Raw genomic sequence first — 72,089 nt, 5'->3', positions numbered from 1 at the left:
GCAATATAACCTAACCTTGGTTAAACTGTTTTTGTCAGTATAATTTCATCACATGAACTTCCTTTTGTAATAAAACAATAGAAACATTAACAATTGTCCTGTCTGAGGTCTGCCTTCCTCCGGAGTGCCTGGCTCATCAGCTTAGGGATTATGGGCTTTATTTTCTGGCTTTGTGAAAAGCTACCTGGTGCATTTATGTTCATTGCTGCTGCTGTGTGAGTGGGATCTGTGATTGGCTTCCGCCCTGGCCTGACAAATGCTGTCGCCTGCCTGTGGTGGCTCCGCCTGAGGTCCTCATTACCAGAGACCTGTCTGGTCTGCCCTGTGGATGGCCTTTCCTCATTAAGAAACTTCTCTTTCTTCCCTGCTCTCTCCAAACTCTCCTCTTCTCAGACTCACAAATCCACGTACTCTCTTGTATAGACAATTATTTCATGTTTTCATACTTCTGTTAATATTTTTTTACTGCAGTTATCTGCTGTCTGCTCTTGGCATCTACCTCCCATCTGGGCGGACTGTAATTTTTAATGGAGCACCTTTCAGATACACGCAAGAGCTTATATGTGAGACAGGACCATCTGCAAACATATAGGTTTCCAAATTTATGTTAGGCTAGTCTCCATAATCTGTGTCAAATTCTCATCTTGTGCTTAATCAACATAAAATGAAATTAAAAATCAAAAATCAAGTCAGTGTTGGGATTCAAGCCACACTCATGCTTTTGTAATTTTACTTTCAGAATTTCTTAAAAGCAACCTTCAAACTAAAGTTTTGTGTCACATTTTTGTAGCTCCTATTTGTGCAATATATCATGATGGGAAATTCAAAAATGGAAGATGACAGATGTGCATTAATGCAGGAACTTGGAACAGATGAGATTTTCATGAAGAACAAGTCAGAATTCAAATGTAATTCAAGTGCATCAAAAAAACCAAATATATATATATAATTGTAACACAAAGTGAAAGTGAACAGGCCAAAAGATAAGAAATTCCTGGAATTTACTTTCTTACTTTTCTAGCTGGTTAAGTGTAGCACTTTAGAAAGCTCTAGTGCTATCAGACATGAAGTATTATTAAAGCACAAAACAACAGCTTAATCTTAACTTTGAAGTGTTTATAAGGTACTGTAGACTTAAGAACATATCAGATATGAAATACCGGATAATATTTTTTAAAAACAAAGTAATAATAGGTGTCATTACTTTCTTTTATTTCATAATAGAGTCTTAAACTATATTATAAATTTTATGTATTCTGCCTTGTGAGTAATTCAAATATTTAACTATCAAACTGAAAAAAGGAAGATGAAAGAAAAGGAAACGTGGGAATGACAAATTTTTATCTGAACTGTGTGAAGCTTCCACTTTAAAATAATAATGTGACTCTAGAGCTTTTATTGTACTTAGTAAGAAAATACATATTAAAGTGCCCTCAGTAAAGTCACCATGTTTAAAATCATTTATGTAATGTTCTGTCATATTAAAAAGAGTTATGTTTCTTTATGGAATTAAATGAAAATAAATGATCATCCAAAACACAGAGGTCTATGTCATTGTTCAAACCAAAGGCATGAAGACAAAAGACTTTCCTGCATATTTGTTTCTGGAGGGTGTTTCTTTGTTTTGGGAGAAAGCATCTATTATTGCAGTTACAGAATTTCACTGTGGGTTTAAATTATTTTTCATATTTTTCCTGAATACACTATCATAGCTTTTCTATTGAAGACAAGAAGAAATGCCAACAAAGGGGTGTTTGTATTAGTAAGAAAAGTGAAGGGACATTTGGAGCATGGTAAATACTAGTGGACAGAGAGCTGTGTAAGTGCTGTAGGTGATGTCATGCCTTGTGCATGAGAGGGAGAGAACAATGAAAAATGAAACACAAGGAGGACAGATAGCTGGAATGAACAAAAAAAGGAGAGTGAGGGTAGGGGGATCGGACATGGGTGGCAGAGGAGCTGGTGAATGACACTCAGCAGAACACTTCTGAGATCATCCACTTGTCCTAGAAGGCATCCATGGAGCTGGGGACACAGTATTGCTTGGAGGCTTGACTGATGAGGGAGCAGAAGTCATTAGAAACTCCCTTTCCCCACTGAGTTTCCTCCTCCAGATGGTAGGATTGGACAGCATGGACCAGGATGAAAGATAGAGTGATTTGGCCTCATCCAGAGGAAGAGGTGAGGAGACATGTGCAACCAAAGCCTCAGCAAGAAGATCTGGAGGAGCTGTCATCATGACAATGATCTGAAGCACTTAGGTACCTGTGGGCCAGGGTCTACCTTTTGCTCCAGAAAGGTTATGAGCCAGGGTACCCATGGTGAGGGGGATGTGCCCATGCCCACCAACCTATGAAGGAAATTACTGCATGTGCCATCCACAGCCTGAAGTCCAAGTGGAGTCTGTCTCTGAGGGGTTCTTCAGACACACTGCCACTCTCCCCTCCTCCCGAGATCACAGGGTGTCCCATGTCTTAATGTCTGACAGGATGTAAGGGTGAGAAAATGGAGTGACTGGAGGACAGACACATAGAGGTGATTGTGGAGCCCAGTTTTGGGGTAGATGGGCCCTAAGTGACACTGAAAGTTTGGGGGCCATGCATGAGCAGCTGTGGGGCATGCAGGGGCATTGGACTGAGTAACTGGGGCTGGGTGGGCAAGGGGTGCCCACTGGCAGGCTACCCAGGACTGTGGGATACACAGGAGGCCCCTACAGTGGTGAACGAAGTGGGTGGGCTACCTCAGTGCACCAGTGGGAGGAAGAGGGAGTGAGCAAATGTACTTTTTACCAAGATGAAAGAAAAGATGAGGACATTAAGAAGACAAGATTGCCAAAGGTATCAAAATACATATGATAGAAAGAAATTGAAATTCAGGACAGGCCCACAACTCTTATCCTGACCAAGGATTGCAACTGAGCAGCACTTGGTTGGTTTTTGTTTTAAGGGAAAACCAAGTGAGCCCAGTTGTGTAATCTGAGATCAAAACAGGGATATGATCCTTCAGCTCTTTCAGATGAGTTGCCTTTGTTCCAATGTTTTGTCTGAACATGAAACACAACCAAAATTCAAAGTAAGCAGAGTCCCACAAGCCTGCAAGGCTAATCCCATGCTTTGACAATGCTCAGAGAAAATCCCCCTCAGACGATTCACATCTGTTGCCTTGCTGACTTAGTGACATGTTGTGTTCAGCAGGATTCCCTCTGCTCCAAAATTAAACCCAAGCAGTGCAAAGATCATTCCTCCATCCCCTCCAACGATCAGAGGAATTGGCTGATGGCTAAATCCCTTTGAAGCAGGAGTTGGAAGCAGCTGCACTGTGGACAGGGGAAAGGAAATTTCAGTGACTCAGCAGTCGTATTAGTTTGTGAAATGAAATATAGGCCGAGTTCTGAAACACTTTGGTAATGTCCAAGCATTCTCCACTATAAGGGTTACAAAATTTAAAACCTCCCCATGTTTCACAGATGTAGCACTGACAGGTAGATGACTTCTAGAAAGAGACTACATCTTTCCTCTCTCCCATGTATACCCCTATCTGCCAGCACACTCTTCCTGCATCAACTTTCCATTTCTACTTTTTGATTACAATGAGAACATATAAACATACAGAGCATATTCTGTTACCAACAAGTGTTTTTCAGTCTTCAAATGGCAAAGGCAAACCTGACATTTATTTCCCATTAAGAAAACACTCTCACAGAGCTGTAAGTGGACTGGGAAGCCATGGCATGTTTTCCATTGTTAGCTATTTTTCTTTCAAAGTGCCATCATTCTTGTGATTACTGGTGGAACTGTAGTATTTCTGAAGCAGAGACCCTGTCTCACGTGAGGTATGGTGCCTGGCACTTACTCTTGTGCACTGTCCTGACCTTTCATGTGGATCAATTGCAGGTGATGTGTAAAGCTGCATGGCAACTGGGTACCTCATTTTCTCGGTGGGAGAAGTCATAGCCTCCAGATGCTGAGAGAACTTCCAGGTGCAAGATGAGGTTCCCAGTGCCTTTAGGTACATGCTGACACTGAGGACTGTAATTTTGGATCTAGTATGTAAGTTAGGATTGTAATTTTGGAATTGATATTCCAGTTGGGATGAAATCTACCTGAACTTTAGCCATCTAAAAGTTATCTGTCTGCTCTAATACTTCTTAAGACTCACTCTTACTAATTCTGGTTCTTCATTCATGGCACACGCTATGTAATGCAGTTTAACTGATCATCTACAGCACCGTGCTACGGCAGCTCTTGTCTGGCTGTTATATCTGTATGTCCAGGTCCTGTGAAATAGCAGTCTGACTGAAGATCTGACTAAATATTTGTTATTCCAGATCCTTCACAAACTGGAATAAAATTGCTCTGCAAAGAAGGATCACGCTAACATCAAAAAGTATCCTGAACTAGTTAAGGCTCTTCCACTAATTTGTAAAGAATATGCTGACATTCATTCTTAGGCTCCTGATTTTCTATATGTGATAGCTCAGGAAGCCTAGGAACCTCACTTCAGGCTCCAGGTGATGAAAGACCAGCAGTTGTATCCAAAGTTTTTCTGGAATTAATTTAATATTATTTGGTTTGCACATATACTCTTTCAATAAATTAATGATATCATGATGAGCAATACAGTGATGTTATATTCCAGCTCATGTGGACTCGATCTATGGTTTTATCTTTTTATCTCTAAGTTAAAGTTGAAACAATTCCTCCTGCCCCCTTAATACCTATACTTTTTATTCCCTGTAAGATTTTGCTAGGGGGGAAAAAAATCCTTTCCTCTAAGAACAGCAATAATGTGAGTGTTTGATAGGATCTTAATGACCTAAATTGACCAATGTTGCTTCTTGATGAGACAGCTCTGCAACCCATTTTATCTTCAGTTTGCAGGAGCTAATTAAACTTAATTTGAAGGCAGAGAAGACATCTCCAAAATGCAAAGACAGACATGATTGTTCCCAGAGGAGAAAAGATAATATTCACAAAGTCTTCAGCCAAACTTTGGTAATACTCAGTTAGGCATTGATTCAGACCCACCTAGAAATAGCTAATTTAAAGTCTGTGCTTGATTACTGATGAAGTTGTCACTTTGTAAAAAGCATAATGTTTTGCATTTATTTTCTTAACAATTGATTATCTTTGTAGAAACTGTACACATAATAACAATTGATTCACAGAATGGTAATTTCTTTTATTGTGTATTACTTCCTCAGATCAAATGTTCTAGTTGCATGGGCCACATCAGGCTAACATCTCCATTTTCTGAACTCAGTATTTTTTATTTACCATAATTGATATACAGATAATTGATTTCTGCCAAAAACAGACGTCAGCTTCAGAAATCCTCCAGTTGTCATTGGTAGCCATTGCCTCAAAGTAGTCATTAGCTTAGTAATATTGATGCTTAGCACTTGAAGACAATGGGGATCTTTCTATTCATGTCAGTAAACGCTTCATCAGACCACTTTGTGAGTGATGAATACTGTGGATATTAAATCAACATTTTTGCGTAAGATTGCAGCTCTTACATTTCCACATAACAATGAAGAACTTCTCCTAAAAGAATAATTTTGAGGAAATTACCTCAGTACATAGAGTTGCACAAAAAGGAACGAACATTTTGGTGACCCCCATCATACACCCTCCAGTGTGTTTCTGTTCAACATAATACGTGATGCCACATGTCACACACCATCTCAACAAGGGACTCGTTTGTTTTCTGTGCCTGTTAGAGATCCCAGAGTCATGAAAATGCTAACTTAATACCCGTTTATTTTGTACTCCTGTGCACAGCACACAGTAAACTTACATGATGAATAGGTGGGCAGGTGACATTTTGAATCCAGCCCAAGCAGTCTTTCATAACTGACAGAAAGTGCTGTGATTAGACTCTGAGGAAACACATATGTCACCCCAAGTACTTGTATGGTTATAAAACAAACAGCCACTATTTCTCCAGGGTCATTCTTTGCCCCCCTAGAGGTTTCAACATGTGTTCTAATGTATTTGCAGGGAAGCTTCTGTAAAAAGCTGTGACATGAGATGGTCACGGTGTCAGTTTGGAAAAAAAATATTGGGGAACTGTCTTGAAATATGTCAGGAACTGGAAAATGGGGAACTGGCCAAGAGTATAGCACAACTGTGACACTGTTTCTCAAATTCTAGGGTCAGGGTGATAGCAAAAGCACATTTATCTAGGTATCTGCTGTATAGTTAGGAGCAAGGCACACCATGAATTTTATAGATAAATAGTTATTCTCAGTTACACTTGGGAACAAAACCAGGCCACAGATGTAATCTTCCTGCAAGACACTTGATAATAAAGCAAGATATCTTGTTCAGTAGAGGAAGAGCTTCCAAATCCTCTATGAGCTTGACACACTGAAAAAGAAATGTAACCCCCTTGCTCTGTGACCGCCCCCACCAGACGTTCAGCTGTCTGCCTTCCTATGGCTCAGGCCTATTTCTGACATGTCCCCATTGTATAAACTTGTGCTGGACTTCTGAGCAAGTAACTAAGCTCTGAAAAAGGCCATAGGAAAGCCTGTAGAGAGCACCATGCGAAATAAGAAGGATTAAATTGCAGATATAGATAGGGGAGATGGTGTTTGTTGGCAGCTGACAGATTCAAAAGGTAAAATACCAACATAGAAAGGAATAAAACTGTAAAGGGAGAAAGGTGGAGTCAGCAGGTGACAATTCATCAGCATGAAGGATCCAATCCAGGAGCAGGGGCCAGCTCTTTTCTTCCTGACTGGCACCTTCTGACCACCTCTGCAGGTGTCTCTTCAGGGTGGTGAGCACACTAAAGCTTAGACTTGTAACATTTAGGAATGATAGCTGTCCTGGTTGGGGCTGGACTAGAGTTCCCGTTGGTCTGGCAGCGGGAGGAGCTGCAGCACCCTGAGACCCCAGGGGCTCCCCAGGTCCCAGTGCCCTCACCTGTGTGCGGGGGTGGGGGGAGCACAGCTGGAGGGCTGGGCCCCGATTGGCTGATAGTCCATGTCATGTGACATTGTGCTCACTATATAAAGGCAGGAGTGGGCCAGGAGGGGCTCTCACTTCCAGGGGTGTGGCTGTGGGGCCTCTGTGTTTGGGATCACCAGCTGGGAGCAGGTGGGTGTTGGTCGGCAGGTGGTGAACAGCTGAATTGTACATTACCTGCTGATACTGCTGTCGGTGTATTGTTCTGTTACTGTTATTAAACTGTTTTTATCTCAACCCGTGAGTCTCCCTTTGCCCCTCCGATTCCCTCCCCATTCCCAAGTGGGGGGAGGGTGGGTGAGCGACTGCGTGGCATTTAGCTGCTGAGTAGGCTCAAACCACGACATAGCCAATAATTGCTTTCCCCTATAAACTTGTGCATATCTTGTTTGCAGAGTCTCTTTACGCACAGCTCTTTTGCTGGCTCCTTCAGGCTCCTTTGAGCCTGAGCAAAGTGACCCAAGAGAGGGTTGCAGAGGTGCAAAGTGAAACCTTGAGGTATGTCAGTCAAAGCAAGCTCACCACTAGATATATAGGAATGTATATGAAGAAGAGACAAACATTTTGGGACAAGAGGTTGCTTCAGCTTTCTGTCATTAATCCTTGCCCTTTCTTTATCATGATTCACCCTTTTTCATTGACTGCCTCTCACAAATGCTTGGGTCAAACTTTTTTCTCACCCTAGAGGACCATAAAGAGTAGGTAAGTTTTGAAAGTCAGTAACAGGGTAATTTAGGTTGAAGTAGAACTTCCTGTGACTGTGTTTCTGGTGTAAAAATACTTCAGGCCAAAGTGTCAGGCATGAGTCTGCTACTACTTTGGGGCTGTAGAGAGTTTAGTCTCCTGTTGATCATGCAGCTAGTCCTTACACAGGAGACACCTGAATGTATGACCTTAATGGAGAACAAAAATCCTTATATACTAAGATGTGACAAAATGGCTATCAGAAGCACAGATACTAAAAGAGCAATTTTCCCCTCTCTGTCTCTTCAGGAGTACTCCTAAGTGTTTGCACAGCACTAATACAGATGACAAGCCAAAATCTGCAACCGAAGTCATGCTGTTTTCTAAATATTGAAAGTATTAATGGCTTTTAATTTTATTTTTTCTAGTACCATTAAGAAAACAACAGTTGCAGCCAGTAAGTATCTTGATAGCTATTTATGTTTTCTTTTCTGTTTTAATTACATGAATTAAAATGCATGACATGCCAAATATATATTTGGAAAGAACTAAATATTATTAGCAATGGAGATTATTGATTATATTCACATACTTTAGCTAAGTCTTATTAGAGGGTGTTTGTTTTTTTGCTACATGCATTTAGTCATATGCCATTTTGTGAATCTCTGATACATCTTGAATATTTCACGACTTCCACTAGCTGAAGAGCTTCTGATTTTTCAGACATTATTTAAAAAGTCCTGTGAGGTTGCAAGTGACATTCAGTGGCAATTAGAAGACTGTTCATGTATCAAAAATTATGACTACACAATGTCTAATTTGTCTCCATTAGAGCTTTAAAATTAAAACCCACCAATATTAGCATAATAAATATAATTTACAAAAAAAATAACCTGCATACTACAGAAACCCCAACTTAAAATAAGAGACATTTTCCCGGGGCAAATGAGCTGTATATCCATAGACAAAATAATTGCATATAAAATATGCCACCAAAACAGCATTTTCACCATGGAAGAATAATTCAAGAACAAGCAATTTTCACAAAATTCTTAGTAACAGCAGTGGTTCATTGTAATCAGGAAGTCAAACATTTATTTAACGTCACTGATGCTGAAAATTATTCTTTTGTCTTTTTCACATCTGGTGATTTTAGCAAGATTCATTTAATCAAGAACTTTATCCAAATACTAATTTATTTACTGGTAGCCTCTTGGTTTATTTTGCAACTTCCATTCATGATCCGAAGTTCTTAATTTTTTATTTTTAAAAGACTCCAATAATGACTATATGATTTTAAAAAGTACATGAATATACTAAATATATGCATAAATAAAAATTAAAGGTTTGTTTATACTCACTTTGAAATAAGTGATATTAGCAATATATCCCAGGATGTGATTTCTAATTATTTTTGTCACAGATCAGAACAAAACTCAATAAAGATTTGTAGGAACAAAACAAGCTATATCTTGATTAAGGACCAGATGTTACTGTCCTTCATTAATCTGGAAAATAACATGACTATTGGTGACAGACTCTAGGCTCATTATCAGTGCTAGTATTGTGAAACTATTTTTTGTTAATCAACGGCAAAAGAGAAGAAGATAATATCCTTTAACATAAAGAGATTTCTTCTCTTTTTCTTAAGACATGTTCTCTCTTTTCCTTGCCCCCTGAAAAATAATGATCAGGCTAAAAACAAATTGTCCATGATTGAATAATTGAAACATCTTTTGCATTTTTCATAGTTTAATTTAATTAGATTAAATTAAACATATTTTTAAAATGCAGCATCAAAAATTTTGAATAAAAAGTTTTGACTTTACAGAAAACAAACAACTGTTTTTCCTACCCACTAACAGTACTTAATTTTATGAAAGTTTGATGTAGACTGTATTGTACCAAGCAAGCTGTTTGTCAGGTGTATATATTGCCAGTCCACAATCTCCAACGCTTTTCAGAATAGCTAATTCTCACATCTGTCATTCTCCTAGCAGCACCCCTTCTGAATGCCATGCAGCATCACCTCTCCAGTAAGTGCATAGAAACATTTTCTGCACTTATGCAAATTGCTTACAGCAGACTCTGAACAGTGGTCTTAACCTAGACATCTCAAAATGCAACCTTTGAGTTTATATAGATCTTCACACAAATAACCACCTTCCATGATCAATAGTGCTGTGGTTTCCTTTATAAGAAAGCAATTTACATAATTCAAGAAACTCAAATGAAAATAAGCTTCCTTTAAAAGAAAGGTTGTTTGTAAGCCACAAAAGAAACAAAAATTGAAAGTCAATCTTCCTTTTCAGTGCAATATCATTGATGCAATTTTTGCTAGTAACTGGAAATATGGACTGATGTAGGAAATAAAAAAAGAAGAAAAATATAAGCTTCTGAATAAGCCAGCCCTCTCCAAATCCTAATGGTCCAAAGCCAGAAATAATTTTTCCAGACACATCCCATCCTTCTTTTGTTGAGTGATTCTTATGCATATCAGGAAAGGTAGGTGATATTTTGTCAAAAGATAAGAATCTTAGTTGAAAGAGAAATAAAAACAAAACAAAAAACAAAAAAAGATCTGACAACAGCCTTGGTTATTTGACTTTTACCCATCCTATCACCTAGTAAAATTCCCAGTAAGATGTTATGTTCATTTATAGCAGTGGGATTTACATTACCGTGAGACGACCTTAGCTCCTGCCCCGTATCTTGGGTCTGTAGGATTACATCTATAAATCTGATTTAGTAAAATAGCAGCAAGGAGTAGACATTGCTAGATAGCAAGCACTGCTCCTGACAGGGTTTTGGTGCAGGCCCGGTGACTTACTTTGTCCCAGGACAGCACTGAGTAGAGCTGGCCCCGGCAGCCTGCGGGTAGCCAGGCTTTTGCCGAGAGGAAGCGAATTTAGCTGTTGAGTTTCAGTATCATCTGTCTGCATTGCAGAGAACAATCTCCAGCCTATGTTATTTAGCAACATAACTGTAACTTTCACCTCTGGCATGTGCTTGCAGTTTTAAACTGCTAGGCTCTGCCCAGCTACTCTTGAGGCTTCTGAATCCTATTCAACATAAACAGACTTTTCCTATACTTCACCATCCCTCAGACATAGCAAAGTGAATTTTGTTTTATTTTCACTTGAAGAGGTATCCAGTTCTCAAAAGATGAAGCAAAATCTGTAAAGGAAAACAAAACAAAACAACAAATAAAATAAACTTTGGAAATGCTGTACTTGATTACTCTCCCTGGGCCTGCAGGAAGGTGGATGGAAGGTAGGCTGCTTTCCCTTTGAGTGGTAGAAGTCCCTCATGAGAGCTCTAACAACAGAAATATTGCTGTGAAGCCAGATCATATAACAACTGCTATTTCTAAGGGTCCAGAAAGCAAAAGAGAGAGCTTAGCCTTGACTCTTTTATTAAAAAAAAAAAAAATAAAAAAATAAATTGTTATTTTTGTACTGACTTGCAGCTGTCAGCACAAGGGTAACTTTACATTGCTGTCTAACTTACTCTTTCAAAATAGTAATGTGGTTATCTAATTTTGTTGTCTGTGTTTGTATTTAGTCTTTCCCGGCATTCTTTTCTCAGGCATGTTTCTTGTGTCAAAGAGGAAATGCCTTATATATCTTGTGGCTATGTAAATATGTGCCATTTCTTAGTCATGTTTAGACTAGACACATATTCTTAAGTTAAAAATGTAATTCCTCCAACATTGGCATAAACAAATATAGGAAATATATTCTGGGTGTTATAAAGAGATATTCTTATCAGGATGATTCTCTTAAGAAGCTAATAGATGTTACATGAGACAGAAGAGGGTGTATGAAATGACTCATTTTCACAGTTTGAAGGTTTAAAAAATAAAATTACCTGGGTATCCACAGGCTTCATGAATAAAGACAAATAACTTGTAAATTAGCAGTGCTTCAGAAAACTGACTCTATTAATTTAAAGATTTCAGTGAAGTGTAATGTATTGCTTTTCTTCACAATAAATAGAATTTTTAAATTATAACCTGACAGATACCCTTATAAAAGTTAGAAGAAGGTTTAAAAATCACATATGGAAATAATGTCTATATTGCAGTATCTTAAATTGTATGAAAGCAATAGCACAACATTTACAGTTATTTAGGTAATAACAGCTTATTAGGGAAAAACTGCCATTCTGTTTATCACATCTCCACTTGCTCCAAAACTGTTAAGGAGCTTGTTTACTAGTGACACAAAGCAGTAAAAATAAATCACAGCAAAAGAGAATAGCATATCTCTGGCTGGACAGGGCTGGGATTTTGAATGAAGACACATCTTGCACAGCTGATACATATAGTGAGAGTACAAGAATGAATAATCACAATTTTAAGCATAAAGTCAATCCCTCTATCAAATAATGGCTCTTAATTGCTTTTTTCAGTGAGTTTATGTCGTGACATACCAGAACGGATGTAATCCAGCCCACATGCTGATTTAACTCACTGTAAGGGCAACCAGCAAGCTGCATAGGAGTGACGGATGGTTTCCTCCTCTGTTGCCATTAGATCTTGCATGGCGCTAGGCATGTCCTACTAGATGGGAAATAACTAAGGATCTCACTCTAAAAGTCAAATTTTTCTTCTTCTTTTTCCCTTCAGTATGTGGCTGTGGGCAGCAATTTGCACACACACAGATGTTGAAAGCGAGATGGCTGCGTACTGTGTCTGTTCATCCACCACCCCCTCTCTGGCCACAAGTGAACTGTGTGTGTAGCTCCTGACCTGTCAGCCCACACTGCAAAACCAAACATTCTTCTGGGCTGTGTGAACATGTCATGCTGTAAGCTGAAGAGGTTCAGGAACTTTTTTTGTGTGTACTGAGATGCTTTTGCTTCAAGACAACTTGGTCCAATAGCTTCTGGACAGATTCAAGCCTCCCACCATTATCTGAAGGCCTTTAGAAAGAAGTTCCATCCTATCATTATTGATAGTCACAAAGGTATCACAAATGTTGTCTGCATTAGATGAATCAAAAGTTCAGTAGTTTGACAGTTTTGGTGGTCCAACTGGGAAAAGTTTGCTATCATACATAAAGTTTTCTGGTTTCATTTTTCACGCTTTACAGGAGTGATACCCAAATATATTTTGTATTTGAACAGCTATATGTTACTTGAGAGCAAACCTGTTCCCCCTGAGACCATTAAAAGTTCAGAGTTGTGGGGAATAACTCAGGAATGACATTTAGTCCTTCAATAATAAGGTAAAGAAATTGCACTAAGATGGATAAAAATAACTTTTACAAAGTCAAATAAATGGCTGTGGCATTGCGCAGGTGGTTTTGGCCAATGTGGCAAATTCTCCATCCAGAAAACATACTGATTTTTTTTAAAAAATCTTGGAGACATTTTAAGGAATTATATAACAAGGTTTCAGTTTTCACAGCACACTATTTCAGCATAATTTCTGTAAGGTTCCCTTCACAATTTATTTTTGCAAGAATTCATTTTACCATAAAAATATTACAAAGAGGAGGTGTCTCTCTGATATGTTTGGGGAGTTGTTTATTCCACTGTACAATTGCTTATGAAGTCATCTAGGGATCATCACATATAACAGCAATGCAAAAACTTTTAAAATGGGTAAACTACATGCCATTGGTGAAGAGAAAGAGGTAAAAATCAGATTTGGTGACAAATATGAGACTGTTCTCTTGTTTTGTGGTCTGTTTTATTTTTATACCATTTATTGCTTGATCTGTGTCTGCTGTTTCAAATTATGCTAATTTAATTAAGCAGAGCTGTTCTGTCAGAAATCAGAGGGTCCTCAGCCTTTCTCACAAACATTAGACCTAAAATAACTGAAGATAGAATGAGGATAGTAGGATTAAAAAAAAAAAAATACTCTCATGGATAATTTTCCTTTAGTGAGATGTTTTGGTCATTACTATATTATAACACTAACCGTACGGAGATACCTTCATGAGAAATTTGCTCTTGTGAAGACTTGAACAAATGTATTCAGTGCTCATGTCTGGTCAGGGTGTGGTAGAAGAGCCAACTGGAGAAATGCTCCAACCAGATTGGGAACTATGCAAAAATGCACCTTATATATTTTTTATTCAATACCTCTGTAATAAGAGGAGTCACCCAACGCATGAAATCTCTAGACTACTCCCTTTTCTCTCTGAGGAAATTCAGTCTATGTATCTCATCTGATCACTAAACTATGAAGCATCCTGACAAACTGGGCAGAGAAAGAGGCTCCTAGTCTCTTCTGTTAACTACATCTTATTTTGAACAGACTAATTGAAGCTTTATTAACTGAAAGGAAGACAGAGCAGTTAGATGACAACTAGGACGTTGGCCTGGGAAGCATGAGATATGACTTTTAATGTTTGCCTCCCCAGCCATAGTAAAGATTTGAACTTCTCTACTTCTTGTTAAACTGTTCCAGTCATTAAAAGCTTGTGTGTCTGCCTTTGGCATGTCTTGTGGGAAAACTGCCATAGGCATCTGGGTCTGAAAGAGGCTCAGGGTGATGAACCCAAACCTTCAAATGGAGAAGAGGGGTTCAGAAGGGAAAACTCTTCTTGGTCTTTTCCATGGTCCATGAATCTCCCTACCAACACTGTCTGTCCCACCCATACTTTTCCAGGCACTGCACAATAAGTTCTGATTAGAAATACACTGTAGGTTTTTCTAATGCTAACACAGATCCCAGAAAAGTGCCGTCTTTTTCTGTGTTGGTTCATGATACCCATATGTTGTTTAATTGATACAGAATGTCTGTGCCTTTCCAGTACTATTTTCAAAAAGAGGCGCTGAAGGCAAATCTGCCACTTGTTATGCTGCTTGTTTTATGGATAGGCAAAGTTAGGGTTACTGGAAATGTGCCTGAAGCATTCAGATTTTGTGCCTCACTTAGTTTCCAAAAGGATAAGGAGATTGTCAAGGAGGAACAGAGCTATGGAAACACAACTTTGGCTTTTGCAGTGCTCTCAAGGAAGATACAGCAAGAAGCCAAACAAGTCAAGGATGATAATGGGTTACTTGTAGCAACTTACACTTCCCCTTGTCAAGAGCACTCCAAACCAAACTCTTGACTGATCACAGCTGCTTCTTCTTGGACAATCTCCTAAACACGGAAGCATCTATTCAGGAACTACCCAGACAGCACCAGCCCAGCTCAACACATCCACACCCATGTGGCCCTGTGCAGTCAGATTTCAGACATAAAGCTGTGTCCTTGCCAGCTGGTTATTCTTGACAGTGAAGATAATGGTCAGGGTTGCAGAACCAGCACTACACAGTTTGCTAACATGGGACTCTCCGTCCTACCCTGCAACTCAGTGTGGGCACCTGCCAGAGTGGGGTGCTGGGAGCTGACCCCACCTGAAGAAATACAGTGGTGGTTCTTGGTGTGGGAGACAAGCTCAACAAACAGCTTGGATGAAAGGCACACTGTCCCATGTTCTCTGTCAGCCCAAGCATTACACCGATTTACATGTTGTGTGGACAGAGAGAGGTATTTAAAAGGTAAGATTGACACTAATCCTGAGGCTTTTAAGACTGAATGCTGTCAAAGATACTTTAAACTTTACACTTTAATTCTCATATTCTCATCTATCATTTACAGTTGAACTTGATGATCTTAAAAGTCTTTTCCAACCTAAATGGTTCTATGATTCTATGTTCCCTGATAATGAAATCTATATGTTACATATCAAAAGGTTGTGTTAGAAAAAATGTTGTACTGGGAGACACTATAGAAGTCTTTCAAGCTCATCAAACTTGCCAAGGCCGTTTAAACATTACCAATGAGCATTTTTGGGAGAAGAAAACCAGAGATACTGAAGAGCTTATTAACCTACCAGAACAAAAACCTAATGTCTGGAAGTTAAGCCCAAATCCAGCTAGAATTTAGGTACTGTTCCTTTCAGTAAGGAACTGGAATTTAGAAACCACAATCAAAGAGCAGGCAATTTTCCTTTTCCTGCCATCTCCAGATCACATCCAGATGCCCTCCTGTGATCTGTTATGTCTGAATAAAATGACTGGTCTCGATGCAGGGACAGGAAAGAGAAATCTAGTTTATTGTGTATGAGATGTCTCACAGGGCAATGGAAAAAAAACCAGTGGTCCCGATCCACACAGCTGCAGTCTTGGTGGCTTTAGGTGTCTGGAGCGAGGTGCAACCTTGGGAGGAAACTATGACAGCCCAGCTCCAGTCAGGCGTGGTGATGGGCATGGCTATGTAACGGTGCCCAAAGCAGAGATACTCGAGCCGACACTCAGCCTTGCTGAGAAAAAGTTGGTAGCTCTCTGGCTGCCTGGGTCACTGTGCCATATTTACATCGGTTCAGGGTTCAAGTTAGTACTTTTGGGCTGTGCTGCACTCATGTACCTGGTGATTAGCTTCTTTAGAATGGTCTTCAAAATCCCCCTATACTTAAAAAAAATATGAAAAAGTAAAACTAAGCTTGAATTTATATTGTTTATGCAATGTAAATAGAGACTGGAAAACCAATTCATGCAGCAATAATTGAGAGTCATCTGATTATATTTTATATTCAGTTGACAGACTGAATTTCACCCACAACTGTATATGCTTTTTTAGAGATGGGACAAGTAATGATGGGCAAAGGGAGAAAGAGGCTGGAGGCTTTTGCTACCAGTGGAGCTCAGAATCATTCTCCTCTCTTGACAATGTTGTACAGGCAGTGAATGCACACAGAGCATGCATTTTAACTAGGAGAGGGCTGTATCCTTGGCTCAGTAAATTCATATCTGATTTTCTTTTTAATGCAAACTGCAGTGTATGCCTAAGAGATTAATTAAAAAGATGAAGTAGTTTTAGTATCCATTCGGGAATTGCTACATTAATCATTGATTTTCATTTACATTACAAAAAGAAATTATCTAAGAGGTCTGACTTTAGGCACTCAGAATTCCATATATTTGCTGCTAACAGTCTAATAAAAAGATAAAAATTGCTTATTTTGTTTTGCTGCTGTCCCACACCAGTCTGTTTCTTCAAGGCAGTACCTGGTTAATATACTTAACACTTTCTATTTAAGTCAAAATTTTAGTGCTACTTAGCTTTTGAAATCAAATATTCAGAGAGTTGACCTGTTCTTCTGGGCAAAATGACTGCTTCAGATGCCTCTTTTAAAATATTAATGCAAATTTAAGATTTTGTTATAATTATGTCTTTAGTCTGAACTTTTGATTCTAATTAAAAAACCTTAATCTGTCAGAAAAATCTGTCTATACCTTCAGAATCATCATAAAACAGGAATATTTCATACCTCAATATTGTTTTCCAGTAATTCAAATAGGAAGCAGCGTTGTTTTTAATGACAATATCCCAAAAATTTATGTTAATGTCCTGTTCGTAGGAATTCATTAATGGTAGTTTCTCATATTAATCACCAATGGGTTTTATCTGAAATCAAGTTTTCCATGAAAGTTGTCCATCTTGTATTCCACTGAATTGAGGGAAAGTGAAAAAAAACCAATGTGTCCACTGTAGCCACACTCAGTGAGGTTTTATATCATGTTTTCAACAAAAACTGGTGCCAACCACTAGTTTTAAACAGCTTCTCCTACAATGTGTATGAAAGGAAGGGTGCTAGGAGAGATTGAATGTGGTAGTTACTTCTCCTGCTGCCTTGTTTTGTATTCAGAATAATTGTTGTTGCTATGTATTTATTAATTCCTTTACCTACCAATTTTCTGTGACTGTCCCTACAAGGTTGTTTCAAAGCCAGGGGGGTAGGTGTGGAGAAATATCTTCCAGAAACCTGACATGATGTTTGTAGTTCATAGCTTAAAGAAACAAACATTGTGAAATGGGCTGTGAAAATCTCTCCAGTAAAAAGGGAGTAAGCATTTTAACATATCTTTATGTATCTGTTAAGGTGGGGATAACTGTCAGTCACCCTCATACATACTCAAAGATTTTCCTAGTAGCTATTCACAGAAACAACATCAACAGCTGTGAGATTTTTATGGACAGGAGACTATCACTCAAATTCTAGGAACAGGAATTCTCTCTGCATATGTAGAGCTGGTATTAAACTCGTGATGTTCAGCCATGGACCCTTCTGCCCTCAAATGTGGAAACAGACACCAGGGCGCTCTGCCTCCCAGAAACTGTCGCTCTCAGGGGAAGTTTTGAGCATTACATTAAGAATTCAGGTTTTCTCTTGCCTCCTTTCTCTCTTGGGTTCTATGAATCATAAAATCATTAAAAAAAAAAAATCATTTTGTAAGGGAGCTCTGAAGGTTTCAAAGCCAGGCCAGGTTTTAAGCTAGGTCAGGTTGTTTAAAGCCACGTCTGATCAGCTTTTGAGTATCTCTTCGGATGGAGCTTTCGCAACCTCTCTGGGCAACTGGCTTTGGTGTTTAACCACATTCATTGTGAACATGTGTTTCAATATATGCAGTTGAAATTTCTCTTGTTATAACTTGTGTCCAATGCCTCTCACCCTATTAGGGAAGAGACCTTCTTTGTGCAGCTATGAGAAGAGCATGGCTCTACTTTTTCAGCAGCTAGGTGCCCTGAAGCCTCCTCTCCTCCAGGCTGAACCACCTCAGATCCCTCAGCCTCTCCTCACAGGTCAAGCGCTCCAGCCCCAACCAGCCTGGGGAGCTTTTGTTGAACTTGCTCTAGTTTGTTGATGTTTCTTGTACCTTATAGCCCACAAATGAACCCAGTAGGACAGCTACAACCCCATAACTACCAAAAAGAGGTGAAGAGTCGTTCCCTCAACCTGCTAGCTGCAGTCTTGCTAATACCTATGAGAATGGCCACAGAGGCTGCTGACTCAAGGATCAACTTGTCCATCAAGACAACAATTCACAGGTCCTCTTCTGCAAAGTGTTTTCTAGCCAGCCAATGAAGAGTCTGTACTGTTGCATAGGATTATTCCATTCCAGGGGCTTTCCATTTGTCACTGCTGAACTTCATGAAGTTCCACCAGTCCAATTTTCTATCTTGTTTTGGTCTCTTAAACTAGCAGTTTTGCCCTTCAGTGTGTCAGCTGCTATCTCCATTTTGTGCCATTCACTATCTTGTTGATTGTGCATGCCACTACATTGTCCAGGTAAAGACACTGAATAGTATTGGCCCCAATATGAGTCACTCAGGAACACCAGTCATTACCAGCCACTTGGTAGACTTTAAGTGATTTATCACTACTTTTGAAACCTGAAGGCTCATCCAGTTACTTACCCATCTTGTAGCCTCCCCATCCAGTCTACACCTGCTGAGCTTGGCTACAAGGAATTTTGCATCCTTCCACATAGTGAAGACTGGCTTCAAGAGGAAGAATGGAAATTGCTTACTTCCTCCTTTAATTTCTCCTGTTCCTTTCTGTCTTTACTGCAGATCTCTCACTGTGGGTGAGTGTTGTAGCCTCTCATGCTTATATAAAAGGTGAGTGGCAACATAGATCTGTGCTATAATTTTTGAATGAAAGAGACTGTAATTCTATGCTGTTGCTGTGAACCCAGGGAGGTCTAAGTATTCCTACTGTAGTAAAGACATCTGCTCGCTGTGCTATATTTGAGCTGGCATTGAGGCTCTCCCACGCACTGAAAGTGGCTTTGATGCAGAGGCATTTTCTCTCTCTGATAATTTATGACTGTGCATGGATTCCTACTGTGCCTAAAAACATGCTGGGCAACGTGTTTTTTGTCCCCTTGTCCCCAGCACATTCTCAGTTCTCCTTCAGACCTCTTCCTTCTCTGATATCAGAGATAGATGTGGGAATATACCCTTGGAATGTGGACTTTGTGCTACAACACAAGTGGAGACCTCAGTGATTTCCCTAAGGAAAGTGTTTATTTTAACAGGCTCCCCAACAGAGGACTACCACAATGTAGTAGTTTGAGATTTGACCACCTAAATTGGAGAACTGCCTGGAAGCAGATCCTGTATGTTCCCTTTTCCCCTGCATCTGGGTTTTATTTCCACAGGAGGAAGAAGGAGTGAGATGGGAGGGAAAGAGTGTGATACACACCCCAGTCAGAAAGCCAGTATGCATGCCAAGATGGACTGCTGCAGGTACAGCTAATATTGGGCAAAGGGATGTTCTGAAGATAATGTCATGTTTTGTTTTCCATCAGCAGCCTCAGTTTTGGCACAGAACTTTACATAAAAGATGTGGTCCTCTTGCTGGAGACTGCTGCTGTAGCTATCAATCCAGTATTTATGCAGTTATGAACGAGTTATGAAACTTGTTCTCAGCAGCTGGAGAGAGATCAAGTTTTGTATCTTTATGTTCTACCACGTTTTTCCACATCTTTTCAAAATAGACAATGATCCATACTCTACAAGTTCTTGAGGTGACTGTTAGTCCTGTCTCCTTGTAAATCTTAATTGTAATGTACAATGTAGAGAGTATCTTTTGTGTTGTCTATTAGATGTGTATATACCAGTCTGTGTCCTGTCTGGGCAGCAGGAGAAGAGAAACTTCTCAAACAATTATTAAAAACTGTAGAAAGAGGAACATCTTAAGCTCTACTTCCTTGAAGACAGCATCACCTAATATTTCACTTGGTTGAGATTACTGTCTCTGCTTTGAATTTACTTTCCTGCTAACACTCAGTGCCTCTAAAACACTTTTAAAGGAGTTCTTTGTTATTCTAAAAAGATGTCAGGGTAGGACATCTCCTGTTTGATATAGTAAATAAGCCAACAGTCAGGACAAACACACATGGGATGGTATAAAGCTGAATTCAGGTTCTCCGTCTGCCCAAGTTTACACTCTACTGTACCCCACCAGACTGTGCAGTAATCTTCAGGTGGCAGGAGAAAGGTGGCTCCAACAGTATTGCCTATTGAAGGTACTGTACTTTGCATGTAAAACTGTAAGAGAAATTCCTTTTACGAAATGGTAAATTACACCAAATGGAGGAAATTTAGGTTATTTCAATTCCTATTTTAATATAAGCCAGTAATTTTATTGTAAAAGATGGCTTCTAATTAGGTCATGTAAAGTGGAATTTTCAGAAGGATTTAAGACACGCTGTTGCAGGATGTTCTATGGCACTGGCTTGTGTGATTAAGATGGAGAAAGGAACTTGAACTAGGATTTCCCATTTTGGTGCTCATCCACCGTGATCTTAGGGACTACATAGGGGCATCAAATTTTCCACTGAGATATGGTTAAAATAAAATATCAGGCCCTATTCACAGGGGAGATAAAGAACTGGTTTCAGCTAAGTGTTGTGCAACTCTATCCTGCCAAGGTTTTGCTGGTCTGCATGTACCCACTGTGATGAACTTAAAATAACTGTGAAAATTCAATAGCAGAAATTGATGTGCTGAAGAAATTTTACCTTGTAGGGGGGGAGAGAAGAGGATCTGAAACCACAATTTAGGCCCCAAATTGGGTTGTTAGACCTCCAGAAAAACCTCTCTTCCAATCTTTGTTTTATGTAGAGGAGCCAATATGACTGATGACTGTTTATGTTTCCTCTACCGCTGAGAATGCACATATATAACACCCTTCAAATCACCAACATGCTGCTGCACTTACTGAATGTAGATTGCAATTATTTCAATAATTAAACCATGGAATTATTAAATGACTTGAGAGAATCCAGTAGGAATATTGAAATTTTAATGCCTTAGGATAGAAATCTCTCTTAAATAAGAATGTAAAATAGCGATAGTTGTGCTCACAAATTCAAGATGTGCAAGTCAAAAAGACTGAGTGTAGAACAGTTTGAAAAGGAAAAAGACAGACTTTGTTTTTATCTAATTTACTTTCAAAGCCTGGGCTTTTGGGCACACTACACTGTACTCAGCCTGATTTACTTTTATTATTTTTGTTGCTGCTTTTGTTATGTCAGTTTTTTCTGTGGGTGCTTTTTTCCCTTTTTGTTTGCTGGTTTGTGTTGGTTTTTTTTTTTTTTTTTTTTTAATAATGATTTGTTGTATATTTCTTGTTCTTAAAGGTGATTTAGAAAAAAATTACAGGCTACAAATGTAATCATGAGGCTGGCAGTCAGGTTATTCTGACTAGATATTCCTCCCTGTGTGTTTCTTTTCTAAATCAGGTTTAATGCTGGCTTTTGCAGCACAGTCTACCAATCAAACAGAAAGTCACAGTGTACTTTTTGATGTGACCACACACTCTTAACTTTCTCTTTCTTTTTTTTTCTTTGACATAAAGAACCCTTTGGTGGAAGCTATTCTATAATGCTACTTGTTGCTTTGCTTTTCTTCCAGTTACACTCACAGATAAAAGAACATTATGACGAAGAATCAGTGTTGCTCTAACTTTGTTTCCTTCATGTCATGAACAGGATTGTAGTGTAAAGTTCAAAGAAGCACTGAAGAACAGCGAAAGATTGATATTTGTCATGTTTTCACAAGGTGGATGTAACTGAGGAAAAGTGATTTTGAAACCACAGAAGGGAAATATGTGTGTTGCATATGCTATCGGATACTCTCAGCTGGTGAGGGGAATGTGTGACACAGCTCTATGCCTGAAAGCAGTGTTTTTCATTCATTCTTTTTGTTTAGCAAACTGACCATTCCACAGGAAGAATTGCTGTGATTTCAACAAGTTCAGGGGTACGAAAAGTCAGACACTGGTCTGACAGCCAAAGAGGGGGTCTTGGTGCTCCTTTATACCCCACCAGCTGCATGGCACAGATGCTGCTTTTCTCATAAGAGTGAGCTCAGCCCAAATGCCATTTCTGGGCTTCTTCAAGTTCTTGTTCTATGGGAAAAGTGGAAAAAATGGAGGAATTTAGGAAAGGCATTTTTCAGCCCTATGCAGCTTCATTCTTGCAGCTTTCCTTCAACCTCTGCCTATTTTACATAATGTCCATTCTTGCTGCATGTCTCATTTAGCCTCTGGACTAAATGGAGTGCATAATAGTTCAAGCCAGTTGAAGATTGTTCCTTCATGCAATAAAACTGCAATTGTTTCATTTGCCATGAATGATAAGCAGGAACATCTGCAAGTCAAACATCCTTTATTTTTTTTCTCTGTTACACAATGATTCATAACAACAATTTAATTTGGTATTATATTAAAAGATTTTAATTTATCCACATTGAAGTCCATTTCTAGTCTCTCTTTCCCATTACTTGTATTTATGCTAACAGTGTAATGACAGTCCAACATGGGGCCTTTCATCAAAAACACATAAAAAATAAGGAAACAGTATGAGTTAGGTGATTTCTTCCCAGTGACAGTTTTTGGCTCTTGATTTCTTCCCAGTGACATTTTTTGGCTCTTACGTTGCAGAATGTAAGAACTCTGAAGAGCTATTTTGTTTTTGATTCTGCCTGCAAATGAAGGGATGGAAATACAGACCCATCTCATTTGCTGATAGTGTGGAGGCAGTAAATCAACTCTTTTCTCCCATTTTGCCTTTTCCCAGAAAGGACTAATCTGTCTTCTCCATTTAAATCCTCCTTAATCTGAAGGCACTCCCATGCACCCCTAATTACACTAACTCCATGTATTCCTGCTGAGCTGGCTCTTCCCTGCAACATTTTCTTTTCACTCTGTTCTCAGATTCTCAGATGCTTTTTTTTTTTTCCTTGAATGTGCTGTATTTTCAGGCAAGGTCGGAGGACGATGTCGTGCTTCGGAGCCAGCACCGCTTCGGCAAGCTCCCAGGAAGCATGTCTCCTCCTGGCACACTCACCTGCACAGCTCACAGCAAGGCATTTGCCTCCTCGCTGCTGCCACAACTGAACACCGATGCTCTTGCTGCTTCCAGGATTTTTTTTTTTTTTTTTTTTTAATTGTGCAGCATTGGCAGCTCTCCAAAAGGCTGTTAAATGGAGCTGCTCTCTCCTCATCTGGCCGACACGAGGAGATGTGCTGAGTTTGGCTCAGCTGGAAGCGGTTCTTTCCATGTCTTTTGAGGTACTTCCACAAAGCCTGGGGCTTGTTCATTAGGAAAGTGTTACGGCTTGTAGGCACAGTTAATTAGCACTTATGAATAAAAGAAAAGTAGGAAGGAAAATTAGAGGAATAAGAACAACAAAACTGAACTGGAAGAAAAACAATATAGGTCTATAAGAACAAAGCATTCAGAAAAAAACATAAAAAATATATTGATGCTGTAGGTTTTACAGTGATTTTTCATTCCCAGTCTATCACAAAGCAAATACTATGTGGCATGTGGTTCAGTTGAACCAGCACACACATAGGTATGTCTGTCTGTCAGACAGGTTCCTCTCTGCTGCTAAACAGCCAGGAACAGAAGAGTACTTCAACAGGGAGAATAAAGTAACTGTGTGTGTGGGCGTCATCGATGCTATCATTAAATTTTTAACAACCAGCCGAACAAGAGCCGCTAGTCTCGCTTTACTTTCCTCCCTGTGGCTGCAACTCATTGTTAGATTTTTTCTGCACAACTGTATTACGAAAAGCCTAAAGGCAAGAACTGTGCTGCAGAAGTGACAGGTTGCCCTCTAGATGGCTAAATCTAGGCATCAAAAATCTTCCTGGAAGAAAGCTATAGTCTTTCAGACGATCCACTGAGTACAGGAGGATAAATACATTTCAAGCCTTGCTGCTAGAAGGTAAAAAATTGGGTGTAGCTTGTAATTAAAGATTATACTGTGCTATGAAAAATACACAAATGAGCTGAATAAAGGCTAAGCATCACTTTGAGTATAACTGACATTTTGAGCCTTTTGAGTGCTTAAGTTTACAATTCTGCTCATACTCCTTTAAGAAGGGATTTTGTTTCCATGATTGTATACACACATGATCAGTAGGCTCAGCACAGCCAATGCATCCTATTTATCCATTAATCAATGCACACATTTTACATTGTCTAAGAGAATGAATCAGTGATCAGAAGAAACCTGCATCAGCTAGCATGGCATTTCAATGCTTCCAGGATAAATCAGGGCAGAAAGAACAAGGAGTTGTAGCAAACTTTGATCTTCCTGTCAGAACAAAAAGCTGTGGCTCTCTTCTATCTTTTTTATTTCCTTTGACTCTGAATAGTGCCAGCGAGTCATTTCAGGGAAGAAAAGCTGCCCATGAGCCAGATATTGGCCACTATTGTTTCTTTCTATCTATCTGCTTATGCTGGCGTTCACACCCTCCCCACATGCATAAATATCTTGTGCTATTCCTTAACAGCAACAGTGATGTCCCAAGACACATTAGCTTGGAATAACTATTTCCAGTTTGTGCCCTAGCTATCAGGGGTGATATTTTTTCCCCAAATACTGTATTTTATGGCAAATCTGTGTAGTTCCAAAATTTCCTGTCAAAACATGCCTTGTCAGTAGGCTGTCAGGTAAGGAGGGGAATCATGATTCTCATTTTATCATTATGTTGAAGAGGAAAAAACAACCATGATCTTGTATGACAAATCAGATGATCCAGGACTGAGTGATAGGAAACAAACATCAGTCTGGGACTGAAATAATTGGAGAGCCAAAGGTTTTCTTTGCTGGCAGAAATAATTCAGTGAAGATAAAGGCCTTGTTCTCTCTTTCCTTGCTTGCATTTCTTTGCCCCAAAGCTTGTCAAATAAATTAAATCAAATATAGTTCATAGCTTTCCTTTCACAAAATTCACTTCATAAATAGTCTGTGGATATTCTTGTATCATGCCAGCTCTATAATTAGGAAGGGAAATGGATATTTCATGTAAATTTCATCAAATAAAATCTTCAATGAGTAGCACTCTAGCTATAACATGAGCCAAAAAGTTGCCTTGAGGTTTTTCCCTCTTAATTCTCAGTTTTCATCTGGTTCTTACAAGAATCTCCTGATGCACTGAGAGGTTCAGTGCACCTCCCTATGCCCTGACCCTCCTACAGATCGAGAGCTGCCTTACCCATCAGGAAAGAATATTTTTACTTTCTCCTGTCAATGAAGAGAATCTCATCTTTACACTTGGGCAACAGTCTTCCTAATTATCTCTGAAAGCCTCAGATGCTCCACATCCTGTGTATGGCAGAGACTCCAGCTCCACCACTGCATTTCAATTTCACACACTGATGACTTGTTTTTTAGGCAGCAGTGACAGCACATGAGTGCTAGACAGGTACGGTGACATGACAGAAGCTTCACGTCAGCTTGATGCCCCTCCTCAAATCCTCACTTTGGGAAAGTTCTGATCACGTTTATCTTTCTGAGTTCCAGCAACTATAGACCTGGATGAGGAACTTAACCTGGAGAAAGACTTAAATCTGGGCTTGCAATTAAACTAACACTCAAGGTCTGTAAAAAGAGTCTGATTTTGTATTTTTTTGAAACCAAGCCCAGTGTCAAATTTGGCATGCTTAAGGAAGTGTGTAGGGTGATGAGAACAAGAGACATCAGGAAGAAGGAGAAAGGAGGCATCCCATATCTAGCATGCAGGTGCACGTATATGCACAGCCTGAGAAAAAAAAATCCAGAGGGACAAGCACTCCAGTGAGGACACAGGGGCTGTGGCATTGCTGCAGGACTGGAGAGCTGCTGGGACAGCCTGCAAGGGTGTGTGCCAGCTCTGCAGGTAAGACAGGCAGTGAAGAAGAGATGAGATGCCCTCTGTGCAAAGAAGCAGCTCAGAGGTGCAGAACATTTCCATGGAGAGGTGATGGGCTGGGTGTGGGCTCATGGATCATGACCGGAGGAGAGACCAGTGAGTGTGGCATCACACTGGGAGGATACCACCTCATCTGATCAAGTCGAGCGCAAGCACAAAGACTTCTTTAAACAGCTCAAGCCTCTGTGTCACAGACTCTTATTCTTTGGGGCACTTTAGCCTTTCATCTGTTGGAAGGGCAACACAGCAGGGCACAATTATTGAAGAAGATTTTTGGAGGTGTCAGGGAGAACTTCTTGATACAGGTACTGGGTGGGTCAAGCAGGGCAGTGCTCTCCAGAATCTGCTATTCACTGACAAGGAAGAGTCAACTGGGATCGTAATAGTTGGTGGCAGCCAGGGCTGTAGTGACCACGTAATGGTAGGGTCCAAGATCCTGTGAGGAGTGAGAAAAAATGCAGAACGACTCAGATCCTGAACTCCAGGTGAGCAGACTGCTGCTTGTTCAAGGAATCTGTAGGTGGGATCCCATGGGGCAGCTCTGAAATGATCTCAGGAGAGCTGGCAAGCCTTTAAGGACAGCATCCTCCAAGCACAGGTGGGGTCCACCTTGATATTCTGTGACAGGAGTTATTTTGGCTGAACAGGAGACTCATAGCAGAGCTCCAGCACAGAAAGGCAGCATACAGGAGGTAGAATGGATAGGCTAGAAAAGAAGAGAGTAAATCTAGGAGAGATTTATTGGAAATATTAATTCTCTTTTCTCCAGGAAAGAGTGTATTTACAAGAATCTAGGAAAAAAAGCAAAGAAGTCACATACCAGTCTATCTTCAGGCAGAATTACCTGAAAAATATTTCCTGAGGGAAATCAAGTTCTCTGTAAATGTCTCAAGTCATAGATGACATATGAGAGCTCCTCTAATAATTTGTGGCCTGAGACACCAGGGTGGCAAACCCAGAAAGCTTTCAATAATAATAAAAAAACCTGCCAAACTATCAACACTTGCAAATTAGCTCTTTGAGAAAGGTTTTATAGTTAGCAGGGTGACACAGCCAATTTCTGTTGAAAGAGAGACCTTCTGTGATGATGTCTTTTCAATTTTCCACATGACTTTGAAACTAATCAAACCTGTTTTGCTCCTTCATGAACCTAACAGTTAGAGAAGAAAAAGCCTAAGTAGAAGGATAAACAGCATGGTCATGTATTACTGATAAAGTTGAAAACAAAAAAAATATTCCAAATCTTGAACTTATGGGACAATAACTAATTTCTGGGAAGGAACTTGCCTGAGGCATGGGACTATACAAAAAGTGGGGCAATTCTCAACACAGGTCGATTCATTATAATCATGGAAAATAATGATGGGAGGACTTGGTCTTGTCACTTACTTCATCGTCTGGTTTCCCTTCTATTCCTGAGTACTGATTAGTCCAAGTGTCCCTGTAGTCTGTAATAAGGCTGGATATAGCACTGCTCCTGTAGGCTGTATAATGCAGCTGTTTTTTCCTGAGGTTTCAGAGGCACATGGGCATCGAACTGTCACTTGTGTCTTTGGCAACCTCCCAACAGATATTCATCAGTTTGGAAATAGCCATCTTGTTAATTTTTTAAATTTGTCTGTGTGCAATACTGTATCTGGGGAAATCCTGTACATAGGGAGGTCAAATACATTGAGGTGCCTGAAAATGCTGCTTTAGTCTATTGTTCTGATTTGATTTAATTCAATCCATCCAAAATGTCTCTCTTGTTATGACGAATGCATGGGCTATATTCGGCCAGGAACTGGCAATGACAGAGAGAACAGGTAGGCTGAAGGATGGCAAGTACCAGGCTAGAGGGAATTGGTGGGGGAAGAAGGGAATGATGATTAGAACAAGCTCTGCTTTATGCATTAGGCAACTGGAAATGATAAACAAACTTTCTTTATCAAGCTCTAAGGTTTGAGAGTCTTAAGATGAAGAGCCCTATATTGTTACCCCAGACAGCTAACAGGAACAAACAAGACCCCTAGTCAGCCTCTGAACACAGCAACTGATCCCTATAATGACATTTTGCAATGGTGTTACGGTAGTTGGAGAAAGAAGCTTCCTGAAATTACTTGACACTGGAGCCCTGGCAGGGTGGTAAGGGTGGGTTCCTGTTTCTATCAGCACAAACCAGGTAGGAATACAGCTGAAGGTTCTCTGTGTATTTTATATGCAGCACGTGGGTATCCTGATCAAGCCAAATTTCTTTTCTTCTGAACCAGCAGAGTTATTCTGACAAAATCTGATATTGGAAACTCTGACCGGAGGAATCTGTCCTTAGTACAGCTGGCTTCACATAAAACTGGTATATGACAGGCAAAAGCATGAAAGGACAAAGACAAGGACAAAATGTAATTCTGAGAGAAGAAAGCTAGCTGAAGTTACTAAAACAGACCCAGGGCTCAAAAAGGGCTAGTGGGGTTTGTCCAGTTCCTAGCTTCTCCAAATTTCATGTTAAAAATATTCATTAATGTTTAGATTTTATTGAAGTAGAGAGAAATGTTAATAAGACTGAATATTGAAATTGAGATTGAAATATTGAAAGTCTTTAAAAATATGCTGATTTTTAGTCCTGTGAAACAGAAACTCCTGTCTCCTTCAGCCCCCAGTCACTGAGTTCCTGCATTACGCTGGGAACAAGGTGACGCTCACACTGGTAAAACCAGTTGGAAGAGGCCTTAAAGATCACCTCGTTCCAACCCCCCCACCATGGTCAGGGACACCTTCCACTACATCAGGTTGCTCAAAGCTCCGTCCAACCTGGCCTTGAACACTTCCAGGGAAGGAGAATCCACAGCTTCCCTGGGCAACCTGTGCCAGTGCCTCACCACCTACACAGGAAAGAATTTTTTCCTTATATCTAATCTAAATCTACCTTATTTCATTTTAAAACTGTTACCCCTCATCCTATCACTACACTCCCTGACAAACAGTCCCTCCCCATCTTTCCTGCAGGCCCCCTGTTACTACTGGAAGGCTGATATGAGGTCTCCCTGGAGCCTTCTCTTCTCTAAGCTAAGGAACCCCAGCTCTCCCAGCCTGTCCTCATAAGGGAGATGCTCCAGCCACCTGATCATCTTCGTGGCCTCCTCTGGACCCACTTGAGTAGGTCTGTGTCCTTCTTATGTTGGGACCCCCATAGCTGGACACAGTATTCCAGGTGGGCTCATGAGACTGGAGTAGCAGGGGAAAATCCCCTACTTCAACCTGCTGGCCACACTTCTCTTGATGCAGCCCAGGACACGGTTGGCTTCCTGGGCTGCGAGCCCACATTGCTGGCTCACAGTCAGTTTTCCATCCGCTAATACCCCCAAGTCCTTCTCTGCAGGGCTGCTCTCAACCCACTCATGGCCCAGCCTGTATTTGTGCTTGGGATTGACCCGACTCATGGTCTGACAGGGCCTTGCACTTGGTCCTATTGAAGTTCATAATGTTCACACAGGCCCACCTCTCAAGGTCCCTCTGGATGGCATCCCTTCTCTCCAGTGTGTTGACAAACTTACTGAGGGTGCATTTGATCCCACTGTCCATGTTTCCAACAAATATGCTAGGCAGCACTGGGCCCAATACCGACCCCTGAGGAACATCATCTCCTGCATCCCGGGTGATGTGATTTGTCAGCTGATGGCCCTACCTCCATCACAGCCCAGAGAGATGTACCCTCTCTCCCCCCTCACAGGTGGGCAGCTGAATCCTCCTCACTCCAGGGAAAATCACTGAGTCCATTCAGACCACTCACAGAAAGTGTTTTACTGGAAAAAGGGAAGTTTCTCCTCAGTCTCTCTAAGCATTCAGTCCCACATCATCAGCAGTGGGGAGACTGTGCCACACATTATATATTTAGATTGCAAACCCCAGGAGGAAGGACTTCGTGCCATCATGAACCAGTGACCACAAGTTGCTGCTACAAGTCCCTGTTCGATACCCACAGGGTGTTTGCCTCAGCCAGGGCTCTGTGAAAGCCAGGAAGACAAGCAGAAAGCAGAGCCCCAGGGGCTCACAGGGCTCTGTATTCCAAAGAGCACAACAGAGTTACAATTTGAACAAAGCAGGCAAACAGTTAATCAAGCTGCAAAGAGTTTGTTTTACCCAGATATCTCTGAAATTCAAGACAGAAATGAAGTAGAGGTTGCTTCTCAGCTCCTCAGAAAGGCTCCAGCCACCTAAGATCCCACTTTGCTGGGGTCTGTACCCATTTTCAGGCAGCATCAAGTCACTTGCAGCAGCATTTTGAGTACGTGGGGGTGGGACACAGGACAAGGGCTTTTTCAAGGTCAGATCAAGCCAAAGCTTGACAGTTGTAAACCAGTGCAAGGAGAGAATCTACTCTCCCCTACTTTAATTTTAAAGCCTAGGGATGATAAAAATTTAAACAAAGATGATGTTCTCCTTAAGCTCAATTAATGCTTGCAGATTTTTGAGTGAGAAATGCCGACTTTACCAATCAATCAGACAAGCTTGTCCACAGAAGAATGAAATATGAAGCAGAAGAAAATCTCAGAGGTCTGGCAATTTATTTCATGTACTTTCTTTGTTACAGATTGTACGGAAAATATTCCCTAGAATGTTTTTACCCATCTGTTGAAAATATACACACATTTTCACTTAAATACTGCATTTAATAAGATGTAACCCTGTAATAGCCTTGCTAATTTTCACAGTCACCAGAATCCAATCATAAAATGCAAAGACAAGGACAGAATTGGAGCCCTCAAGGCTCATGTGCTACATGGTGTTACACACAGGCTTTGGTGTACAGCAGTAGCTCATTACTTATTTCAACAGTCTGAATTTCAGGCTATTTTAGAAGTTGGCAGCATTTCCACTTCCCAGCAAAGACTCTGGAGTACACTTTTCTGAAGTCAGCAAAGCGTCCCTGATTTTTCCAGAAGTGATAGCAATTCATTATAAACCAAATTCAAGCACCACTTGTCAAACTGAGTACTCAGCCTGGTGTAGCCAGAAAGACACCAGATTTTGACGTAAGGAGTCAGATAATATTCTCCCATCTCAATCACACCTGGGCAAATCAATCATTTAATCTCTTCTCTGCTTTTTGGTGATATTTGTACAGACTGCTGATTCTTTAGGAAGGAAGTTGCTTCTAAGTACATGCCCTTGCAGCCTGAAGTACAAGCAGTCATTCCTGTAATACATTGTAAAAGTCAAAAATCTGGAGGTTTTTTTTTTGTTTGTTTGTTTGGGTTGGGTTTTTTTTTGTTTATTTGGAGGTTTTTGTGGGTTTCCTCACTTAGACTCCAATCTGCTGCTCAGCTCATTGTGGCAGACATGTCCAAGAATGTAACCACAAAACAAGACTTTAATAGTTTATACAGAACATCAATATGTCCTATCTCATCAGTCATCAGGAAAAGGAAGACTTTTGTATACTCAGCTATTGGTTAATGTAACCAATATTTGTGCCTAATGGTATATTTCTTGCTTTAAAACCCAGATAGACTTATTTGGCATTAAGGAACCAGAAACCAAACTTATCTTTTACCCTGCTATCTTAAACTTTATTAATGCAACAACTGTCACAAGACAGATTGGAATGACTATAGTTTGAAGATGATGTCTGGAAAGCAAACACTACTTTCTGCTACTATGAAGAAAGAAGAAATTCCAGCGTATCCAACCACAACTGAACTCAGCAACCACTTGAATAGGAAATAAAGAGGGGAAAAAAATGAATTCCCTTGGTTTCTATGCTGTACTTGCTTCAGTTTATAAAGCCAGACATTAGAGTGGAATATTCCTACATAACGGAGCCTGAAGAAGCACAGCTGTTGGAAGGTTGGAAGGAGCTTTCACAAACAAAGAGCCTTGAGCAGAAATTTTTAGTAAACTAAAAGGAGCCTTCAAATGACACTTAGAGGCTGAGCTGCTTGTAACTAATGACAGGAGAGGGAAGGCAGTGGAGAATACAATGTCTCAAACCTGATGGAAAACAAAGGGCACAGTGAAAAGGAAGGCTGAAATTCAGAGAGTGAATTGGCACATGGTGACAGATGTAATGAGAATGATCTGATACAAACAGATCATGTGAAATAGTACAAAGAAAAAGGAACAGACATGCATAAAACCCACACAACTTCACTGCTGCAAATCAGGCTGAACTGCATACTTAAGAGATGTGACAACAGTGAAAAACACAAGTTCACCCTTTATTCCAAAAGTTGTATTTCCTCTAAGCCTAACCAGCAAAGCAGATAAAGTCAGACTAATCACTAATGCAGTGCCAGGTACTTTGTCAGACTTGCACTTGCTAATATTAAATGAAGACTAGATTCAAACTTAAGATGTGTTCCTGAGATGTCAGGCTAGTTTCCTTCTCTCAAGGATAATGAATAACAAAGGATTTTGCAGGGTAATTTTGTCCTCTGAATAACACAACCCTTAGAAATACACATTAAGGAAGTTACTAAAGCATCTTGCAAAGGCAGCAGTGATACAATGCAATTCAGAACATCACTGGCTCTGTAAGATCCAAGAAAGAAAAATATAGTGTGACTGACAGCTGCTACAAAAGAAAAGCTGCAGGGTGAATCTTACCTGGGGAGAAATGAGAGTCAACAAATGTATAGCCCTATGCTTTTATTAAGGACCTTCTTGCTACTCCTAGAAAAGCACTAATTTACAGAAAGAAAAAAAACAAACTAGTGGCAGAAAGCCTCCTTGGCTTATAGTCGCCATCAGATGGGACATCGGTGGAAGAGGGAAAAGAGAATGTCTATTTAATGAACCAAATGCTTAGTTTCTAATATTGACAGTAATCTCAAGCTGCCTAGACATGACAGCACCTAAATGCAACTTTGAAAGCTTCATGCACTTAGTCTTCTCTCTACTTCCTCTGTTCTAACTCTGCTCAATAATATTTCATAGGAGGAAAATCTAAGGGTGGAAAAGGGTACAGGAGACCTGGCAGCTCCCAAATAAATTATATCAAGATAACAAGCTCAAATCATGCCAAAGGAAAGGATAGCAAGTGTAGAAAGGGACCAACCTGACCACCAAAGAGCTTTTCAGTGATCTCAGAAGAGAAAAGCATAAGTAATGGAAATGAGGATAGATTATATAATAATTATCAAGTAAGAGAAACAAGACAACTCAGGGGCCATCCCAGAACCAAAAGAGGAAAACAAAATAAACAGCAGTTGAGGAGAGGAAGAAGAGATTGCTCTGTAAGTGTACCTGTATTAAAAGAAAAAAATCAAGGGAAGTGTCAGTTATGCAAGATGGAAGAGAAACAACTGACAGCTGATGATATTAGAAATGAACTGTTCGATGGCTGTTTTCACTTCAGTATTCCCTAGTGATGGCAACTGTAAGCAACTGTATTCACATCATTGACAAAGAAAGACCTCTGCCTAGTAAAAGAAAAGAATGGGTTGGAATGCAAGCTTCTTGAAGTTCGATGTTCACAGGTTCTCTGGGCCCAAAAGACTTCTCTATAAGATATGTCAAAAATTGGTATGTTAATTCTCTATTAATACTATGTTAAAAAAAGTAGCCTCCAAACCAGTAGTAGTACTAGTAGTTATATTTGAGAATTAGACAAGCTGAAATGTCTATTTTTAAACAGAAAGAGAGAGAAAATGACAAACAGCAAAAACTTCCTGACCGGAGTCAAGACCATTAATTTTAAATTCTAAAAAATATTTTGGAACAAGTACTCCATCTGTCCTCATTTATGTTTTCCACCGTAACTGACCCAAGTTGGCCAGGAACAAGTTATGTTAACATATTTTCTTTCACAGTAGTATAATGACAAAGCAGTAGATGAAGTGTCTTTATCCTGACATCTGAATATCACAGGACATGCTTATAAGCAAGACAAACACAGTTCAGATGAAACTATTACTGTATGAATGCAGAGCTAGAGTTGTAACAAAAGAAAAAAATAAAATCACAGTCTACTATCAAAATGGAAAGCTGTACAAATGCTCTGTGGAAGCATGTCTTAGGATCACTTCCATCAGTATTCTAACAATCTAGATTATGAAATCAATAGACAACATGGAGTTTGAGTGTCTCTCAGATATACTGGAGGACAACTTTTAAAAAAATTACCTTGACAAGTTAAAAAGCTAAAAAAAACATTTAATACTTGTAAGTAAAGGCATCATTCAAAAGGTGAGTCTGAATCAGTCACTGACTGCAGTAAACACGATCTCAGATTTTTGACACCTTGAATGCCATAATACTGCAAAGGGCTATAAATTATTTCACACTGCTTAATTACCTCACGCTATTTACCTCAAAACTTCTTTCCACTGACACAATAGGGACGTAACCATTGAGGTGTTGGATTTAAAAAAAGAAAAAAACAGAAGAAAAAAAAAAATCTCCCTCTCTCCCCAAAAAGAATTCTTGATCTACCTCAGATCTATAAATCTTCTCAGCATTTCATTTAAGTCTTTAATTCAGATATTTGGTAATCTTTAACCATTTATAAGGGAAAAACACTGCCATCTCCTGGAACAAGTGAAGCTAGCAGTTCTCTGAATGCCTGCGTTCTGCTCTCCATCTTGCACTATTTTCTGTGCACTTAAAAGGAATCTTGGGGACTTTGCAAGTCCCCATCAGATGTAGCATTTAGAAATACAAGCAAAAGGCTACAGTAGTGTACCACTTGCAAGATAAAACTTCATGGCCTAAGTTTTGTAGCAACATGAATCAGGTCCACCCATTTACCCCACTGAATTCTACAAGCTCGAACAGCTTCCTTTCAACCTTCCTTACCACGTGCAAATCCCAAACAGAAATCTCCATAAAAGCAGGAGCGGGACCAGAGACCAAATGTAACACCTTATTCTCATTAAAAGCATAGCAGACTGGATGGAGTTGTAGGTGACTCCTGGCCTACAGTTTTCAAATCCTTTTGCTGTCATCTTGCTTTTACTGTCAAAGATCCATTCCATATTAACAAGCACCTGTTTTCATCTAACAACCTTCAAGCAGCAGCTTCTGAGAAAGTACCAAATGATCTAGTAGCGTCAGCTAGTCAGGTATACACTTGTGCTCTACACTGAGCAACTCCTAGCAGCCCATAAGAAGGTACACAGTATCTACAAAGGTATATAGAATTACCTTGGCATCTACTCCCCCCCTCAACTTTTATTAATTACAACACTATCCCAATACATTTTACAACATGGGGAAGAAACAGCCAGTTGAGACACGCCTAGTACTAACAGTTCATGGGATAGGTAAGCTGCAAGCAGCGTTACATAAAGGCTCTGCCATTTCCCCAGTAACACTGGCTATTCCCCTAGTGCTCAGTTCCAGGGCTAAGAGGAAGCTACCTCAGGGATCTAGTGCTCCATTCATGTCCGTTGCTACCCAGCCCAAGGATGTAACTCAGTTACTGTTTTGTTTTTGGTTTTGTTTTTTTGTTATTTTTTTTTTTTAACTGGATTATATCTGAACTAGGACATTACACAGCTGAAAGTGTTTTAAAATTGGTTTTCTAACACTGACTACATTCATACTTTTTCCTATCAATCCATTTTGGAAGGTTGAAGTCTTTTTGAATGCTACAGCTGTTTAATCACTCCTCTGAATGATTAAACTTGCACAACTACCGAAACAAAATCATTACTGTCAGAAGGCTTCCACAGTCAGAGTAGCATCATTAAAGATCATTAAAGCACAAGGGCTGAACTGGGATGAAAGCAAACCGACAGAATGTTAGTATCAGGAGGATGAAAGAGACAATGGTCAAGCCTTGAGACGGGCAAATTTTTAGATGCCACTACTTGGATACTACAGTTAAATCTTGCAATATAGTTGAAAAGTGCTGTTATTTCCTTCTTCTGGTCATGTGAACAGTATGAATAGGTTATTATTAATGCTATTTCTTATCTAAGAATTTCAAGTGATTTCACGTATTTGCCTTCTTCATACTGGAAAGGTATTCTGCTTAGCCTTCCTGAGGCTTCTTAGGGGCTTTAGCTGGTTAGGAACAACTGACACAAAATGTAAGTTTCATTAGAATATTTTAGAAGTACCCTATGAAGATGACAAGAAGTGTTTTTAGTTACACTTTTAGCTTAACTCTACAGTATTTGGCTTCTTTCTATTCTGCAATTACAGTTGAGGTTCACAGGAACCTCTCAACTGTCAATGTTAAAACTCAGGTTTTGGGTAAACTCAAACAAAAGAACTCTGGAATTTTTTGGCCATCATACCTCAGGTTCACTTTGCATACTGCATGTTCTGATGTGGTATATCCTTAGAGAAGAATGATTTAGGAACCTTAATAAAAAAAAATTCCTTAATTTATTATCTTCAATTCAACATTCAGTTTATTTTCTAAAATAAGAGACATGCACATTTGTAATATACACCATTTGATTCTTACCAAAGACATGTTTATAAATATTTATTTTTCCTTTTAATAAAGATCTCTATCTACAGTCCTAATCCTGATTGCCGAACTGCTCAGTTGTTTTTTTTCAGGCAAACAGATTCCACTGAAGACAATGTAGACCTGTCTAGTTTCAGGTGCTGGAAAACAACTGTACCTGCAGAACTAGGTAATTATCTCTCTCGACACTTGCCATTTGGCTAAACCAAGTTTGAGAGTTTCATTACTTATACAAAAGCAACAAAACTCCAGTCTTTACAGGCTTCTTCAGCTGATTTCCAGATGAAAGAAATGCAGAAACAGAAATTTACACGTCAGTCATGTCACTATGAGAAAACACCGTATTTCTTCTCCAATTCTTCAACAGAAGTATCTTTCAATCCTGTGTGTTTCACATGATTGAACAATACCTGTGCAACTGTAAAAGAAAATACCAACATAAACTTTTTGTTATTCACACTTTTACAGTAAATTAGTCCAGAGTAAGGGTTCGATAGCTGAAATATGAGTAAATTTTTAGAACTACTGAGAGGATGAAAAGAAGTAGCAAAGGGAAGCTCTCGCTTTGTTCTGATGCCCACGAGCTGCCTAACACCATTTCCTTAAACAGGTTTACAACCCTGACAACATAAAGAGACAGCTTTTATTTTGTTTACTATCTTGGCACTATGCCATTAAATGCAGAAGATAAAAGTTAATGCCAGATGGCAGATAAAGCTTACATCAGGTTAAAGTCATGAATGCAATTCATAAGAGAAATTTACTTGCACTTCATTAAGTCAAACAAGTAATTTTATTTTAAGGAGATTCACCTATCAAAATTTTGAAAGTATAATGGTTATTAGTGAAACTCAGCTGTAGACAGTAAATTTGACATTATTTGGTCCCAGATAAATGTTTTGCTTGTAAGTGTCTCACTGATACATAGTCTGTCTGGTGTGCTAAATAAAGAAAATATTTGAGACAAAAAAAAAGTTTTATAAACAATGAACTCAGGCCAATGTCCACTTGAATTGCAAACTAATTTAAATGATGTCTCAAGAACAGGACAGATGACCAGGCCGAGTGGTTTAAGAGACGTTTGCATTTGTTTTGACAAAGGAAAATCAGGATTGCCAAGAAACAGTCATAAATTGTGGAAACTGTGTAATTTAGATACCTTGTATCTGAATTGCAAGGTTTCATACAACTTCATAAATTTGTAACATTACCAGCTACAAACTGAAATGCTAGAGAAGCTTACTGTATCAGACTAAAATGCACCAATAAAAACAAGAGGACTTAGCTGCAGTTTTCAAGTCTTAACAATTAATAAGGAATCAAAAGATTAAAAAAAATTACATGACATTCATATTAACTTAGAAAACAATCAAAAAAGCTACATAACTAAACTGATTATTACATAGAATAAATAGCAGCACTAAATTTTACATCTTTCTTGCTAGATTCTACCGTATCACAAATGAAGTTTAAAAGGACACTACTGAATCACTTACTTTTTTTCTCTGAGCCTGACATAAACATCACTGCCATATCAAATCTTTTTAATTCAGATAGCCTCTGGAGGATTTCAAGGATGAGTGATGGCTCCTCTTTCCTGAAGAAGATTATTAGAAATATAAAAATAACTACTCCTGATTAGAAAGATTTAACAGCTGCAAGCAATATTAAAGACTTCAGGAACAAGAAATTAAAGGATCAATGGAATTCCCTTCTCTTTCTTGCTCATATTCCCTGCTTTCCTTATATTTCCTGTTAATTCTTCCACCCATGAAGCAAAAAGTCAACATCCAGGAATCTTTATGCAAGTATCATTCTGATACAGAGGAAGAGTGAAGAAATATAAAAACCTAGACTGATATAAACTGACTGTTGTTCATGTACAAAATAGTCATTATATGATTTAATGCTTACATCTTGCCATCACATCACCATTTTTATGCATACCGGGGTGTGTGAGGTGAAGTGACACCTGTGGCCACAGGAAGCTCAGCAAAAATGTCTTTGTTACAAATACTAACAAGTAGTAGTATTTTTTTTTTCATAACTTGTCCTGCCTCCCTCTAGAAGAAATGTCTTACTGTAAACAATTTCAACTTCCTAGCCTTTACGTGTCACACCACCAAACGTAGGACCGTATCTCTTAAGATGTCACGTTTTACCCACATCATGGATATTTTCTTTTAAAGAAACCGAGGGAAAGGCTAACATTGATTTATGTTTGCTTTTTACCATAAGACACTACCTTAAAAACATTCTGAGTGTGTGCTCTCAAAGTAATTCAGAGAAGTGGTACACTGCCTCTGACAGGCAAAATGAACTTTAAGACTCAAATGGTAGCATGGATAGAAATTTCAGAAATAATTGTCAGGTCCTGTCTTATCAGAGCTTCTAGCTCCAATACACATTTACTACAGGCTACTGTAAAGTGCTATCATGTAATTAAAAATAAAAGTCAGAATGCATCACAATAAGCACTGCACAAATACTAAACCCTCTATTTCTCAGCTTTAGTAAGTTAATATAGAAAACTCATAATGTGCAATTATATGTGATAACAGAACATACACAGTAATATGAACAAAAATTATTTCATACAGTCTTATATTCAGTTTCAGATTCACCAACATACAGTAAAGACTATTTATTTCTTTACTTCCTTTCCATCTGATTTTTCAAGATACGTTTAATTTCTTAAGAAGGAACAATTGAATCATTGCAATTATTGCATCATGCTCATGTAACTCTACAAGCTGGAAATAATTCTGTAAGCCAAGGGGGGGCGGGAAATGCAAAAAACCCAGAATAGCAATAAGCAACGTACAACAAAGGACGAGTTAAACTTACTCAATGTAGAAATCATGTAGAATTTTCAGTATCTGGTTAAACAAGTCTGGATCTAAGGATTTCTGAAACAGTTTTGGATAAAGCGAAGGCTCTATTTGCTTTGGAAAAATTAAAAAAAGTGTTATTTTTAGGCAAAAAAATAAAGTTGAGTCATGAGAATATGAGAATCATAAATTAATTTTTAGGATGTCTTGGACAATGCTGGAATGCATAAAAGCAAAACCAAAGAAAAACAAATCATTTGCACTATTTGACACTGAACATGAGTTTTGGGGGGGTTTTGTGATGATGATTGCTAACTTTTAAAAAGAATTCTAAGCAATTTTTTTTCAAAATATGTATAAGCAGAAGTACACATTAAGTAGATTGATGTGTTTCAAGGACTTGTTCAGTTTAAAGAGGTAAGAATGTTTCTATGTCTAATTACCCTAGAAGCATTCATTTGAAAGATCAAAATGTAACACGGTTACTAATGTATATAAGTCTTCACAGAATCAGGGCCTATGTTTGAAAGAAGAGACAGATTATGCAGAGACTGTACTCAAAGCGAGGTAAGTGAGAAGTCAGGCACAAGAGGAGAAATACTCAAATATGGATCAAACTACTTAGTGTTATGTGAAGGCAATTAAAGAAAGGGACTACTGTACACTTAAGACACCCTAAACACGGCTACCCTTCCCACCTAAGTTTGTGCTGTTTCTTCAATGTCAGTTGAAGAAACTGCCCAAGCACTTTTAATCAATACTACATTTCATACCTTCAGGTACAAGTACATATTTTCTGGGCAGTCTTTCAACTTCCTGAAGTCAGACTCAAGCTGGAAGGAATTTGCAGGAATAGCAGGGACTGGAGAAATAGATTTAAATGACCTTTTGATTTCTTTTTCTCTCTGTTTGTTCACAGGGAAAGATGGATGCGACACTGATGAAATTCCTTTCACATTAGCAGGAAGCCTGCAGAGATTTTGAAACATGTAATCAAGAAAACATTTAAGGAAATCCTACACCAAGACCTAACTGGAGATCTTTCAATTCATTAAAAAAAAACTAAAATACTATAATTTTTTTTTTTAAATAATGTACTCTAGTTTAAGCAAGTATCTAAAAAACCCCTTCAAATTAGGGAAGCTTTATACTTGATTCATCTTTTCTTAAAAAAAAAAAAAAAACCCACACCTGCAAATACTTACAAATATACTCAGCCCTTTTCTACTTTGTTTCTGGAATTAACTGCATTTTATAGCACAGATTTCTACCACACACAGCTGCAAAAAAAATAATTACATTTTCTGCAATTTCACTATGCAAAACCAATAACCATGTCAAATGAACAAACTATTTTCAACACTGATTACAGTGGAGCTATTTTTTTTGTCCTATAATTTGCCAGTTAAGTCCATTTATTTTTTGGGAAGTTATAAAATGGTTAAGAAATATACTTTTTTTCTTCAACACTTCACAGTAAATCCATCTGACTGAGCTGAAAAAGGTGGGTGAAGGAGGGTGTTTCTCAAAAATTCTTCAATCAAAATTCCATAAAATGTATTTACTATTAACAGAATGAGATGATGCCAACTCATACAGAGCTCTCCTCAGCAGCCAGCAAGTAGATTTCCAACACTCTGCAAGGATAAAGCTAGGATAGTGGCTTCAGCCTAGTTTCAGCCAGACTTGAGTTTGTCTAGCTAACACAGTGGAACTTGCAAACTTCAAGCAAACCTGAAGTTATCAGCTGGCTGCGCAGCAGAGGAAAGAGTGGTGACACTCATCTGCTCCTTTTCTCTCACACAACTGGTGTGCAAAGAATGCTTGAACTCTGCTCAGCATCTACTCTAAAATATTACAAATAAAAAACACATCTAGGGAAGATGAAGTGCACAAGGAAGAGAATATGGCATACAGGAAAATATGATTAATTTCTTTATATTTGAAATGTAAGAACAAGACTAGTTTTCCACCTGACACTAAATAGATCATACTTGTCTCAAGCACTATGCGATCAAAGGGCACACGTTAGAAGTGCAGTTTCTTGCAATATTTTCTTTTTAATTCAAATTCTCCAAAGTATGTTTGATACCTCATCACATGTAGGAATCTGAAGATTACATTTCTTACATATATTACATAAGAGGATCAGGATTTTTATACTTACTCTAATGGTGATGTATCACTGATTTCTTCTATTTTCAAGTGCTTTGCTTTTGGAACGTCTGTTGTAGTCAACTGATCATTCTGATCCAGACTCTCTGTTGTTTCAACACTCACTGAATTCCTCCAGTTATTGATGAAAGCAGTAGAGCTGGGCACATCACTATTTGGTGTGTCATCATCAATTTCTTCAATGGGTATTCTTTGCAGAGGCTTCTAAACAGAACACATAGGTCATGTCATGTGTGTAGCCTCAATATCAGTGTATATACAGGCCTCAGATAAACAGCTGTGTTTAGTTTTAAATAATCTCATGATAACCAGTTTCATCCGTAGCACTGCACATGAAAGATACTGTCAATAAAGATAAATGGCAAAAAAGAAAACTTCATGACATTCTACAGAAGTCTTATATGATCATTTTATTGCTTTACCCTCATAGACCACTGTATCCTTACTCTAGAGGATCTCAGAATCTGTATTCTGTTTTCCCAGTAATAACAAAAAATTTAGTTAATTTTTTTTCACCTACTAAGGTAGAATGGGCAAGCACTACCATATATTTTGACCAATGACCCGATCAAGCTTTTTAATCCAGCTAAACAAGTATCCATCCAGCAACATGAAAATTTTGAGATATCTAACTCAGCCCTGCTCATTGACCAAATTACATATATCATAAATCAATTAATTCTACCACTAGAGGACACGCTAACTAAAATGCTTCAGCTCGTTTAATCTCTGTACTATTACCATTATTTTTGGCCATTACCTAGCACCACCTTCCCAGGTCTTACACGGAAGCACCATTGGGAGGTGGGGGGAAGAAAAGAATTAATTGCTTTCTACCTTGGAATTTCATGTCCTGAACATAAACATAGCCTATATTGCTCTAGAAATACAGATGCAAATACACACAATTAAACATACTCAACAATATAGACTTCTAGATGTGGCAGATTTCTCTGACCAACTCTAACACAATCCCATCAAAGTGTTTATAGCAGTTTGCAAACAGCTTTAAATCATGAAAAAAAAAAAAAAAAACAAAACAAAAAACCCAAACTGTCTTGTTGGTGTACTGACAGACAATACACAGTTTGCTTTGAAGATATACCATCTCATCATTGAGCTAAAAATGGGAGGCTGCCTGATGGAAATGAAACAAAACTAGTGCTCTCTACAATCCTTTGGCAGTACTAAAAGCACAGATACCTTAACTGAATAACAAAAGAAAGTAACCTAGTGCCTCCACTTAATGTAGCAGCCATACTGAAAACTTAATATAATTGTCTAGTATTTCAGCCACTTCACAACAAATTCATTTAGGTTTCTAGAAATATCGTATCTAGTTATAGAGTGCATAATACTCTGCCATGCCCACCTCCCCCCCCCAAAAAAGATCAAAATAAGCATGCATTTTCTACAAAAACTATCCATCTGAATTATATATTTAATGGAGGTAAACAAATATTTTGAAATTATCAAGAGCAGAACACTACAGTACTCCATACAAAGCATGAGCATGCTTTGTATTTACACAATTCACTGATGAATGTATAAAGTTTAAATGTACTAAAAGGGGAAACCTAACATATAAAGCTGATATTACTCTCTGTATTACCATATTTTGTCATACATAACTCATCAATCTGACTATAACCACTGACAATTCATAGTCCAAAAATACTGCCTCTCGAAACCCAATACCTAGCTATTCTACCCTTTATGTGGATGAAAACACAGGCTCAAGACTCTTGCAATAGCCTTAGGTGACACCAGTGTGTGTCATGGGTAGCCACAGGTAGGCGACATAGCGTTACCACTACAGCTGCTATAGAAACTGTAAACAGACAAAAAGAAAGGGAGTTTACCCAGAGCTTTCTCAAGTCTGCAAACAAACCAGAGAGTTCACTGCCTCCCCTTTATTCTCAACTGCAATGTTATCTCTGGACCCAGGACAGGGTTCTGGGGTTGCCTCCCCACTTCATATTACAGATAGCGGCATACACCGCGTTTCCTGAACGTGGTACTGTAGGTTGAATGCTTACACCACCGCTACTCTTACATACACATGCAAATACTGAAGTCATGTTATTCAAAAAACATCAAAGGAGTAAATCTGCAAATTTTGGGCTTTCCACAAGCAAGATTTATCTATCAGAAGTTAGTCTACATAAATAAGCAATAAGTGGATTTTAATTTTAGTTGCTACTTTTCCCATCGTTATGGAAAGCAACTCACAAAACAAAACAACTTACTGTTGATTTCAGATGCAATGGATTATCAATCAGTTTCACTATATTTTTTATTTCTGTTTCTTTTATCAATACTGCAGGATATTCTTGATGAGTCCACTGTTCTTTCTCAGCTAATTCCTGAAGGAAAATGGTAAATTGTCCAAACGGTCAGAAGTGTGAGGAATAATTATAGGATATGTTCAAAATTAAATAAAGAATGAAGACATTCTATCACTATAAGCTTACAATAGAATTTTAAAAAAGCACAAGTATACATACATTCCTTATTTTAGTGAGTTCATTTATTGCTTGTTTATTTCCAGGTTCCAGCTTCAGAACAGCTTCAAAATCTGAGTGAAAAACAACACATGAAAACTACAGACTTCAAGTTACAAAGTACTCCTGGCAAATTTTTAAAACTACTATTTTCCTTTCACATCTCTAACGTAATTAAAGGCAGGTAAGTAACCCTAATGCTTATATATCATGACCTAGTTTTTAAACACATTTTTTCAAACCATTTTTTACTACTTATCATAAGCAACAATAGTTGTAATTTCATCCAAAACTGCCTTCCGATCACGTGGATATCTACACAAAAGGTTTTGTACATATTTAATGAAACACAGCAAAATCCACCATTCTTAACTTTTGCACTGATAACCTCAATTAGTCAGCAGTTGATTTAATTGCTATTAGAAGATCAAAAGTAACCCAGATGTTCTTATACTCATTGCTTACCTATCATAATTAAGCTAATTTAAAGTCATACCTTGAATAGCTTCTTTTAGCTTTCCAAGAGCAACTCTGGCAGCTCCTCTTCTGGCGAAGGCTTTAGAATAGGAGGCATCTAAGAGCAGAGCTTGGGTACAGTCATTTTCTGCCTCTTCATACCTCAGCAAAAAAATTAGTACAAAATTAATAGTCAGTTTCAAGAGGCAGTTTCAACCGAAAAGACAGAGCTACCCATAAATAATTAAAACATGATGACAGATCTTAATTACTTATATATATAAATACACACCATTGAGCTAAAATGTAAATTAAAAGTAAAGTTATAAAATACAATTTCTCAGTATCCTGAAATTTCAGTCAAATCTTCTGGTATCTCATGACACACTGCTCTCTTTTTATCATGACAGAGAAATTCACTTCCTCTGTGAAAATAAATACTTAAAGCCTGTTGTAGCAGAGTCCACTTTAAACATTAAGTAGCCTTAAAATGAAAGTCAGCATCATATCTTTATACTTCTGAAAAACAGAAATACCATTACAAACAGACAAAAAAAAAAAAAAGAAAGGAGAAGCAAGCATATATGAGAATAAATTTCTCTACATCTGAATTTCTCTGACTTGGCCTTTTCTTCATTGCAAGATCAAATCTCTTCATGCCACTTATATTCAGTTATATTAGATGATGATTCCATTATGTGCATATTGATGTATTTTCATTCATTTCTCTTCTCCTCCTTCAATCTATCATTAAATTTAAAGAAACAGCTGGAGGTTTTTTTCAGTTCTTATCGATTCTAGAAGCGTATAAGAATACCAATGAGCTTCTGTTGCAGTCTATGTTTGGGTCCTCTTTGAAACATAAAGACCCATGAATCACTGATTTATCACACAGAATTGATTTTCTTTGCTTGGTCATTCAATTGAAGTATCACTTCCTCTGATTCTCTGAGAACAATATTTGCGTTATGATGTTTTCTATGGTTTCAGTACCAAATTACAAATGTTGACTCAGAAATACTACCTGTGCAACCTGTTTAATAATCTCATAATTTGAAGTCAATGTATTGTCTCTACAGATAACCAGTCATGTAGTGTTAGAACAGACGACCAACATAATGCTCAGCCCTTTGCTTCTCATGCTACCAGTTTAAAATGTCTAAACTGCCATATCATCGGGGAGTCCAAAAAAAAATTCAGACTTCAAAAATGGTCATATGGAATTTCTCTCATTTGCTAGAAAGCATGTATTTCCTACTGTTACTGGATTAATTTGAATAAAGCTTAATTAAAAATAAATTATACATATATGTCTCCGTTAGTGGAGTTAAAGAAAAAATATTTTAAAATATGACAGTTTCCAGAAAAACTTTCTATCCATTCCCTCTGAAGTCAGAAGTTATAATCTGCTTCTTTTTACAGTGCAACATTTTCGTAGCTGACTGGGTTTTATAGTCAAGACATAAAGCTTTGGGCGTATCTTTTGAAAAATATAAGAATATCTAGAATTTTACACACATAGAAGAATGAAAATCAAACTTCAGAATCTGTAATTTCATGCTGATGCTATTTTATTCTCTCAGAACTTCCTTTCTATGAAATGTATTGTAAGATCACACATATTGAGCATTTCTCTCCCCCTTACTGTTTTCAACATGATTTATTCTATAGTGAATTCTAAAGAGTTAGAAGGAGTGACAGTAACTTAACCTGAGTGAAAATCTACTGAATTATTCTTCCATCTAGTTCACAACAAAGAAAGAAACAGTCTAGCACATGCAATCCTACTTACTTTTCAATCTTTAGATAGGCCATGGCTCTGTTAGCTGGCAGAAGTGCATTGGTGCCATCTGCTGCTATACCACGGGTATAGCATTCTATTGCAGACTCATACTTTCCTTCTTTGAAATAACCATTACCCTGTAATATTTAGGTTAGAAAAAAAAAAGCATTGAGAAAGATCTAGTGCAATAAGCCTTTCTTATCCTTTTTAGTAGACAGTCACAATGTCAAGAAGGTGGATCACAAAGAACACCCACATGAGGGGACATATTTATGGTATATTTCTTACTATCTGTTTGGAGACAGACCACAAGAAGTATCTTCTTTTTTCTAGTACTTAAGGGATAAAACATTTTTTTCTACATGCAATAGTTTTAGTGCAGACTTAAGTCTGTAACTTGTGATTTACCTTTACTCCTGATGTGCAGAATAAGCCACCCATATCTCCTGATTTTAAACACAAGCTGAACAAAGCTGAACCTTTACAATTCCCCTTTTAAGACAACTTTCTGCACTGCACAGATCTGTTTTTATCCTGCTATGTCCATGAAACTGTTACCTCAAATATTATTTGGGCCCCAATGTTGCTGTTATTTTCTCGTTAATGCTCCATACAACAAACTTACATTAATTTTTGTTTGTTTTAAAGAGACTAAAATTATCTTTTGTTTCTTGATACTAATATAAAGCCATGTATTATTTTCTCCACTACTACTCTACTCACTGGCAAAAAAGCCAAGGCCACAGTTCAGACTTGACATGATCCATGCTGCCAGAAAAAGGCTCACAGTGAGTCAACTCTGCTACCAATGAAGTACTGCGCTAGACTGAAATTTCTCTTCTGCGGCCTTTTCAAACTTCCATTCCTTTAACCTACACAATGTATGCTATCATTCTTGTCCTACTAATTACCTCTTACAACCAGTATAGGAAACCTGAATTGATAAAAAGTCAGAAGTTAAATAGCTAGGTAAGAGAACAGAAAGAAAATTATGTTTTAATTGATAAAGTTATTTCTTAATTGCAACAGTAGGGAGAAGGAGAAATCAGTAAGTCAGTTCTGAGTAAAGACCATGTATCAGTAAAAATAAAGTTTTATTGTCAGTTTTCTGTACTCCCTGAAGTCCTTTTCATAACTACTTTTTTTACCGCGTAATCAGAGGTTTGAAACACAAGATATAGTCCACAACTATACTTGTATAAGCAGGGATCAAGATACATATAATACTGGAGAAATGGGATCTTTGTAAAATGAAGTTTAATCTCTACTTATCTTACTACATATTTGAAGTTTATCACGTATAATTTGGACTGTAAAATCTATCTTGTATAATTATTCCTCCAGAAGAATCCAAACAGAACTTCACTGTCCCACTCCCCTCTCTACAGAGCTCAAAATGGGAAATAATTAAGGTTATATCAAGGATAATGTATTTATAAAGTTCAAGACAATATCAAGATTAATTTACACATTTGCATAGCTAATAGCACAACACAATACTTCTCTCTTTGCTAGTTCTCTCCTGATTCACCAGAACCTTTGACTTACCAGATCCTTCTCTGTAATAGCCTTCTGCTTGAGCTGCTGCTCTTCAATGCGCTTCTTCTCTTCGTCTGTTAATTCTGGTCTGACCATGTCTTCAAACTCTTTCTGTTCAGAACTTTCTTTTGATGACAGAGCCTGCAAAGATGTAATTTTTTTCCTCAACAAGTACTTCCCCCACTTACACGTTTTCATATAAATTACAATTAATTCTAAAACTTTCAAGATTCAAAAATCTGCCAAGCATTTTAACAAAGTACCCGTGTTCTAAGTTGCATGCAGACTGAAGAGATTATTCTAAATTGTTCTGAAAATGTATTTCTATGAGACACTGTGAGCCAGAATCTTAATAAGCAAATAAATAGTATGTAATTTTTGAAGCACAATGTAAAATGAACCATGAAACCTGCCTACATATATTCCAATTCACAAAACATTGATTTCTTCAATTACTGGAGACTCTGGGTCTTCATTATGAAAATATATTTTTCAAGCACTTTCAAAACTACAGTTGAAGAGGTATAAGCATATTTACACTGTAATGATAGGTGAGCTTATATTTACTAAGGTCATCATAATGAACATTCTCTCCCTGTCATGAAAGGGTTCAGACTTACAGCAGAGTATTATGTCCTGCTAGGCATAAACCCACTTTGTGGGTTGTCAGACCACAGCAATCAGTGGAATTACAAGAAGGCTAGCAGGTCAGCTTTATACACAAGTTCTCTCATATGTAGTGCTACCTTGTACCAAAATACTAAGCATGCCTGAAAAATCTGCAACATTAACACAGGAGGCAGAAAAAACAACTCAAGGAAAATTAAAAAAAAACAAACAAACAACAAAAAAAACCACACACCCCCCCCCCCAAAAAAAAAAAAAAAACAAACAAAAAACACCACAAATGTTGGTGCACACATCCAGCCTTTGTCTGCTAATCCACCATTACACTGGTGTTTGCATACATGCTAGTTAAACCAGAAGAAACTCAACTACAGATTTTGACTCCAGTGAACTTCAAATGCCAGAAAAAGCACATGAGATTTTGTTGAATTCAGTTCTTGTTACAAATACAAGTTGATACAGATATAAACAGAACAGGTTGTATTAATTTACATTAGGGCGTATTAATCTTATTACCCGATCAATTTTCTTCAGTTCATTTTTTGCTTCAAAATTGTTTGCATCCAGCTCTAAAACTTTTTCATAATCTATTAAAAGATCAGAAAACAATGTTTCAGGTAGGAACTACAGGCTAGCAACCAGAACATAAAAAAAAAAAGCGTTCTTTTGAGGTAACACTTTTTTGTAGTTAGCTAAAAGGCCAGAGCTATTACAAAGAACACATTATTCTAAGACATTTAAAGCTGAATTATTCTAGAACTTTTAATACCTACAGTAATCATTTAGACTTGCTGCTTGAATTTTACCTTGTTTGAAGAATATGTGATATGGTATTTTATTTATTTGTTTACAGGAAAAGAAAATTAAATTCCTACACCAAATAAGCAAATGACACAAGTTTTAATCAAGCAGATAAATTAACAGTTTGTACATATTTTAAGGGAAGAATTTAAAAAAGACCCACCTTCTTTAGCACCTTGAAGATTTTTCAAAGCAAAGCGAGCAGCCCCTCTTCTGGCATAAGCCTTTGTGTAATTTTTATCTAAAGCAAGTGCTAAATTGCAGTCAGATTCTGCAACAGAAAACCTATCAAAAATACGAATTAGTTAGTTTGGACACATCTAGGTAGCAAAATACAAAACTTCATCAAGTCAGTTTACTCTGAAGCTTAATGGGTTCTCTCTAAAGTGGAAATCTTACATGTTTCAGAAGGGCACAGAATAAATATTTAAATATCTCTCAATTCAGAACACATTAAAACAGGAAAGAAAAACAGAGGTCACCAATCTCTACCAAAATAGAAAGAATAACCAACTCTCCTATATCCTCTCTTCCCCCAAAACAAATTAAAGCTTTAGAAATAGACCTCACTGAATCTGAAAGGCAAATTAGATACTGAACTTTGTCTCTTCCTTTTTTTTTTTTTTTTTTTTTTTTTTTTTTTTTTTTTTAACTCTTACACTGTAATACAAAGACCATGAACTTCCAACATGAAAGCAGAGGAAAAGAAACTACCAAATTCCTTATCCTGGCAATTCTTATTTTACTTGAAATTGCAAAGCAGGTTGCAACAGCAGTCTTACACAGGCTGTAATACAGCATGATAATATAATCAAGACTTAAAACCAGACAAAAAATCTGAAGGTAGCATTCAAAAGAATAAAATATTAAGGATTTAACAATACAAGTCTTACTTTTTCATTCTATAAAAAGCCGATGCTCTGTTTGTGGGCAATACTGGATTGTATGGATCAGAATGCATCCCTCTAGTGTAGCATTTTATAGCTTCATCAAAATTCCCTTGTCTAAAATAGTTATTACCCTGTGAATAGAAGAAAGTCTTATTAGCAAATTACTGTACACTGACAGACACATTACTAATTCTTGGTGAAAAAATTCAAAGCTTGTATTTTAGCAAACATTTTTCTTTAATATCTCTCACAAAGTACTGCTTTACTGTAAAACATTTAGCTAAAATATTCTAAGTATCCTGTATTAAATATTTCTCATTATTTATGCAATAACAGGGCTTTATTTTCAATATCTGGAGGTCATTTCCAAAAACCTATAACAAGCACATACATAGCTTCTTAAATTGCCACAGAGAATTACCGAAGTTTATTTTGAGTTTTTAGTAATTAGATTGGGCATCTTTGCTTTCCAAGGTAAATATTCTCACTTCTGCCTCCTTTGGGACACAACTTTAATCTTGTGTGCCCTCAACTGCTTCATTGCAGCCAAGATGATAACAGTCAAAGACATCTCAATTCCTCAGTGTAGACTGCAGATTATACAGCAGGCAAAGAAGGCAGATGTCACCCATGCAGACAATAAAAAAACCCTAAGAAACAACTGAAGAAAAGTGTGGACTGACAGATGGTGTTAGGTGATTGCTTGTAAACAAGTTTCTCAGAGATACAGAAGTCACCATACATCTAGCTTCGCCTATCTCACATGGCAATGAAGGATGAGCTAGGTCTTGCCGTATTCTACTTGTGAAATAAGGTACAACTGAGCTGGTACCAACTTGCCATCCCTAAGATAGGGAAGACATACAAATTCACCCATCATTCCCAGATGTAGTGGCCTCACAAAGGAACTAATCTTAAATTCTTGGTGATTTAGTTTTTGGCATTCAGCCCTCGTGTTGAGGTAAGCACCAGTTTGATCCACATGGCAATTCTATACAACAATCCATCTTCTCAAAGCAAAAAAATACCAATACATTACATCAAAAGTGCACATTAAACAGAGACTGACAGGCTTTGCTGCAATTGGTGATGGAAAGAAACAGAAAAGCAGTGAGAATTTTGCATGTTGGAATAATGGGCAGGAAAACAGACACAGAAAATTCCAAACAGGCAATTCTTCCACCTGAATTGTCTCAGTGCACAATCTTTTAAAAGAAACTATGCAGGCTCCTACGTCTAACTCGCTACTTTGAAAATCATAGATTCATTTAGGTTGGAAAAGACCTTTAAGATTGAGTCCAACCATTAAATCTAACACTGCCAAGTCCACCACTAACCACGTTCCTAAGTACCACATCTACATATCTTTTAAATACTTCCAGGGATGATGCCTCAACCCCTTCCCCGGGCAGCCTGTTCCAATGCTTGACAAACCCTTCAGTGAATAAATTTTTCCTAGTATCCAATCTAAATCTCCCCTGGCGCAACTTGAGGCCATTTCCTCTCATCTTGTTGCTTGTTTCTTGGGAAAAAAGACCAACACCCATCTCACTATAACCTCCTCAGTAAGGTCTCCCCTGAGCCTCCTTTTCTCCAGCCTAAACAACCCCAGTTCCCTCAGCCGCTCCTCATAAGACTTGCTCTCCACACCCTTCACCAACTTCGTTGCCCTTCTCTGGACATTCTCCAGCACCCCAATGTCTTTCTTGGAGTGAGGTGCCCAAAACTGAACACAATATTCAAAGTGCAGCCTCACCAGTGCCGAGTACAGGTGGACAATCACTCCCCTAGTCTTGCTGGCCACACTATTTCTGATACAAGCCAGGATGCTGTTGGCCACCTGGGCACACTGCCAGCTCATATTCAGCTGGCTGTTGACCAACACCCCCAGGTCCTTTTCCGTGGGGCAACTTTCCAGCCACTTTTGCCCAAGGCTGTAGCATAACATGGGGTTGTTGTGACCCAAGTGCAGGACCTGGCACTCAGCCTTGCTGGACCTCATACAATTGGCCTCAGCCCATCGATCCAGGCTGTCCAGATCCCTCCATAGAGCCTTTCTACCCTCAAGCAGATCCGTACTCCTGTCCAGCTTGGTGTAGTCTGCAAACTTAGAGGATGCACTCGAACCCTTCGTCCAGATGACTGATAAAGATATTAAACAAAACTGGCTCCAATACAGAGTATAACAAACAGTTATAATGCTATAACCTTTTCCTTCTCTGCAAGAGCTTTTTCTGCATCTATACGGATTCCATCTTCTTCAGAGTCTGATTCTGGAGATACAGAATCATGAATACTATCTTCTTTATCAAGTTCTTCAAGTATCTTATCCTGAAATCAGATAAAAATAAATTATCTTCATTATAATTTAATAACACAAAATAAATCAAGCAAGACTTTAGGAGAAGTAGTGCATTTTTCAAAATCTCTATTGCTTAAGTCCTCTTTACCAAGAAGTATTCCACGCTTCAAAAGTGAAAGATCTATCCTCTAATACTGCCAGCTGTGTTTAGTCTTATATTCTTTTACAATTATGACTTTTTAATAGATCTATCCTTATCTATTTGTTATTTTTTCCTTAAAGTCAAATTCAAACTGCTGGATGAGAGCAGAATCAATAGAAAACTAGTATTTCTCAATATTCCAAATTTTAAACACATAACCTTTTTGGAAGAAAGCTACTTTCTATGTTCATGCAGTACCCAGCACAATCAGTAAGATACTGACTTGTGGCCTGAACTCTCAGTACTATAAGAAAATCTTATTTAAATAGAATCAACAAGGGATGAGACGCTTAACAAGCAAATATTCTGACTCACCACATCAAGTTTTCCCCATGCTTCATAATCATAAGACTTGATTTTGTTTTTCTTGTTCTCCTCAGTGGTTATCTTTGAAGGGACTTTACTTTTGCTTTTCTTATTTTTCTTAAAAGCCTTGTTTCGAATTGGTGGCAAATTCTAAATGGAAATAAGTTATTTATTATAAAACAGATATGTGAAAGTTACTTGCATTGAAAAATCTATAGTACCTATAATCTAGATATAGTATCTGTATTTCTGGTTAATTTTGTGTTAGAAATCCAAACACCAAGCTGTTCTCAGGAACTCTACAAAACCACTAAGGTCAGCAAGTATAAATCTTTCAAAAATAATAATATCAAATATTATATGTATGATATAAAGTTAAGTTTTAGAAGACAAATCTCTGTAGAGTGTCACTGAAGTATGACATCAATATATTAAAACTCACTAATAAATAAGTAATACTGATGCTGCAAACAGAAATATTCTCATAGGTCTTCATGGAACTGATTAAAAATTTACTGGCCCGTCACCTCCAGAGGCTGCTGCCCCACAGCTGTTGGTGGAACAGTTTACAGAGGAATCTTTGGTCTGCTTCAGATGAGGAATAAGTCAGCTGGGTTAGCTCATACCTTCTGTACAGATATTTTAAGTCAACAGAAGTAATCCTGCTGAAGCAAAAAGTAATTACTATAAACTATCACATTATGTATCACAGAGTTAATATTGACACTGGATGTGTGATTTTTACCTCTTCTGGGACACCGCTCTGTTTCCTTAGTTCAGAATCCACTTCTTTAATATCTTTTTCCCAGCTCTCCAATTCTCTCATAAAATCCTGAAGCTCTTCAGCATTTTGCTTTATTTGCAGCTGTAGTTCCAACGCTTTATTTGGTGCACTCATTGTAATCTGCCAAATTTCAAGGAAAAAACTTTCTAAAGAGAACTTGAAAGTATTTACTGAAGGAAGCTAGCTACTTCAAAATGAAGAAGTCTGACTTACATGCAAGACAGGCTTCCCAGTAGCACACTAGGAACAATAAATAGTAAGAGACTAAGAAGAACCATAATTTAAATGTCTTTGAAAAAAATAATGGGAAGCCATATTATTTAGATAAAACAAAGTATATCAGAACAAACAGTAAGTCATGCTTTCCTAAGTGTAATGTAAAGCACTCAAGTCAACGAAAACCCTGAAAGTGATAGCAAGGTGATCTTAAAGGAGTTTCTGTAGCGTTTCCCAGATGATAGAAGAAAAATTTAACATGTTAACATTTATGTTTTAACAAAAAAAAAACCCTCCCAAAATGAGTAAGACATACATGCTGCCTTGTATCTGAACAGAAACAAGACAAGACAAGACATCTGACAAACCAACTCCCAAATGCACTTTTGGCTCCAACAAGTACACCTAAAGACACACATGTTTTTAGCACAGGAATGAGTGAACACAAGGTGTTTTGTTATGAAGTCTATTGAATTACAAGTCCAGAATATACTTTGAGTGTGCTCTTTGCACACATCTATAGTCCTCCAAGTCCCTAAAATACAGTTTAATTATTAATACTTAATAGCCTTCGTAAGTTTTGCTCTCTTTATTTTTTAGTGTCTTAAGTGAAAGACATGTCATTATCACAGAAATATCAAGTCACGAGTAAAAAGAAACCTTAAAAAAATTCTTGGGTGCTATTCAGAAAAAAACCCCCACATTTGTGCACTCCATAGCACAAGAACTTTAAAGGATGAAGAAAACATATTTTGAAAACAACCATGATTAAGTAATTAATGATGAACTAAATAGAAACTTAAACAAAGAAAGATATGAATGGTTGATAACTATAGCCTCCTGACTGAAAGAGCTTCAGGTTCAGTTACAATCCTCAGATATGGGTAAATAAGCTATTTACAGAGACAGCACACACAAAATTTTTAAGGGAGAAAAAGGACTGGATTTTTTAATTTACTTTTAACATCCAGTAAGGCAATAACCTAATAGCACAGAAATATAAAGATTTATGGACCTAACAAAGCTAATGACTTCTGCAACACAATGCGCTGTCCATAATTCTGGACAAGAATCTCATGAAAGATGGAAAAACACACTGTATGATTACTAGTAAACTAATGCTATCAAAGAAGAAGCTTTTCCATCCTCAGGAGTAAGCAGCTGTGTAGATGCCCTGACGCACCAGTTGTACGTCTCCCTAGTTAGCTCCTATACACAGGCGGTAACATGCTTACCCATAGCAACATGTTTTTCCTAAAAATCTCGTAAATATTTGGTCTATTTGAAAAAAAAAAAAAAAGTGGAAAGAAACTTTAGGTGAAGCCAAAAATGCCTATTTTCCATCATACTTCCAATTTAGGTCTTCATTATATTTTTTTTTTTTTCCACCTACAACAGTTGCCCCATACTGAGCTGTCTCTGCAATACTCGGCCAGTTAATTCCACAAAACCTGGGCATGGGCACACGAAATATTCCACACAGCCTAGCACACCCTGGCCAACGGTACCTGGACCAAGATGCTTCAAAGGACGCATGAAACTACACTGTGATCTCCTGAACTTTTTGTTTTTGCTATCACTGACTAAATAATACTCTTTACACATGTGAAAATCTAACGCTAAATCTAGCTGTTTGCCTTCCGGCTTTCTCAAGCGTCTTGCACAAGTGTGTGAGGTAAGCCCGCCGCTCCTGTTACCCACCGGCCAGCCTCACGCTGCTTGCTGCCCAGAGCTTAGCAACGACCTTAACCCACGCGTTAACAGATTTTCACGCCGTTTCCAGTACGGTTCTCACGCTTTTACCCGAGTCTCAACGCCAGGGCCTTCCTTCACCTTACCCAACACCCGAGGGCTGCCTTGGCCCAGCGACCCCCCGGCGGAGCAGCCGCACCGCCCCACGGGCCCGGCCAAGGGCCAGCGCAGCGGGCTGGCACCCCGCACCGGCAGCGAGCCCCGCGGCCCACGCCGAAGAAACGCCCGGAGGCGAAGCCAGCCCGCTTAAGTTCCAACACCCCCTCCTCCGCCGCCCCAGAGTTACAAACGCGGCCGTGATTCCTGCAGGGTGGGCTCCTCACCACACCCCCCCCCCGCCGCCCGTGGGCCTCGGGGAGGCGGCCGAGCCGAGCCAAACCCAGCCGGGCACGTCCCGTCCCGTCCCGCCGCGGCCTCACCTGCGCCGGGTCCCGCTTCTTCCTGCCGCCGCCGGACGCCCTCCCCGCGCGGCCGAGTCGCCTCCCAGAACGCAATGCGGCGCCGCGGCCCCGCAGCGGGACAGGGACGGAGAAAGGGAAGGGGACGGTCCCGGCGCCCCGACAACCCCGTGGCAGCGGCAGCAGCGGGAGAGGGAGCGGCAGGGTCCAATCAGCGCATGCGCCCGCGGTCCTCCGCGCCGCTTGGCCACGCCCCCTCCGCCTCACGTGACGGGGAGCTGGCCCGGCGATTGGCGCTGCCGCGCCCCTTCCCCACTGCCCCGCCGCCACCGGTGGAGGGCGGGGGCCGAGGCCGGCCATGGAGCGGGGGGCGGCTGCCGCCACTCCACCGGCGGCCGAGGACGATGACTTCGGTTACCGGTTCTTCCCGGACCGGAACAAGACGCCGCAGGGTTTCCTGGTCCGCAGCCTTTTCACCTTCCACAACAGGTGCCAGCTGATGCTGAGGATGACCCTGGACACGAGTAAGTGCGTCCTGGGCGGGCCCGGGCCCGGCCCTGGCGCAGCGGAGGGCGCCCCGGGCGGGACCGGGGGTGTCCGCGTCCCCCGCGGGTACGGCCCGCCGTGGCAGGCGGCGCTGCCCCCGGGCCGCAGGGTCTCGGGGAGCTGCTCTGCTTCCGCCACCGCCGGCCCCGGGCGGCTGGGCGGGCCCAGGCCGTTGGCGGGATGGGGCTGCTGCTTGGGTGAGCACGCTGATTTCGGTGAAGACAAGGAAAACAGAATTTCAAAAGTGGCTGTGTGCTTTTTTTTTTCCTTATCAGCAGGTCCCTTTCTACTTTTTTTTCTCCTGAAAGTTTGACAGAATTAATCGATTTCTAGTTCATTTGTGCCCTTTTCACTGTGTAATGTTGACTGTGAATGTTACTGAAACCAAGTTACTATAGGCTACTCTGTTTATGTTTATTACTAATAAGGAAATGTCAGAAGTGACTTGATTCCTCAATAGTTTTCTATATATCAAGATTCTAGATCATGCTTCTATATCGCTTTACGTAGCCTGAGCTGTAACAGATACCAGTCGCATTACATTAAGTACTGCAAAGTATCAATTTGCACATGTAGTGCTTTTCTTCTTGTTTTATTTCTTGGCTATCTTTATATTTTGATTATAGATGACTTTAAAAACTTTTGTTTAGAGAAATTGATTGCAGCAATGTTTTTCTAGATCCATATGCTCAACTTCTTCTCGAGGCTATGAAGCAATCTGGTTGGTATGTAAACTAATTCAGCTTGTTCTCTGTAGTACCATCACTATTATATGGAGTTACTGGTCTTTTTCAGATTCTTCTCAGTAACTTTGCTTGTTTGGGCCTTGCAGCACTGTCTTCAATGACCGGCACTTTTCTTGTGAAAACTGTGATGGCTGTGTCGGTGGAGGTTTTGATTCTGCCGCATCTCAGGTAGGCACTGGACATTGTCCTCTTTCGAAGGATTACCATTTTTTTTTAGTGTTTTGTTACTGGGTTTATATCTACTAATCCTGATATCTGGGTGAGTTATGAAAACAAGATAAACGGAAGATGTTCCATGGCATTGGAGCTAGTACACTGCAGAATGATGAGGTTGTTCATGTTGAAAAACGTTGATCTAAAGAGTCTAAACACTGTAGGTGATGTGTGCTGGGTGTCTGAGGAGTAAGGGAGATGCTGAAACTTGTTGAAAAGACTATGTATCTTTTCTTCTACAGATTGTTCTGTGTCAGAACAACATTCACCAACAATCTCATATGAACCGGGTGGTCACACATGAATTGATTCATGCTTTTGATCACTGTCGTGCACATGTTGACTGGTTTAAAAATGTTAAACACTTGGCATGTTCAGAGGTAAGTTAAAATGCTTCTAATGTTGTAATTATATTAATTACTGTTGGTTATTAGAGATGCTTCATGTTTAAGTAGGCATGCTGTTGCACAGACTTCATTTGTTTTAATCTTGTTAATGCATTTTCTCCTTTCTGTCAGATCAACCTAAACAGTTTCATTCAGAAAACAAATACTTATTTTTCACAAGCCTTCATAAGTCAGTGTCATATTAAGTAGAATGTGATCACTGTGAGTGTAAACACAACAAGAAGTGGTTATTAACTAATGAGAGTAGTTAGATATGAAAATGCATTCACACATTAATCAGATGTTTATAGGGTTCTTCATCTCACCTGCAAATCTTGGTATGTTGGTTAGTTGTCACAGTAGTACGGTAACCTTATTTTTGTTTAGATTTTTTTTGTTAACAGCAAACTTGCCTTTTCCTAAAACATACATTTTTTTTCCTTAATTATGATGTTCCTAATAATACACTTTAGTTAAGGCTGTCACAAGTTGCCCAGAGAAGCTGTGGCTGCCCCCTCCATGTAAGGGTTCAAGGCCAGGTTGGACGGGGCTTTGAGCAACCTGGTCTAGTGAAAGGTGTCCCTGACCATGGCAGGGAGGTGGGAACTAGATGATCTTTAAGGTCCCTTCCATTCCAAACCATTCTATGATTATATTTTTATAGATAAAACTTAATGAAGTAACCTTATGTGGTACCAGTAAAGCCATTCTGTGTAGTTGTGGGGGGTTGACTTTGGCTGGCTGCCATTCACCCACCAAGTTATTCTCCAACTCCACTTCTTCAGTAGGACAGGGGAGAAAAATAAGTTTGAAAAGTGCATGGGTGAAGATAAGCACATAGATGTCACCAGTTACCATCATAGGCAAAATACAGTCTACTTGGGGAAGATTAATTTAATCTATTGCCAATTAATGACAGAGTAGGATACTAAGAAATAAAACTAGAAATACCTCCCCTCCCCGCGTCTTTCCAGGTTTAACTTTGCTTCCTCATTCCTGACTTTTCTATCTCCTTCTTCCCCAAGTGGCACAGGTGAATGGGGGATGTGGACAGTTCGTAACACTTTGTCTCTGCTGCTCCTTCCTCCTCATGCTGTTCCCCTGCTCCAGTGTGAGGTCCCTCCCACGGGATACAATCCCTCATAAACTGCTCCAATGTAGGTCTTTCCCATGGGCGTCTGTTCTTCAAGACCAGCTCCTGTTTGGGTCCTTTCCACAGCATACAATCCAGGAATGGACTACTCCAGCATTGGTCCTGCATGGACCACAATTCCTGCCAGAAAACCTGCTCCTGCGTGGGCACCCCGTGGGCTGCAGCTTCCTTCAGTGCATGTCCATCTGCTCTGGTGTGGGATCCTCTTTGCACTGCACTGTAGATATCTGCTCCACTGTGTTCCTTCACACCTGTAGGGAGACAACTTGTGTCACCATGGTGGTCTTCACAGGTTGCAGGGGAATCTACTCTGCTGCCTGGAGCACTCCCTCCCACTCTTTCACTGATTTTGGTGGTATGGTGCTGTTTTTCTCACGCTCTCTCACACCTGCCATGTAGTGTTTTTTATCCTTTCTTAAATATGTCGTCACAGAGGTACCACCAGCATCGCTGATGGGCTCAGCGTTGTCCAGCAGTGGGTCCATTTTAGAGCCAGCTGAAACTGGGTCTGTCCAGCATGGGGGCAGCCCTGTGTCTCATCTCACAGAAGCCATCCCAGCAGGCCCCCAGCTGCCAACATCTTGCCACTTAAACCAAATACAATAATACAGAATTATTAAGTATTGTCTACCTTTTTATTTTGTTGTTGTTTAAGCATTTACACAGTGCAGAATAACACATGTAAGCCTCAAACATAAAACTAAAGAACATATAAAACAAGACTGTGCTTGTTCTTGTTGAGATTATTTGTTTGGTTCACATCTTTTGATACTTGATTTAATATATGGTGTTTACAATTTTTATTGTCAGCTTTTTAATTCTTGCATTTCATATTTTACATGCACTTATTCTGCAACTTAATTGTGGGAAATACAGTTTTAGTTATATTTCCTAACTGAGAGGGTAGGGTGTGGGACAGTTGATTGACAAAAGAAATTACAGTGCACAGGATAAGACAGTTAACAAGCTAAAACATACATACTCATTTAAATGTGGCTTTTCTTAAAGCAAGTGATTTACTGCTTTTGGGTATTGCAGTTGTAGTCTTTGAACTGCCTTTCTTCTTGACTCTTGTATCAGCTTCTGATATAGACTGAGGGAGAATATTACTTTCCATGTTCTTTTAGCAGTTCATGTATATATGTATATGCACATGTGATCTCTTCTGCTCATTCATTTAAGCTTTGTCAATGTGTGAGGCTTGGTCCCTGGAGAAACTCACAGGTTCTATAGTAATACTCCATAGTTCATTGAGGCTGAGAAGGTGGATATAAAGGGTAATATGTACTTAATAAGTAGAAGTGGCCCTGGGAATATTCTCCACTAGCAGTGACCAGAAAGGTATTGAAGAAAAAAATTGTTATAGAGGTTTTGACTTTATATTTCCATGTGTTTCTCTGACGGCGTGGCTTTTTTTTTCTCTCAATAGATTCGAGCTGCTAATCTCAGTGGAGACTGTACACTACTGAATGAAATAGCCAGGTTTAAATTTGGATTAAAAGGACACCGTCAGGTAAAGACTGTAGATGTTAAAGTCTACTGATTTGTCTTGAGCCATCCTTACCTACTTGATCTTGGCCTTCTATAATTTCATAGCTGAAAACATCAGAGAAATAAGTCGATATCATAGGCTCGTTGCTTTCTCTTATTTGACCTTTACCTCGTTATTTTTATTGGAGTGAAATTCCTGAATACTTAGTCATATCATAGAGCATTACCACTGACAATGGATGATTAATAAGAATAAAATAAAACCAGGGTTTGCAGTAAATGTAGTGGAAATACCTCACCCAGTATAAGTGGGTAAAACGCTAAAAAGTCCTTGAAAACTGGAGGAAGGAGAATGACAAGGCTTCACAATAACCATGTGTATTAAGTCTTACAGGACTTAATTTTTTTAATAGTAATGAAGGCTACAGGTTGAGTCCCAAGTAGTTGCTCATGTTAGAGTGACATTTAGCATGTAGCTGCAGATGTTTACATCTTTTTTTATCTTTTAGTAGACAAACTGTAAACAAAAGTTGCCATAAAGAGAGGTAGCAAAATGAAGGCCAGTAGAGGAGTCATTCCTTTACGTTATTGGAAAAGTACAAACTGGTATTTATGTCTGTTTGTTTCTGACATATTTTTGCTTGTGTCCAAGTCAAGTTGTACAAATACTTGATACCTAAACAAATTCCAAGTTGTATTTTAATTCCTGTTCTGAGGAATGTCTTTTACTTACCTGTCAGTTTATTTGCACATGAAAAACTAAACCACGTAGTTAACACAGGATAGAACAAAACTCTACTTCAATGCTTATTATAGGCATTGTTTGACTCTTCTGTGATACAAAATTATTGTCTGTGTAGTAGGAGTTAATACTTGACAAAATCTGGGGAAAAATTATTTATACTAATAATGACAAACTTTTCTTTATCTAATTCCTACTTTAGACTTGTGTACGAGACAGAGCAATTCGTTCCATTTTGGCTGTTAGAAAAGTTAGCAAAGAAACGGCAGAAAAAGCTGTGGATGAAGTTTTTGATGCCTGCTTCAATGATCTGGAACCTTTTGGAAGAATCCCGCACAGTAAAGCAGATGCAAAACGTGCTTACAGAGACTTTCAGAACAGAGATCGCTATAATACTAATTTGTAAAGAAAAAAAAGTGAAAAATTACATTAATATCTGATTGTAACATCTGGAGTTACAGTCTACGCACACAATGCTGGGGGAAAGGGCAATTCTATCAAATGTGTCAATTAATTTTGTAAACTTTTTCCAGGAGCCACCTTCTATGGAAGTAAACAAAGTAAATGAACATGACTAAAAAAACTGTGTTTCCTCAGCTGTTACTCCAGCAAGATAATTTAGTACACCAAATGACATGTTGAATAATAATTTGCACGTTTCAATGCACATTTAATTCTGCTCAGTCTGATTAGGGTTTGGTTTCTAAAAGTTCTTTTTGTTAGTGAATGTATCTTTTTATTAAATCTACATTTTCACCATCTTTGATACACAGTCATAATCTTGATAATCTTTGTCACTCCATTTTAAAAGACGGGCACCTGGACTACAGCTCTTGGGTCTAGATTTAATAACTATGGCTAAATCCAAAATTTTATAAACTGCCACATTTGGTTTTGAGCACCTCCTGAAAGTCTTGGAATTCTAGCTCATCTAATGTTAACTTTATAGGTATGTAAAACCCTTCAGCTTCTTAGGAATTCGACTGACAAATCTGTTTACCAGATCAAACCTACAGGCTGGATAAACACTGGTGAGAGTCTGTTCACCAGATGGAGCTTTGCTCAAAATGTGGGTGTAGCTTATGGTCTTCTTCCTATACTTGTTATGTGGATAAGTCCATCTGAGGAAAGCAAGAAGCTGCTAGCATCATCCTAAGTCTGAGAGAAGCTGTCTCATTCCTCTGTTGTGCATCCATGACTATAATACCTTATATTTGGAAATGAGAACCATGTTTTCTTCTTTTTGAACTTAAAGGTACGATTCAACCATGGGTGCAGTTCAGTGACATAATGGAGGTGTGGGTCCCCAGTCAAAGGTCTGTAGGCATAGCTGCTGTAACAGTTGCTGGATCCAGACTCAAATGGGAAATTTAGTTCCACAAAAGATGAAATGGTTCCTGGATTGTTACTGTTTCACACTGTAAAACTTTTTAGACAGGCTTTCGTCTTCAAAGGATGTCAAGATCCGAGTGGTGGTGGTGTCAGTTTTCCTGTGTAAAGTTGTTCACAACTGCAGCAGTATAGAACTGCAGAGCTTCGAAGGGACCTCTGGAGACACTACGGTTTCAACCACACTGAACAGCAGGGTCAACTAAAGCATGTTACTGAGGAGTGTGTCTAGTTGGCTTTTGAGTATCTCCAAGGATGAGAACCATATAGCCTCTCAGGATACCCTGTCTCAGCATTTGATTGCCCTTGCAGATTTGCTTGGGTTTTTTACTTCCTTGTGTGTAAATGGGATTTTCTGTATTCCATTTTGTGCCAATTTCCTATTTTCCTTTCCTTGGGCTCCACTGAGGAGACTGGCTCAGTCTTCCCTACCTCCACCCTTGCCCCATCATGTATTTATGCACATTGATAAGATACCCTTGAGCTTCCTCTTTTCCGGGCTCAAGAGTCCCAGCTCTTGATCTGCTTTTGTAGGTCAGATGTTCTGTTCTGTTTATCTTCATGGCAGTTTGCTGGACTGACACTGCTATGTCCATGTCTCTCTTGTACTGGGAAGCCCAGAACTGGACCCAGCACTCCAGATGTCTCACCAGTGCTGAGCAGAGTGGAAAATTGCCTCCCTCAACCTACTGGCAACTCTCTTCCTAATGCAGCTCAGGAGGCTGTTTGGCTTGTTTGCTGCAAGTGTTGCTGCTGTGTTGCTTACATACAAGTTGGTGTTCACCAGCACTGCCAGGGCCTTTTCTGCCCTGTCAAGTCTCTCTGAATGGCAGCACAAACCTCTGATATGTCAGTCATTCCCCTCAGTGTTGTAATGTCTGTAAATTTTCAGAAGGTGCACTATTCCTATCTTCCACGTTGTTAATGAAGGGGTTAAATAGCATTGGCCCTGATACCAGTACCTGGGGCACACCACCGGTGTCTGGCTTTACGCTTATGCATGTACCAGACATGGTTAAAAAATCAACACAGACTTGGGAACATCTAAACTAGATAGTTTGCATATGTGCACTCTGAAAAGTTTGAAAATTTCAATATGAATTGTTCTGTTCACTTACCTCAAATGTTCAAAAGCTATTCCAGACATGTTAATTTACTGCTGTAGGTGTAATGATACATCAAGTACCTGAACTTGCATCCTAAACACAAGAATCTGCCAATCATGTTTTGTTCACATTGAATTCAGTCAGGCAAAAAACATCTTTGCTCTGCTACTTCAGTTAAAACTATCTGGAAATAGCAGTAGAATGCCACCTGCTACCTGGACAGGCTGAGACAGTGTGAGGTCACCATGTAAATCTGCAGTTTGAACCCAGTGCTCAGGCTTGATCACTTAGAAGAATAAGTGCATACGTACAGGCATTTTATTTGTTCTCCATTTATTGTAAAATGCAAAAACAGTCCTGGGAGACCTGGATGCCCAGGTCCTGCAGCCTAGGTTCTCACTCACCCACTCCCAAAAGAATGTCCCTATCACAAGACCAATTTTGTTCCTCTGCTCTTGCTTTCTTTGGCACTGTGCATTTTGGTTTCTTCAGTTCTCAACAAGGTTTGGAAAGAAAGCAAGAAAAACTGGAAGAGAGTGGAAGTGATGACTATAAATATATTGGGAGTGGAAATTTAAGTCATGGCACAAGGTTGAACAGTTCTAAAATGGTAATGGATAATTTAAACAGGAAATTAGATGGTATATAAGCATTGGAAGAGTAAAGGTATTCTAAATAAGATAGAGAACAAGGAATATGCATCATTATACTGAGGATGAAAAGTTTAGGGAAAAAGGTTGATCCAAGAATGAGAAATGTTAAGTCCTTTAGTATTCCAGAAAGGAATAACTGAAACTAGATTGTTGTGTGTTCACATTTATTTGCATTTTATTTCTGTTGTAGTAATCCTGTATTTCAGGATTTCTTCTGGTCGTTGGCAAAGTTTGTAAAATGTCGTGGTTTGAGCCTGGTTGGCAACCAGCCCCCGCAGCTGGTCACCCTCCCTTCCCCCTCCCCACCTGGGAACGGGGGAGGGAATTAGAGGGGTGAAGGGAGACTCGCAGGCTGAGATAGTTTAATAATGGTAATAAAACAAGAACAATGACAATAACAGGAAAAAAAATATAAACGGGCAATGCACAATGTAATTGCTCACCACCCGCTAACCAATATCCAGCCCGTTCCTGGGGCGACCCCGAAATACCCAGATCCCGCAATCGCAATCCCAGAAGCGAGAGAGAGAGATCCCCTTCCTGACCATCCCTCCTCTATACAGTGAGCATGACGTTCCATGATATGGAATATTTCATGGGCCAATTTGGGTCTGGTGCTCTGTCCATGCTCCCTCCCTGCTTCTTGTGCCCTTGCGCACGGGCAGGACATGGGGAGTCGGAGAGTCCCTGAAATCTCGGTAGCAGCTGAAAACACCAGTGTGCTATCAGCATTTTTCCCATACCAAACCCAAAGCTAAATCCAAAACACAGCACTCATCTAGTCCCCGAAAAGGAATATTAACTCCATTTCAGCCCAAACCAGGACAGTAAAGGAAAGGGCTATTCTGCCTCTTTTATCCTCTCCACTCCCAAAGTTGTAGAACTTTGGTCCCCAGTTCTTCACTGCCCTCCCCTGCAGCACTGAGGAGGCCGCAGGGATAGGCTGAGGAAGGTTGAGTTAGGATAAACTGATGGATTTGAGATCTAAAACCCCTATGGTACCAGCTTAGTGTATTCTAGTCACATGCTCAGGTTTAAACTGATCACCAAATTGGGATCAGACAGGAAATTTTCCTTGATTATTTTGATAGGGATGACTGGTATTTCTGTCGAGTGGCTGGATGCTATATTGTGCTGTTTAGATTTAACATTTATCAACAATGAGAAAGCTTTTATTACTTGAATCCTTTATGCCCTGAATTGCTGCTCATGTTCTGGTTGTCTCTGGTGGTGGAAAACTGGGTGTGATAATCAGTGTTGCCTTCTCCTGTTCTGTGTTCTTATATATTTTGTGACAGAGAGACTGTCAGTGTATGAATCTTTTTCAGGCAATACATTACTGCAAGATTTGGCTGCGGTGGGGCAGCAGACTCGCTCATCAGACTTGAGCAGGAGTGAGGCACTAAACTGTTCAGCTAAGAGAAGGTCAGGACATGCACAGATTTCAAGTGCCTGACAGGCGCTAAGGCTGGAAGGAAAGGGTCCTCCGAAGTGTTAGGCAGCCTCTGAGGGGAGCTCCTTTGACTGCAGCTTTGGGGTCCAGCAATCCACCTATTTATTTCACATGCCTACAACCTTCTGGATCTGTCGGTCGTTCTGTAATTTCCTCCTGAGAAGAATTCAGTCATGTAATTAGCCTCCAGCCCAGTGGGCCTGCTCCTAAGGTGTCCCTCAGGAACAAGCTACATGAAGAAGGCGACAGCAATGACAGTCCCTTACCCCGTCCCCCGAGCAGAGCCAGCAGTGCATCGCCATTTCCTGAACAGCAGCAAACACTTTGAAAAGATTCAAACATAAGCACTGTCCTCACAAAGGACAAAGCAATGCATCCAAACAGTGCCTGAGAGATCTGATCAAGGCTGACTTGTCTGAGTTGTTCTGTTCATGTTGGACTATGGGTGGGTTGCATTTATTCCCAGGTGTAGAGTAATTCATACCCACAGGTGCCGTTTCTTTTGGGGCTAAGCATTAATGCAGATCCCTCAGAAAGTCATTCTAGCTGTCTTAGAGGAAGTAACATCTTGGACAAGATTCCCCAAATCTGTGCTTTGAATAGTTTTGCAGAATTTCAAATGGAGATTTTGTAATCTTATTTTCTTGGGGTAATTCCATCAGTGACTGACATAATCGCATGGCTGAATATCTGAACAGAAAAAAATTGATATAATGCCCTACGTACCTGTGGAGAAAATTACACATTGAATTCTAAGCTTCCCATCTTTGATGTTATCTAGGTAAACCTTCTGGGTTTTTAAAAATCCCCTGAGGAACAGAGATACCTTGAAACAGAATAATCTTGTGTGTTAATATTCCCTTAACCTTTATTGCTTTTCAAATCCCCATTTTAGTCAGCATGATGTATGATGCTGAGTTTTTTATACTACTTCTCACACATATTCTGGCAGATAATTCCTTCCCTTCTTTATACCTTATTAACAAAAGTTCTACTTTAACGAATGTGTGTGTGTTTACCTGGTTTGCATTTATAGTTCATCTTGACCAACGTGTTGTTTGAGTATGTACAATTGTCTGCTATCTGGGATAAGCTTTGTCAAGTCTACTTAGAAATGGAAGCTACAGCAACAAAGATTAGAATATGCAAGCATACAAGCTGCTTCTTCCTTTCTTTATCATTTTTGTTAGATGAACACCATCAAAATCTAGGAAAGAAAGTATTCCAGAGATATCCGCAAGAGACATTGGTTAAAAGGATTACATTGAGCTATATAAAAACATAATTGTTAAAATAAAAAAAACAGTATGAAATAAAATTGCATAGCCAGGAAGCATCATCTTAAGCAACAGATACATTTCAGTTACACCAAGTAAAATTGTAATGGCAGAATATATGCACTACAAGTGACAAGAAAGCACTCAGAAGAGTCTGATGGGCTTGTCATTCCCTCAGAAAAGGAGGGAGGGACAATAATTACATGAAACTTTGCACACACTGTTTATCAATTCAAACATTTCATTGCGTTAGGTGCAATTTTAATCTGCATCATTTTTTCTCATCAAAACAGAGGTTAAAGAAAATGAGTAAAAGGTCATTGCAAATATGAAAAATATGGGAATCGATTAAGCAGCAGAGGGAGCTGAAGGACTGTGGAACAGCATGCTGCTGTGGAAAGACACCTGCAGACCATACACATCTGCTGCTCACTGTGCAGTTCAGTTTTGGTTTAAATCTCTGTTTTAATCAAATTTGCATAACTCTAATGTTAACATAAGTTAAAAATTAAACATATTTCAATCACATTGTTCTACTTCTGCAGAATATTTGCTTCCTTTAGAAGACAACCTCAAAATGTGTATGGAAATACTTTTGCCATCTGTGCTGTTTTGGAGTGTGTTTGCAGGGGTGGTTAGATAAATGCTGTGACGCATGTGGCAGACCAAAACATCAAGCTACAAAGACCCATCATCAGTAATCAGAACTATGCAGATTTCATTAGCTCAATTCCTTAATCCTCATGACCAAATTTCCACTACATTTTATTTTTCTCTCTTAATATCTGAAAGATTTTGAAGTTTTGGCAAAACCAAAAAGAAGGAAAAAAAGACCGTCATTGTCCCAATAGTAAAGAGAGATCATTTTACATATGAGAGTAATTTAATAAAGACTTTTTAGGTTTTTTCTTTTTCCTAGCAAAGAAGTGCTAGCCATGACATACCTCACTGAATAGTTCCTTGGCAGAGGCGTTTTTAGAGTTTGTAATACCTAGCTCTAAGTTGCATGGATGTGTGCCAGTTACCACAGGAGCCTTTGTGTGTTGGTTGTAGTTTTTAAAAACTTTTTTAGAGAACAATAGCAATTATCAGTGAAAACAATAAAAATCATCAGTAAGCAGAAAAATCCATCGCCAATATAATATAAAGTTCAGAAGTTTTCAGGGTTTGTGCAGGGAGTCTTACCTCTTGTTAGAACTACACCTGAATTCACTAACAAACATTCCTCCTTTAGCTTGCCTCTAAGCCTGATCAAAAAGAAAACTAGAAAGCAAAGATTTACATAATCTTTTTATTCAATAATGCTTTTTTGTTGTAGTTCTTTACCTAGACATAAGAAATTCATGCAGAGTTTGGAGAGAATGAAACCATTGCTCTCGCTTTTTTTGAAAAGAAGATGGAAAGAAGAAAAAGGGGGAGAAGAAGGGCATGTGCGAAGGACTCTACGTGCTGGTGGGTAAGGCACCAATATAGAAAGAGAGATCTTGGTTTCAGCTCCTGCTCTACTGAATGCTAAGTAGAGAGTATTGAAGCACTTTCTGGATTTACACCCATGCTCCCCACTCACAGGCATCAGCTGGGGAAAAGGCTCTAAACAAGGCAGGGATGGGTGACAAGCTGGGCAGAGTGATGCCCCCAGAGAGAGCCTTTGGTACCCAGTAACTCCCCAGAATGCTTCAGTTGAATGGTTTTCCCTAATCTCCATTTTCATCCTGCTGTTTTCTTCTTGTTAGAGAAAGTTTCTTCTCAATGAACACATTACTCTCATCCTTCTTTCCTTCTCAACTTCCTTGTGTGTGTGTGAGAATAAGGGACCATAGAATCATTTAGGTTGGAAAAGATCTTTAAGATCACCAGGTTCATCCATAAGCCTAACACTGAGAAGGGCACCACTAAACCATGTCCCTAAATGCCACATCTACACATCTTTTAAATACCTCCAGGGATGGTGATTCAATCACTTTCCTGGGCAGCCGGTTCCAATGCTTGATAAGCCTTTCAGTAAAGGAACTTTTCCTAATATCCAACCTAAACATCCCCCTGGCACAACTTGATCCTGTTTCCTTTCATCCTATCGCTTGTTACTTGAGAAAAGAGACCAACAGCCACTTCTCTACACCTCCTTTCAGGTAGCTGTAGAGAGATTGTAGGAGTTGTAGGATGACCTTTCTTCTTTTCCTTTCATTATTAGTTACCTCCTTCTTCTCCCACTGTTCATCTACAATGCACAAAAGGGAGAAGGGAAATGAAATTATATCTGGGGAACTGATCTGTGATGTTACATGTGTGAGAATGAGGGGTATTTCATCCCAGTGTCCTCTTTCAGTTTCTACCTCCTAATCCCACAGCAGTGGATTTTACTCTGATCAGTTCAGTCTGGTCTGGTGGGAGCAAAATGGGAGTTCCCAGAAGCAGACTGTAAGTGAGAGGGTGAATCCCCTTGCCCGCCCCCGGTGCTTTTTTTACAGAGCTTCCTTCTCACTGCTGGTCAAATGCCAATGAATAAACCTAGGCATGTGCATGTGTCTTGACTGCATCTCCCCCACTCCTCCCACATCCCAGCTCCTGTCTGTGTCCTCCTCCATTCCTCAGCTGCCCTCATGCTTTCTGCATCCACAGTGAGCTGTTGTTGGTGCCAGCTGATGGCCCCCCAGGATTTAGTCTGCTGGTGTGCCACTCTGCTGGGATCTGCTTGGGAGACCATTTGGGAATATGTTCTTCAGTATAGGAACCATAGCAGGGAATGGAGATTACCAGTCAGACCTCATGCTGTTACTGAGCTGAACTACTGGCAGGGCTGAATTCATGGGATATGAGAAGCATTCCTGGGTATCATAGAATATATATTACCCTCAGATTTCACACCTGCTGCCTTAGATCTGGTATGAGGAGTAGGAGACTAATTACCTGTAGGACTGGGAATACAAGAAAAGAAGGTCACAGGTACACATTTCCATCTCGATTCCTTTTTCTGACTGCTGTGTAAGAACAGTCTGGCTCTAACATAACAGCTCTCTCCTCCTGCTCTTTGGATGCCTCTAATAGAGAGAATTTGTCTGCCAGCCATTAGCTGAAGGGGATTTCAACTATTATTTCAACTCTTTCCAGTTCCCATTCACTTTTACTCTACTCCATGCAAAACAAAAGATACCAAGGGTGTTCTCTTCCTTCTCTTTACAGTACCAATAGTCTGACAGGACATTGTCTGAGAGGTGGGAAATCTGTGTTCAAATCCCCTCAGACTTTTGGTTAGAAAGGAATAAATACTTCATATTTCAGATACAGGGGCTCAGGAAGCCTACTTGAGTTCAGACAGTGAATCCTGGGTAGCTGTGTCCTTGATGAGAGTAGTTTTTTTAGATATCATACTGTTCACAATCCTTTTGATTTCCTATATTGGGTAGAAAATGGGATTTTCTGAAGATATTTTCTGGAAACCCACTAATACCTCCCAGAGAGGGCAGGCATGTAACTTGCACACTGCAAATATCACAGTGAAGTAAGGCAACTATTGCACGTGCAGTTCTACTCTCTTAGTAAGAGTGTGTCTTAACCTGGGAAAAAAGTAAATGTCAACACTTCCTTTAACATTTCTTTTAGATTTTACTTTAGGAAGTATTATAAATCAGTATTATGAGTTTGGTTTGCCTTTGTCTTGCTGTGTTGGCCTTTGTAGATGCTTTTTGAGATACATAACTGTCACTTTTCATGACATTTTTAATGTAAGGAGCCTAACTCTAAGGTAAATGCTGACATAAAAAGCAACAGATGTGGTTCCAGAGGCAGAGTGTCTGGGGACAGATGGTCTGAGGTTGTCTGAGGGTGGCTGAGACACCTGTGGGTGAACTTTCCCTATTCAAAATCACCTTTCCCTGTGCTGACTCTCCCAGTTGTTTCTTTAAGATGCTCAGGCATGCTCCTTGTCTCCTGGGAGTCTCATACATGCTCTTTCCATCACTACACACCTTCAGCATCCGCGGCCACAGCAGCTATCAGTCCTCAGGCACATATGCCTCCACCTGAGATACCTCTTAAACTAGTGTTCATGGTAGACATCCCACTTGTATGATCTTCACTGGAGGTGTCTATAGAAATAGGTATCTCTACAGTTAGGTTAAAAATTGTGTACAAGTTTTTTACAGACCTAGGTTTTGTCTAAATTTCTGCTGATATGTTTTAGTCCTTTCTTATTTTTTATTTTTTTCTTTTTTTTTAACAGAACCCGTGTCTACTTCAGCTGTAGCCTCATGAAGCAAATTCCCAAAGAATGGGTGAGAGAAAGGATTTTGAGGGGAATTACCTATTTCTGTCCTCATAAACTCTGCTAGTGAAAAATATCAACCCCTCTCATTACTTCTGCTTCTTTCCTTCAGGAATCTTGCTTTCAAGATGCGAATGTCAGGCTCTCAGAGAGACAGACTCTTATACAGCTTTGAAAGTTCTGATCAGTAAAGCACTTAAGCACTTACTTACATTTAATCACATCATTTTTACAGACTTACCATTTGTTGTCTTGTGAACCACAGTACTCAGCACCTTGAAGAACTGTGCTCTAAGTGCATCAAGTGCACTTGGACTTGCTTGGAAGGTCGTTAAATCAATGTGCCACACTTCCTAAGTAGTATGTTAACTTCAGAGGTCTCTTTGCATTTCCATCTGAAGTGTTATTGTCTGCCTGCTGAGACTCTTCCTGCTTTGTAGTAGTCATATCTTGTCCTAAAGTGAACTAGACTTTACTATGCATTGTTAAAAACCTTTCACAACAGAGGCTGCTGAAATTCAGTAGTGAATGGTAAGATTCCTGT

At 39.2% G+C, this 72,089-nt stretch overlaps 2 protein-coding genes across 7 annotated transcripts; one reads left to right on the top strand and one right to left on the bottom strand.

Moving 5' to 3' along the window:
• Positions 1-30,688: 30,688 nt before the first annotated feature.
• On the bottom strand, positions 30,689-56,352 carry RPAP3 (RNA polymerase II associated protein 3). 4 transcript variants are annotated; one of them, XM_042792371.1, is made up of 18 exons: positions 56,151-56,208; positions 53,977-54,027; positions 53,725-53,883; positions 52,989-53,129; positions 52,378-52,500; positions 50,173-50,300; positions 49,443-49,564; positions 48,995-49,065; positions 47,861-47,992; positions 46,322-46,449; positions 44,570-44,691; positions 44,077-44,147; positions 43,819-43,935; positions 41,562-41,773; positions 40,168-40,363; positions 39,411-39,508; positions 38,056-38,160; positions 30,689-36,981 (listed from the first exon to the last, which is right to left on the bottom strand). In XM_042792371.1, exons 3-18 carry the CDS (start codon positions 53,875-53,877, stop codon positions 36,924-36,926), a joined length of 1,977 nt encoding a protein of 658 aa, XP_042648305.1. In that variant the 5' UTR covers positions 53,878-53,883; positions 53,977-54,027; positions 56,151-56,208; the 3' UTR covers positions 30,689-36,923. The 4 variants fall into 4 exon arrangements, with proteins under 4 accessions (XP_042648305.1, XP_032855761.2, XP_032855760.2 ...); XM_032999870.2 differs by having other exon boundaries at positions 38,060-38,160; positions 56,151-56,207; XM_032999869.2 differs by lacking the exon at positions 53,977-54,027 and having other exon boundaries at positions 38,060-38,160; positions 56,151-56,352.
• A 91-nt stretch (positions 56,353-56,443) lies between these two features.
• On the top strand, positions 56,444-61,989 carry ATP23 (ATP23 metallopeptidase and ATP synthase assembly factor homolog). 3 transcript variants are annotated; one of them, XM_032999967.2, is made up of 6 exons: positions 56,444-56,653; positions 57,355-57,400; positions 57,508-57,589; positions 57,877-58,014; positions 60,603-60,686; positions 61,609-61,989. In XM_032999967.2, exons 1-6 carry the CDS (start codon positions 56,488-56,490, stop codon positions 61,810-61,812), a joined length of 720 nt encoding a protein of 239 aa, XP_032855858.2. In that variant the 5' UTR covers positions 56,444-56,487; the 3' UTR covers positions 61,813-61,989. The 3 variants fall into 3 exon arrangements, with proteins under 3 accessions (XP_032855858.2, XP_032855860.1, XP_032855859.1); XM_032999968.2 differs by having other exon boundaries at positions 56,548-56,653; positions 57,302-57,400; XM_032999969.2 differs by lacking the exon at positions 57,355-57,400 and having other exon boundaries at positions 56,541-56,653; positions 57,471-57,589.
• Positions 61,990-72,089: the final 10,100 nt, after the last annotated feature.

The sequence above is a fragment of the Tyto alba genome, unplaced genomic scaffold (assembly GCF_018691265.1).
Source record: "Tyto alba isolate M040663 unplaced genomic scaffold, T.alba_DEE_v4.0 Super-Scaffold_2, whole genome shotgun sequence".
Lineage (NCBI taxonomy): Eukaryota > Metazoa > Chordata > Aves > Strigiformes > Tytonidae > Tyto > Tyto alba.
The sequence above is the reverse complement of the archived record's forward strand: the minus strand, read 5'-3'. Positions and strand labels throughout refer to the sequence as shown.

Bases quoted from the DNA above. Each gene is read 5' to 3' on its own strand.
- RPAP3 (XM_032999869.2), bottom strand. From the start codon at position 53,877: ATGAGTGCACCAAATAAAGCGTTGGAACTACAGCTGCAAATAAAGCAA. The intron at 44,692-46,321 runs GTAAGTAGGATT...TTTTTTGCTGAG, and splicing joins GCCTATCTAAAGATTGAAAA to GTATGAAGAGGCAGAAAATG. The intron at 38,161-39,410 runs GTAAGTTTAACT...AATCTTCTTCAG, and splicing joins CTACATGATTTCTACATTGA to GAAAGAGGAGCCATCACTCA.
- ATP23 (XM_032999967.2), top strand. From the start codon at position 56,488: ATGGAGCGGGGGGCGGCTGCCGCCACTCCACCGGCGGCCGAGGACGAT. The intron at 57,590-57,876 runs GTAGGCACTGGA...TTTCTTCTACAG, and splicing joins TTGATTCTGCCGCATCTCAG to ATTGTTCTGTGTCAGAACAA. The intron at 58,015-60,602 runs GTAAGTTAAAAT...TTCTCTCAATAG, and splicing joins AACACTTGGCATGTTCAGAG to ATTCGAGCTGCTAATCTCAG.